At 29.7% G+C, this 52,953-nt stretch overlaps 4 protein-coding genes across 4 annotated transcripts; 3 read left to right on the top strand and 1 right to left on the bottom strand.

Annotated features, from left to right (window-relative positions):
* Nucleotides 1-14,362: 14,362 nt before the first annotated feature.
* LOC123300782 (cytochrome c oxidase assembly factor 5) lies at nucleotides 14,363-15,689 on the bottom strand. Its single transcript, XM_044883430.1, has 3 exons — nucleotides 15,423-15,689; nucleotides 15,139-15,240; nucleotides 14,363-14,430 (listed from the first exon to the last, which is right to left on the bottom strand). The coding sequence occupies exons 1-3, from the start codon at nucleotides 15,525-15,527 to the stop codon at nucleotides 14,389-14,391; spliced, it is 249 nt and encodes an 82-aa protein (XP_044739365.1). The 5' UTR covers nucleotides 15,528-15,689; the 3' UTR covers nucleotides 14,363-14,388.
* Nucleotides 15,690-16,697: 1,008 nt separating this feature from the next.
* On the top strand, nucleotides 16,698-19,595 carry LOC123300113 (zinc transporter ZIP9). The gene is made up of 5 exons (XM_044882594.1): nucleotides 16,698-16,811; nucleotides 16,868-17,192; nucleotides 18,020-18,158; nucleotides 18,234-18,352; nucleotides 19,163-19,595. Exons 1-5 carry the CDS (start codon nucleotides 16,716-16,718, stop codon nucleotides 19,381-19,383), a joined length of 900 nt encoding a protein of 299 aa, XP_044738529.1. The 5' UTR covers nucleotides 16,698-16,715; the 3' UTR covers nucleotides 19,384-19,595.
* Nucleotides 19,596-22,492: 2,897 nt separating this feature from the next.
* LOC123300411 (transmembrane protein 185B) lies at nucleotides 22,493-27,683 on the top strand. The gene is made up of 7 exons (XM_044882983.1): nucleotides 22,493-22,717; nucleotides 22,859-23,035; nucleotides 24,408-24,615; nucleotides 26,075-26,200; nucleotides 26,269-26,403; nucleotides 26,653-26,776; nucleotides 27,417-27,683. Exons 1-7 carry the CDS (start codon nucleotides 22,680-22,682, stop codon nucleotides 27,629-27,631), a joined length of 1,023 nt encoding a protein of 340 aa, XP_044738918.1. The 5' UTR covers nucleotides 22,493-22,679; the 3' UTR covers nucleotides 27,632-27,683.
* Nucleotides 27,684-29,363: 1,680 nt separating this feature from the next.
* LOC123300257 (protein son of sevenless-like) lies at nucleotides 29,364-47,992 on the top strand. Its single transcript, XM_044882798.1, has 20 exons — nucleotides 29,364-29,531; nucleotides 29,772-29,891; nucleotides 29,999-30,136; nucleotides 31,378-31,542; nucleotides 37,394-37,603; nucleotides 37,872-38,001; nucleotides 38,547-38,650; nucleotides 38,912-39,144; nucleotides 39,296-39,429; nucleotides 39,811-40,005; nucleotides 41,067-41,341; nucleotides 41,461-42,156; nucleotides 42,219-42,401; nucleotides 43,627-43,911; nucleotides 43,986-44,102; nucleotides 44,431-44,815; nucleotides 45,155-45,966; nucleotides 46,743-47,116; nucleotides 47,187-47,367; nucleotides 47,691-47,992. The coding sequence occupies exons 1-19, from the start codon at nucleotides 29,427-29,429 to the stop codon at nucleotides 47,341-47,343; spliced, it is 4,818 nt and encodes a 1,605-aa protein (XP_044738733.1). The 5' UTR covers nucleotides 29,364-29,426; the 3' UTR covers nucleotides 47,344-47,367; nucleotides 47,691-47,992.
* Nucleotides 47,993-52,953: the final 4,961 nt, after the last annotated feature.

Here is a 52,953-nt window from a genome sequence, read left to right as displayed (position 1 = left end):
ATTTAAAAAAAAAAAAATACATCTCCAAAAGTGTTCAGGGTTAAATGAGCACAATGCCCAAAGAATTTCCACAAACTCGAAAGTGAAATTTAAATATATTCTTAACATTTTTATGTATACCAATAAATAAAAAAAGAAAATAAAAATACTATAGCAGAATAGCAAGAGAAAAATTAATTATTAAAACATTTTTGGAAGTTTGCATTTTAGGCACAGCTTGACCACATTTTTATCTTACATAATACATATCGTTTGAGTATTATTATATAGTTTTTATCACATGTGATTTACACACTTTTATAGCTAATAAATTAAAAGATACAAAATTTAAGCGAATTTACAAATTAGACATTTCGAAGTCGTTACCATTTATACATTAAATATCATAAAATCACAAATTCACACTCAACGCTCTAAAAACCGCACTTCTGCAAAACAAAGTAAAGATGAAGTGCAAAGTTGAAATTATTAAATTTCATAAAAATAACTGCTTTATTTTCCAATATACAAGGTGTTCTATAATTGACTGCAGAACTCTTCACTTTCTAAATAAGCTATAAAGACGAACTAAAAAGCTATTTACCAAATTTCGATTTGAGGCCTTATTTCCGAAATAATTAACAAAATCAATTAATAAAAAATTAATTAATTTTTCCAATTACTGTGCACTTATAAATAGAAGGTGGGGTTTAATAAAAACTTAAAACGATAAAGACATCCTTTATATCTAAGTGCTCTGTCATTGGATAAATTTAATTATTTTTGTATTGATTGGTTTGGTTAATTATCTCGAAAATTAGGCCACAGGTTGAAATTTGGTAAAGAGCTTATTCGTTCATCTTTTCAGGCTTATTCAGAAAATGCGTTCTGCCGTCAATTATATAACCCTTTTCCTGACAGAGTTCGTAGGGGGGGGAGGGAGGTAATTGAGGTGACTTAAACTTACAATCGTGAAATTACTTATTCATAAATCTTCAGAGTTGGGTTGAGTTGGCACTGTTGATATTAGTATAAAATTTTACAAGTGGCAGGTCTGTTGACAAGATCAGTCGTAATAATTTATGAACGAAGTATGATTGATGACTGGGTTAAACGGTTTTTGTGCTAAAGCAATCCCCTCTAGAATACTCCCCCACCACTACTGAGTTGGGCTTTCGGTTTCGAACTATTGAATCAAGAGGTTATCAAATATGCAAAATATTGTAAACCGTTGTGTGTGTATAAAAAACTTACCCCCATCCCCTATATTATTTTTAAAAAATACTAAGATACAAATTAGGTATAAAGGTATCACAGGTACTTTTTCGAAAACGCTTAATAATTATTGACTATGACAATTATTGATAATGTTAAGCTCACCATACGCTGTATTAATGAAAGAATGATATAGATAACAGCTTCATTACCAGTTTGGTGTTAATTTTGATCTTTGAATAACCCAATAAGGTAAACAGCAAAACATTCAGAGTATTCAGAGTACTAAACATTTTATCTAAGATTGCATTCTAAATCTTGTGATTGAATTAGTACAGTAGAAGATGTTACAAAAATCAACTAATTAAGGAAAATGAAATAAACTGCACACTTTTTGCTAAAACCTGGTAGAATGTCTTAGGTGTCACAAATCATTCGTAAATCATGAGTTAGTTTCGTAAATGTTTTTATTTTTTATTAAACAATAAATTCTTAATTAAATGGATCAGTACATGTAAGAAAAGTTAAATTAAAAAATAATGAATAGGCAACTTGTATTGCGTTTATGTAATACAACGTTTATGTAGTTTTTTTTTTTTTTTTTAATTTATTAAAACTGGCTTCAGCAAAACTGCTATATAGCCATTAACCAAAAAAGTACATTTAATTAACAATAAATAATGCATAAATTAAACAATTCAGAGAAAAAAAAGAAAAAAAATGTAGATAAAAATATAAAAAAAAATTAAAAATTATTTCTGCTGGATTATCTAAAACAAACAGATATACTCTTAAAAAAGGAAAAAAAAAAAAAAGGAGCAAATTAACAAAATAGTTAAATAAATACATTTTTAGTTCAGCCAAAAAAAAAAAAAAGGATGAAAAAAAAAAAAAAAAAATTTTTTAAATTATACTTTTCAATTTTATATCTATATACACAGGGATACATGTGAAATTAGATAGGAAATTCGTCGTCGGGACCCGTCGAGACTTTATACAGAGGAAATAACACGTAAAAACACAGGTTGGGGGCCGCGGAAAGGTTGACAATAGAGAGGGTTAAACATTAAACAAAAAAAATTTTAACAGAAGCAAAAAATAAAAAAAGAGAGAGAAAAAAAAACGAGAATGGAGTTGCATTTAAATTTGGATTTTGGACTTGTTAAGGAAGGTGCAAATTGCAGAAAGGATTTCATACTTATTTAAGGATAGGAGGTGGGGAATATAGTAAGGACCAAAAACGCCCATACGGGCTAGGGAGCTTAGTAGCATGGGTCTATGCTGATTAAGGAGTGGGCAGGCGAACGTTATGTGATTTATGTCACAATAATAATATCCACATCTACATCTGCTGTCTGGGACAATATGTATTCGATGTAGATGGGCGGGTAACGAATTGTGGCCTGTTCTCATGCGACCAATCATTGTTATGCTTTTTCTGCCCACATCCCATTTGTGGAACCATGTTTCAAGTGATGGAGTTGGTTTTATATCGTATAGCTTACGCCCTTTAGGCGATGTATTCCACATTTGGGTCCAATCACTCAGCATAGAACTCTTGCAGATAGCCCACAGATCTTGTGCGGGTGGTGGTGAGTTATCTTCTGGTCCTGTTTGAACTGCGTCCCTAGCCAACATATCAACAAATTCGTTCCCACGTATACCAATATGTGATGGACACCACACAAAGGCAACGTAGAAACGTTTTTGAATTAGTTTGAGTACGGTGTTTTTGATTAGTACTATGAGAGAGGGAGTTTTGGAGGAAATGCAATTTTGTTTTAGCAGAGAGAGAGAACTAAGCGAGTCGGATATTATAGCTGTTTTCCTAATACCATTTGTCTCCACATATGCGAGTGCCCCCAAAATGGCAACACACTCCGCTGAGAAGATTGAAAAGTTTTTTGAAATACTCAGTGTGGTAGAATGCGCACCACAATGAAACGCGACTCCCACACGTGAGTCTACACTCAACTTAGAGGCGTCTGTATAGATGTAGGTATAGTTGGGGAGAGTTGAGAAGAGATAATCATTAAAAGTGGAATTGACGAAGGGCGAGCCATAATTTGCATGTTCGCTGTCAAGTCCACAATCAATGAATACCGGGATTTCCGTATATCGGGATGGAAAGTCAAAGGTGAAGAAGGGAGATAAAAGAGATTGATAAATAGGGATTATTGCAAATACACGATAAGCCACCAAGAGAAGAGGGAGACTTTTATTTCTCCAGTAGGCCGAATTTGTACAAAGCTGGTTGAGTTGGGCAAGTTTTGGAATTAACGGGTGGGATAAAGAGGAATATTGTTTGAGGAAAAATTTTTTTGCCAAATACAGACGACGGACTATCAATGGAGGATCCGCTGCTTCAATCAATAGGGCGTTAGTAGGACAGGAGCGCATTTGTCCTAGGGCAATACGCAAGGATTGAAACTGGATTTTATCTAACTTTGAGGATCTTTGGTTTGATATTGGGCATAGGAGGAATGAGCCATAATCGATGAAACTTCGAATGATTTGTCTGTATATCATAAGTAAAGTACTTTGATCAGCTCCCCACCAAACTTTGGTGAGGCCACGGAGGATGTTAATTCGAGGAGTACACTTACTTACGATATATTCGACATGGGAATTCCATTGCAACTTTCCATCAAAAAAGACTCCTAGGAATTTTGCGGATGGGTGGCAAGGGATGGATGTGTTGAGAAACGGAATTGATTCGATATTGTATCTGTGCCTAGAGAAAACAAGGGCTGAGCTTTTTGTAGCTGAAATTTCCAGATTGATAGATCTTAAATGGTTATGTAGTAAAACTAGAGCGTTTGAAACATTATCTACAGCCGTTTGTAAGGATTTGGACGACGAGTATAGGACAAGATCATCTGCGTATTGCAGGAGTTGAGAGGGAGGCTGAATTACATTCTGTAAGCCAGAGGTATAGATATTGAAGAGAAGGGGACTCAAGACTGCACCTTGGGGTAAGCCCATTGATGCAGTTCTAGGACCGGATAAATGATTTTGGTAGTTGACGGTGAGATGACGAATTTTTAAAAATTCGTAGATGAATGAAGTTAGTCCAGGGGGAGCCGACAGAGACGTGAGAATGTTAATGAGGATGTTAATGTCAACATTATCGAAGGCTCCTTTCACGTCAATCAAGCAGCAAACCAGGTATCCATTCTCGGAGAAAGAAATCTGGATATCAGTCAAGAGTACAGAAAGGTTATCTAGGGTAGAGGCATTTTTACGGAAGCCTCGTGAGTATGGTGGAACGATGTTATTGTATTCACACCACCATTCCAACCTGTTTTTTACTAGGTGTTCCATAATCTTTGATACGCACGAGGCTAGCGCAATGGGACGGTAAGATTGGTGTGTATTAGGATCTTTATTGGGTTTAAGGATTGGAATGATCATCGTATGTCTCCATTCGTCGGGGATAGATGAGTTGCTAAGTAGTTGATTTAGTATTGACAGAAAAGATGATATTGTACTGTCCGACAAGTTTTTCAACATACTATAGGATATGTTATCCGGGCCAGGAGACGAATCCACTAGACCAGACAACACACCCCTTAGCTCACATATTCCGAACGGACGATCCATAGGATGATTATTTTTTGCGGGCAGGGTTTGAATAGGTATTTGAGCAAAGTCTGGAGTCAGATTTTGTAAGAAATCTAAGATCCAATTTTGGTTTGATGGAGAAGGAGGATATGGGTTGATAGCCCCCCTATACATCTTAACCTTATTCCAGATCTCCTTAATAGGCGTACTCCTGGAAAGACCTTCGCAAAAAATCTTCCAGGAATTACGCTTTTTTTCCTTAAATAGACGCCTGGTTTGTGCCTGGGTTCTTCTAAAATTACAAAAATTATCTTGTGTAAAATTGGCCTTGAGGGACCTCAAGGCCTCCTTCCTGGTTTGAATTTGCAATTTACATTCGTCATCCCACCAAGGTGTTGGGGAAAACGGTTTTTTAGGACATTTGGAATTTGGAATGGCTATATCCCCAGCAGAGACCAAACTTTGATGAAAACTGGAATACCATTCCAAGGGATTATTATCGGATGTGGGGGGTGGAAGAGAGTCGTCTACAGTACGAGAAAACAGAGGCCAATCTGCTCTCTCGCACCGTCTACGAGGGGTATGTCTGGGGAGGAATAAATTATGTCGATGATTTAGGGTAATTAAAATGGGAAAATGATCGCTGCCATAGCTATCATTTAAAGTATGCCAGAACGAAATTAAGCTTAGGTGAGGAGAACAAAAAGAGATATCGATAGCAGATGATCTTTGTTGAGGTGAAGGAATAGTTGTCGGTGATCCGTCATTCATGCAAACCAAGTTATTGGAATCCATGAATTCCATTAGAACATCACCTCCTCTATCGGACGCAGTGCAACCCCATAGAGGATGATGATAATTTAAGTCACCGGCAATTATTATAGGTTCGGGAACATTCTGAAACATTAGGTTAAGTTCTTCGGAAGATAAAATATTTTGAGAAGAATTATTATAGATGGAAACTATAGATATGCCAGCAACTCTCACCGCGATTACCTGGAAAAAAGGGTTATTCGACTCAATCGGAATGGGTTGAGCAGAAACACCCCTCCTTACAAGAATCGCAGTGCCACCATAGCCATCATATCTATCATTCCGGAAAATTTGATATCCACGAATTTTTGATGTTGAGGTTGGTTTTAGCCAAGTTTCACTAAGCAATACAACATCAATGGGATAGGTAAATAAAATGAGAGCCAGGTTGGCTTTATTTTGATTGAGGCTTCGGATGTTCCATTGAAGCAGTTTGAGTTCTTGGGACACCTGATCCATTAGTGATTTTATTTATAATAGCTTGTACAATGTTTGCTTTAATAGTTGGGTCTAATTCAAAAGAGTTCAAAACTGAGATAAGTGTAGAAAAAAATGGGTCGTTGGGGGAGGGTAAGGTAGTAGAAGTAGATGGGAAGCTATACAATATGGGTGAATTCGACCTACCGTTGGGGTTAATCAGCAAATTATCAATTTGGGCCGCAATAGGATTTGCAAGGGGGGAGGAATCTTTTCGTTTCTTGGGAACAGGGGCGGTAGTTGGTGAAGTAGTAGCCTTAGAGTACGTTCGTCGAATTGTTTGTCTAGTCGTTGTGGCGATTGGAGAAGAGTTATACGACAGTAACGGAAATTGTTGCGGGGTAGACGACACATTAATAGGATTAGGGAGGGTTACATTGCTTAAGATTTTGGGTACTTTACCACTGGCTTCAAAATATGTTAAGCCATCTGAAGCCATAATTTTTTTAATGGCAACTTGTCTTTTATACTCTGGACAGTTCTTATAGGTAGCAGAGTGGTCACCATTGCAACTAATGCATATTTTAGGTAAGCTGTCATCTTTTGTGCAGTTCAATGATTGGTGGTCTTCGGAGCATTTGGCACAACGTGGTGAGCTTTTACAGTTTTTTGTAATGTGCCCAAATCTACAGCAATTGTAACATTGGGTCACCGGAAATGTGTACATTTCTACGGGACGGGAACAATAAAATAGGGTAATATAATCGGGAAGATTTCTTCCTTCAAAGGTTACTTGAATGGTAGAGGAAGGTTTATAGGATGGTGTGCCATCGGGGGATGTTGTTCTTCTTGACATTCGATGAACTTTTAGAATGTTTATGTTTTTGTTGTTTTTCATATTATCAAGAATAATTTGTTCATCAATATTTTCATCGATGTCTTTAACAACACCCACTCGAGTGACACAGTGGGTAGGAACATAGGCGCGAAGGTTTTCAGTTTTTAGTACGGGATTGTCCAAGAAAGAGTTAGCGGCAGTACGGGAGTTAAATTGGATACAAATCCTATTGCGTCCCAAGTTTTCTATTTTGACAATGTTGGGTACATTATTATTAAACAATATGCGCCCAATTGCCAACGGATGCAATCTTCCTAAATTTTTTTCATTTGACTCTACAAATACTTTGAAGGGTCCTAGTGAATTTATCGCATATTTGTAGACAGGTTTTTCCTTTGTAGAGATATTCGGTAGATCGGGTGGATTATTAATATTTACTGGGGTATCGGGATTTGGAGGAGGGTCATCCAGACCCCTCCGAGAAGGGTCTGGCGGAGGATCATCCTCAGCCACCTCTTAAAAGTTGATTTTATTTTTAAAAAAACTCAATAAAAATTTTAATTTAATTTAAATGTACTAAAAGACACAATAAGTTTTTAGAAAAAATAAAGTAAAAACAAATTAAGTATTACAAAAACAGATATATATATATAAAGTATCCGACTCACCTAAGTTATAAACAAAAAGGTATAACACAAAAAAACAAATTTTTAACTATTATGCAATAATATTGGATTTATCAATTTATTTTATTTTTGATAAAAATAAAAATTCTTGTTATTGTTGTAGACAATTAAATATTTGTGTCTTCACTCTATGAGAGTTGTAACAAGAATCGTTTATGTAGTTAACCATGAGAACGATAATATCGTCATACAAGTTGCCTATTTTTAATTTTTAAATCAAGTTTTACATGGATTGTTTCATTTAATTAACAATTTATTTATTAACAAAAAGAAACATTTGCGCAACTAACTCATAGTTTACAAATGATCTTTGACACCTAAGAAACACATTCTACCAGGTTTTAGCAAAAAATCGTTTCTATTAAAAGTGAATCTTTCCTTAATCATATAGCAAAAGTAAGATAAAAATATTTGGCTGCGCAGGATTTAGGGATCAATTTACCATTGACTTTACATTGAGATACGTGCTAACATCTGACGTAATTGGTCAGCTAGGGACATTTATCAAAAAAAACATACATTGAATGTCAAATTTTCATATCACAAAATGTTTTACATAAAATATCGTGATTTCACTGAACTTTTTCGCTTTTTGACCTAACAAAGGATTTACCTAAGCAACTACCTCAGATGTTGGCACGCTTAAAATCGTTTGACACTCAGTCTATGTAACTCTAACGTCAATTTACGCAAAACAGATCTATTTGAACACCAAGCATACGTGGATGTGATCAAAAATCAAAATCAATTCATAGTGTCTGGAGAGCTTCACAAACATACAAAATTGTTTTACAATAAATTTTAACAAAAAATAAATAAATATATATTTGACATAACGTCTTCTATATAAATTATACATATTAAAATAACTACATTTCCATTTTAAGGAAATATTATGTTTTTATAATACAAATTAAGAATAAAATTTAGGAAATACACCAAAAATAATGCGAATGTTTACAATGTTTAAAAAATTTAGCACAATTGAAATAGAGTAACATATTCACGCCAAAATAATTTTATAACATTAATAAATTTTGAGCAATAATTACAAATATAGATTCATTAAATCGACTTAACTCATATCGTACATTTTCCTTGCGTATAAGAATTTACAGTAAGGGATTAATTATTTATTTTAATGACATAACATAACTGAAAAAGTTTAAAACTAAAACTAAGTCATTTAAACCTAGATAAGCAAACATTCGGTTATTAAGAATTAGGACTTTTTTGCAATTTGGGAAGTTTTTGTAGTTATTCACACCACTTGCAAAATGGTATTACCAAAATAAATTCTGAAACATGATTGAAAGTTAAACTGGCTCAACGGCAATTCCCATCCTGTGCTAGAGTATTAGTGCGGACGCGGAACACATGTTAAGTTTCGAATATTCGATATATATTCATGAAACAATTTTTAATTCTTTATTTAAATGAAAAAATTGCGCTAAATGAAAGTGGGGCAACAAAGACATTTCGTCAATTTCAACGAAATTTGCATAAAAGAAAACTAAAATTTACGAAATAAGTATTTAGTTGAATTTGTAAACAATAATAAATGGCAAAAATGGATATCTTTTTAGTCTTATGAATCGAATGGTTAATTATCTAGAGTAACAAACTAATTTAACCTTTTTATCACGATTGATTGAAAGTTTAAATATGTTATTAACACTAAAAAAGTGCCAAAAATATCATGGCATTTCATAATAGTCAAAATACCTATCCCAGATTGTGTTAAAAGTTTGAATATCACTATAGTCCAAGCAAATTGGCAGTGGCGGTTTTAGGTGTGGCAAGCCTGGACCACCGCTATGTGTTGTCATAGTATGGATCCCGAAAAATTAACTACTTTAAATTTAGAAACTGCTTGTTTCAGAATTTAAGTACCTGAATGCCTAATTTGGTTGGACTACTAACATTTCACTAACATATCAATACGATTTCCAATTTAGTTTACCTTCACATGATAAAATACTTATCATGATGAAACAAATTTTCTATTAATATTTTAAGTATGTACAGCATTAAATACTATTCAAAATTAGTTCAAAACAGTTTGTTATTTGTCGGGTGCATAAATAATGTCTGAAAAGCCGAAACGATAATACAACGCTTGGCCACTGACAGTGATTCAAATTTGTTTCATATATTATCAAAAAAAGTCATTGTGGCTATGTCCCCGGCAAATCTATAGTACAAATATTAATGGTAATAGCGATCAGAATAGTATAAATGCACCTTTAAAATTTGTATTTTAGTTTTATATTTCAAAACTACTTACATAACTACAAACATTAATTTGCTGGTTAATAATTAAGTTTTCCGTCCGACAAGCTTATAATAATACAAACACAAATTGATTTGTTTTAAAGTAAAATCAATAAGTCAAACACATCCTATCATGAAGTTTTTAAAACAAATAGCGTTTTCGGTTTATGTTGGATGCTTACCGGTGGCAAAATCGAGGGTTCCGAACACTTGCGATATATTTACGAAGGTGTATGAATTTTAATAGGTACCAAGAAAGATTCTATCCAGCGATAGAAAAACAGCACATTAAAATATATAATAAAGTAAGTATCTTTTGCCTTTTGATTCAATGAAAAAATCAGCTCAGTTGTTTTAAATTATGGTTTACATTTTTTTACTCGTGGCGCTGTATATTTACATTTTTGACAATGGTATTGTCACATTATAAGATATATTCGGATTACTCGTCAAGATTTGAGAGCCCTAGGTCTTGCCACAAACAAGCATCTAGCACAGTTCGAATGTCCTAAAAATAAACTACAAAAAAAAATTAAAAACGAAGAACTAAAGACAATAAAAATAAATTACAAAAACATTTTTTTTTATTTTAAAACAGTATTTTTATATCGTCGCTTACACGACCGCGTATTTTAAGTCTCGATAATAAATCGAGCCTTATTATTCTAAATTTGAGTCTATCTCTCAAACTATAGTTATTGAATTGGTTTAATAATAATGGCCTAAGATATAACATGTAAGCGTGGTCAGGGGAAAAGTTTTGGCTAATTTACACATTACAAGTCATTTAGTGATTTTATTAGTTAAAGCATACTTGCAGGCGAGCATGCACAAATTAACTAAATCACTAAACAATTTGATTGTACTGAATAAGCACTGGCTCGAAAGCTTGATTTACTTATAATTTCGAACAACAACAAAACAGTTATCAAAAATATACATATCTTGCTCAAAATTAAAAGGAAATCTCCCTAAAAGCGCCAATTATATGTAATTTTAAATTATTTTCATTGCATAAGTATATTTAAACTTTAAACTATGTAAAACTGATTTTATTTCTACGAAAATATTTTTTTTTTATTTGTGATATTTACTTTCGAGGATAAAACAACACGGGCTTGTATATTTCGAATCGAATCGAGTACTAAGCTAAGTGCTTGTTATAATATTCGGGCGAGTTCGAAATTTCAATTGAGAATATCCATTCCGTCAAATAAATAGTTTCTATTCTCGAAAGTCGTTTTATCATACACCAAGGTATTGGAAATTATTTTTAAATGATAATGTATATGAAAGTGGTGTAAATTATGGGAAGAAATCTATAAATAAAATTATATTCTTTACAGAGAATGAAAAATGAGAGTTACGTAAATATTCAATATATGCTAAGCCAAACGAGCGCCCTCTGTGTCTACAAGGTGTCCCAGAAGTAACGCAAGCCCTTGTAGCATCAGGTAGAAAATAAAATTATAAGACGAAAAATTCTCTTCTAATTTTTTATCCGATGCAAGAATAATAAACTATTAATTAAAATAGACAGCCAATCAGAAGCGCGCTACAGCGGCAAGACAGTGAATGAAGGAGAAGTAGAAAGAAACTGAGAAAGGTGAGGCGCGAAAGGCTGGGTGCAAGGATGTGACTGTGTCAAAATAAAAATAAACAAATAGAATACAAAAATTGGAGAGGACTTTTCGTCTTAGAATTTTATTTTCTATCTGATGCAACAAGGAAGTGCGTTACTTCTGGGTCACCCTATATTTCGAAACTTCCTGTGCGATTTGGCTGTGTTTGTCTATAAATGACTAATTCCTTCTTTTAAGATACATTCGTATATCTTACAAGTTAGCTATTAGAAAGACAATGTACACTTGTTTTCCTTCAAAATGGAGTGTTATATCATTTAAAAGCGATCGGAGAATAGTCAACTAACCGGTTGAATTATAAAACAGGACAATATTATATACCAAATTTTGTGTAGCCCACCGGAAATAAATATCACAAAATCTTCAAAAATGAATAAAATACCAGTACTATTTTTATCCATCAAAATATTGGGTAAATATACAGGCTGTCCCGAAATCACCGGATATAAATTCGATGATATATTTATTACAAATTTCTAAGACGTTGTTTTCATTCCCGTTTTTTCCACAACTCAAAATTATCAGAGTTATTAACGATTACAATGTAACCAAACAAAGAACAGCTTGCGCTTATCCCTTTCGTTGACTATCCCTTCTCCCACACCGTGCTCGTGAACAGCCCAGTCGTTGAGCAGGGGAAAACCCTCTCATTTCTTCATTTCAATCGACTGTATCTTTTTACATAACTATCAAAAATTAAATGAAAAGAAAATATTCATAATAATCACAATAAAAATTGTACCTAACGAATATTATAATTTAAACTTAGGTTTTCCTCTGTCGCATGGCTGGGCTATTCACGAGTACGGAGCGGCGGGATGGGAAAGTGAACGCCAGTGGTTATTCAAACGAAGTCAAAAACGCCAAGCTCGTTGTTTGTTGCCGGATTATTGGCCCGCTTTCATTATATATCTTTAATCGTTAATAACTCCGATAAGGAAAAACCAACAAAGGAAAAAATGTCTTAGAATTTTGCAATGAATATACCCTCAAATTTATATATAGTAATTTCGAACACCCTATACAGGGTGTTCTGTTATTGACTGCAGATCGTCGGCCTACAGAATAAGCTCATAAAGACGAAGGAAAAAGTCATTTACCAATTTTGGATTTGAGCGCTAGTTTGGGCGCTACAGGTATGGCAAAAATTGATAAATTTGTTCATTCACTGACTATGATTCGATAACCAGCAGCCAATGATATCAGTATATTTCATTCAAGAATATTAAACTAAAGAAGGGGTATGAACTGATTTCAATTGGATTATATCATTTGAAAAAACATTTTAAAATAGTATTTGATTGGTTTGATCAAATCTTACTTTTTTTATTTTTATTATATTTTTCCAAGAAAACATTAGATTCTTAGTAAAAAAACAAATTAAGTCATAAAAGGCGTGGTTTTAATTTATCGTAAACAAACAAAATTATTAAAACCTAAAATGCAATTGGTAAAAAAACAAATTACGTCAGCATAGGTGTTTTTTTGTTTGTATACGTTAAATTAAAACAACGCCTTTTATGACTAAATTTGTTTTTTTACTAAGAATCTAATGTTTTCTTGGAAAAATATAATAAAAATAAAAAAAGTAAGATTTGATCAAACCAATCAAATACTATTTTAAAATGTTTTTTCAAATGATATAATCCAATTGAAATCAGTTCATATCCCTTCTTTAGTTTAATATTCTTGAATGAAATATACTGATATCATTGGCTGCTGTTTATCGAATCATAGTCAGTGAATGAACAAATTTATCAATTTTTGCCATACCTGTAGCGCCCAAACTAGGGCTCAAATCCAAAATTGGTAAATGACTTTTTCCTTCGTCTTTATGAGCTTATTCTGTAGGCTGACGATCTGCAGTCAATAACAGAACACCCTGTATATTCTTTTTACAAAAAGTGTATGTACTTTTATACTAAACGTCAAACTCTATAATGATTGAGAAAATAAATTAGATGTTTCCACACTTTGTTTGTAAATGAATTCTATTTGAAAACTGCACATTTTACATTTTGTGTACTTACTTTATTTCTCGCATTGTAAAAAGTACATGTACAAAAATATTGTAAAAAACACACCCAATAGTTTTAACGAAAAATTGAAAGTAGATAAGTATTCGAATCCGCCATTTGATAGCTTCTAGGATGAAAATATAGAATGTGTCAGTATCTAATTAACACCACTCGATTTTGGAATTTTCATAGCAGCTGATTTAATATTGCTTTAGGGTATCACTCTAAAATATTACAAAAGAAGGAGGCAAAATGGCGAATATGGATTCTCACACTTTTAGTATTTAGATGGGTTTACTTAATTGTTGATATGGAAAAATAAGAAACTGTTAATATGAAAACCTTAATTAAAAACGCGAAGATATTTTTAATGGCAAGTGAATATTTTACAATTCATTCATCTAGTAAAATTAGCTGCTTAAAAATTAGTCCAGTTTTAAAAATCATTAGGCGCAAGTAGGAGAATTTTTAAATTTTTCAAGTTTAAATCAGTTGTATGCATGATGCGTACAATCAAAAGTGTAATTTTTTAAAGAACGTAAAGGTGCTCCTATGCTAAGAGGTGGCATTGTGAATAATATTTTTTACAACAAATAATGGGGGCACCAATTTGTGTAAGTTAAGAAAATTTAAAATGTTCGCATGATATTTCAAATCAATAAACAAAAAACGCATGGATAAATAAAAACAATAGAAACGAAACGATAACATTTGTTCCTGAGCCACCTCTACTCCTTGTGATATACTTATACAATGGCCCCAAAATAAAATTTTAAAAAGTTCTTTGCCTGTGATGTAATAAATATGTTATATAAAAATTATAAAATGGAGTTATATTAAAATATTTAACAATAAAAATATCATGGCATATTTTAAATAAATTTATTCGAAATAATATTTACATTTTATTTTTATTTAAATATCCTACATGAATAATATTATTAGTATCCTTTTCTTCCCTTAAAACGAAGTCTGTTATCCAACTGAAACAAACAAGATTTAAAATTACAAATTGAAAACAGATATATTAGGTCTAAACCAGCGTACATTTTAACAACTATCGCTAACAAACTTATAATAAGAACAGAAACAGAAGCTAACTTCAAGGTCGTGCCTAATAGTTTTTTCCTCTGGGAAATTTTTTGTTAACTTGGGGCTTATTATTCAGGGGAGCAGAAAAAATTTTTTTTGAGCGGTATCAAAAGATAATTAAATAACGAATGCACAAATCATTTCTCCCGACACTCCAATTCCTTTGAGTATCGACAATATCGGTCCACGTTGGTTGTATTCAGATTACTATATCATTTTAAAATTAAGGTCACGCTTCTCAATTATTGGGTAAAATAAATGGCATTCTACTTTCTTAAAAAGAAAATCATTCTAAGAATATTGAAAGATCTCAACTTGAAAAACAAAAAATGAGCCGAAAATTTCTATTCAGCCTATTTCTATTCAAATTTCACTGGTAGTGAGTATCTTTAATTTAGTTTTTTATGTGCTTCGCTATGCGTCGATTTTCAGAGGGACGATGATAGGCACAGCGCGATAACATTCGACACCGCTTCCATCCCATAGATACATTGTCTCTATGTTAAGTATAGCAGAAACTAAATGAAAATCGCGCAATACCATTAAGTATAATTTATATTAAATGATTTCTTATTAAAATAAAATTTAAATTTACATACCAAAGAACGTTTACATTCAAAAAAAGTACGCCGTAAAACCTGACATTGGTTTGGTACACTGCCATCTGTTACTGATAAGCATTCTCGAGGTGTTTTTTTATCCTGGAAACAAACCCAACAATGCAAAAAAATTCAAATTATAAGAGGAATTTTTTTAATATAACGATTTTCACTAATTTAAAATATATAAAATGCAATAACGATTAAAATTTCCTTTTAAATTATATTTCTTGTTGAATAAAATTCCAGAAATAAGATGTCAAAAAATATAACCTAACATTTACCCTTTTGCAACAATCACTTGATAATAAACACATTTTTAAATCAGCTCTAATTGCGGCACAAGGACGAGTATCCGCTAATTTTTCACCTTCCCCATATTTCATCATCTTGAAAAACGTTTTAATTTTCAAAGAATATAAATAAAGAAAAACTATCAAAAACTATAAACGTTTATATCACGGTGTCATTTATCTCTGTCGTATGTGTCATTTTCTAATAGCCGAAATTTTCCATTATTCGATTTTCATTTTCCTTGATATAAATATTAAATTATTATATAAATTTTTAAATGTCAAATTTTGTTTATTATCCAAATTAGAAAGTTCATTTAAATATGTAAATATTCTTTTACCTTTCTAAAAAAATAAACCAGTGACTCTCAACATCTTTTAGTGGCTCAACTCAGGGAAGTATTCTAAATCGCACGGATTTACATAGAATATAATAGAATCCCTCTCTAGAATATATATACTAAAATCTTCGTTTATTGTGACACAGCTTTAGTATATATGTATCCGAAGATAATAAAACACCAAATTTTTTTCAATTTGAGTGTCAATTTTTTTGATCTGATTAAATTTTTAAAATATTTATTTTATCTTATTGAGAACGAACATCGCAGCGTGGCATAAAACAGCCGAAAAATTTCCTAGATTAATTTTTCTATTATATATATTTATATTATATATAAATATATGCATTTCGACTATCTGTTCAACGGTCTGAAATACAAAAATTGATCTAGGAAATTAGGGCCAAAATCGAAATTGGTTACAATAAACTAGTTAATTGAAGAAAAAAAACTACTTTTTTCTGTATGAAAAAAGTAAAACAGTTTTTGATGGATGTCAAATTTACTCCATAAGGCTATGTAAGAGTAACAAGCCTTGTTACTGAATGTTGTTAAACAAGGACACACCTAGAATTTCCACATCATTTGCAGCCTTTGCAAGAAACTCAAACGTGAGAAAATTTTTCCTTTGACATAAGTGTTTGTTAAATGCGTTGAAAACAGTTGAAACAAGGACATTAGTGACATAATGTTAAAATCCAAATTTTAACGACCAAGTGTTTAGGGTCACTGTTATCTAAAATCTGATATTTTGACAGATCAACAGTATTAACGTGTCATCAGGTGTCAAAGTATGCCACAACTGTTTGAATGTTGCTCAATAAAAATTTGTAAAACTAAAATGCTGACATAATGCAAATATATGATTTTATTGAAGATATGAATTATATTTGTTTTAATAAAATTAGTTCAAACTCTTAGTATTTTCGATAAAAAACTCAAAATGGAGGAAACTTTTGTTTTAATTTTATTAGTTTTGGTTATGTTAATAGGAAGTTATTTAGCTGGTTCAATACCTTTAGTTATAAATTTTTCAGAGGTAAATAAGTTTAGTACAGAAAATTTGAATTTATATTTAAATATGATGTATTTTAGGAAAAATTAAAAAAGATTACAATATTCGGCGCTGGTTTATTAGTGGGAACCGCGTTGGCTGTTATCATTCCAGAAGGTGTAAGGTCGTTGAACAATGAAGTACATACAGATAGTAAAGAAAATGGTACTCCAAAAACGATTGGAGACGTTGAGGCTGTTAAAATAGAAGAACACACAGATCCACATTCAGTTATTGGAATATCTTTAGTATTAGGTTTTATATTCATGTTGTTAGTGGATCAGATTTCTGCTAGAAGAAATCAAGCTACAAATCCTGCTGAAAGAAATGTTACCGCTACTGTCGGTTTAGTTGTTCACGCCGCAGGTATTGACAAAAAATTAGAAATAAGAATATTTATTTAAAACCATATGGTTAAATTAATAGCCTAATTAAAATTTGTTATACCATGAACCTCTTCAATAAATTGAATTTGGGTGCGTTTTTAAGGGTTTAATGACTTTAATTCGAGACTTTTATGATTTTTTCGATTTTACCGTCACAAGATTTATAAATTTTTATCTGTACAAGAGTTTTTTGCATTCCAAGAAATTTTTATTGTTTCTGTTTTTTAAAAATATAGGCTTTGACGGACCCTAAAAATTAAAAAAGGAATTCAGTTCATTTTACGACTAGTTAAGTCGTTTTCGAAATAACGATCTCGAGCTATACCATAGAAAATAGTTGACCACTTAACAAATGAACCCGATTTTTGTACTTTCCAGATCAAAGTTTCACTAGAAAAAAAATTTCCCCGAGTTTTATCAAATTCCGAAGCAAAAGATTGTTTATGGCTTATTTGATTTTTTTAAAAAGTACAAAAATTGGGTTCGTTTAATGATTGGGTGCATAGTTTTTGAAATTTGTCTGAAATTCTGTAAGACAGCGATTACTCGAATCAAGTTCATATTAATGGTAATTAATACTCAAAAAACACGACCGTTTGATCATTTATTTTTGTGAATATTTTTTAAGTCAGAGAAAATATGGTAAAATATACTGGAAAACCAGAATTAACTAGGGAATTTTGAAAGTTGATTCTTGTGAGCCCTGTGATCTAGCTATTTGAATTCAAGCTATCAAACAATACTTAGAAATCAACGACGAAACATCACCTTTGTTTTTATTATACAATGTAGTATTTACATTTTTAGCTGATGGAGTTGCATTAGGTGCAGCTGCGACAACCAGTCATGCCGATGTAGAAATGATTGTATTTCTCGCTATTATGCTTCATAAAGCACCTGCAGCATTTGGTTTAGTAACCTTTTTACTACACGAAGGAATTGATAGGTAATAATTTCGTAAACTTAAAGAAGTCTTTTAAAGCAGTTGAAAACATTGAGATTTTATCTTTATTTTTTATAGACAAAGGATACGAAGGCATTTATTATTTTTTTCACTGTCAGCGCCAGTTTTGACTTTGATTACATATTTTGGAATTGGGCAAGAAGGCAAAGAAACATTAAGTTCAGTGAACGCTACAGGTATACATACTTTTAATTTTAACCTCTTCACTTCTGATTTATTTGGAATTTGTACAACTCATGATAAAAAACTGCTTTAAATATAATTTCGAAAACATTTTTTTATTTCTTTTACTGCTTAAAGTTCTGTTTGATTCTACGTTTAATAAAAGCATCCATATTTAAAAAAATTATAACAAAATTTGATTGTTTTAAATCATTTTACAAGTTTTTTATTTTAGAGAAATTTAGTAAAGATATACATTTTTATATAGATAGATATATATTTTTTTTTTTTTTTTTGGACTATCTGGAGCTCCAGGTAAATTTACGAAAACTAAAAAACACACACACACAAAATAACAACAACTTGCTTCAGCACTGACTTAAATCAAACCAAAGCCCCTTGATAGAATTTGCAACAGACTTCACGTTAGCTCAATCCGGCATTGAGGATCACGCAAAAATTATACTGAAAAACGCTTCCAGTCGAATGTAATTTAAATAAGCTCATTACGTTGTACTTTCCGAGAGAAACAAAAGTCCTTATAGCCACAACTTCAGATATTGAACTGATTTTTCGTAATCGGAGGTTGGAAATCAAAAATATAGAAATTTGCAAAATCTCTTAATCCGTAGTAGGTTAAGAGTATGAAAAATGTGTCAAACAAAAGTTGTATGTTTTTGTAAGTCATACATTTCTCGTATTTGAATTAAAAAATTTTAGTATCGTTTTTTCCGATTCTGTTAGGCCTTTTCAAACATATTTAAATTTAGATTTTCCTAAAATTATTGCCTCAGCTAATTAATTGATATATTATATCTTTTTAGGTATTGCAATGTTATTTTCAGCCGGAACATTTTTATATGTTGCAACAGTTCATGTATTACCTGAATTGACACAAAATATTCATGGAACACATAGTCATCTACCACCAATGGATTTATCATCGAATGTAAAAGGTTTTAATGGAATTAGTCATGCTGATTTACTTATATTAATTGTTGGCACTTTAATGCCTCTATTATTAACTATGGGTCATCATCATTGAAAACATTCTAACTCAATTGTTCACAAACAACGTATAGTTAGTCATTTTAAGTTTTTATATAAACGTTTGAATTATGTTAAAAAAGTCTGATAATAATATTCAGACATCAATAATTTATTGGTGTTTAATATTGTGATTTCTTCCCCTTCCCTAGTTTTGATTAAATAATCATTGACATAATAGACCTTTTTCATGAAAAACAGAAATGCTTTTTGATAATTTTTCATGAAAATATAGGTCGAGTAGAGCCTGTAACTCAAAAATTACGCATTTTTAACAATAAAAACACTATGAAAAAAATTGTTAAAAAGCCACAATATTTGAAATATTTTAAAACGATTTTTTTTGACTCCACCGCACACGTGATCTGTGATGTCAATCCGACAAGCAATGACAATAAAACAGTGTCAACAGTTGTATTAATATATCACTATTATCAACTTTAAATGACGTCAAACCAACCTTCGTGTAACATCGTGTGTTTCTGGATCGTTTTCGCCAATTGGAATTTTAATGATTTTTATTGTCTGTTTTCTCGGTCATATAGCTTCAAAAAAATTGGGGGAAAAATTAGCCCATTTATCAAGACATTTACTTTCATTTAAAAAAAGAAAAAAAATGCGAAAAAGGTCTATTAAATTTATGAATTTTTCTAAACATAAATGAGCTACCAGAATTTTTTGTTTGTTTAATATTTATATTTTTGTTACATTAATGACACGAACACGTTTGCAGCGCCAATTTTATTTTTAGTGTGGTTGTTTTTATCTTTTATTTTTCTAAATCAGTATCGAAGCTTTCAGAAATCGGTTTTTCAAAGCCAAAAGAACAATTTAAGTTAAGGGGTGTGTCTATAAAAGTTGTTCGTAAACGATATATTAGATTTTATAGACAGGCTCTATAAAATTCGATTACACTTAAATTTGATCAAATTGTATTATTAATTATCAGGCGTTTTATTTAAGCCCAATTTTATCCTAGGTTATCTGTGATTTAAAAAAGATTTTTAATTACTTATCGATTTATATAAAAACTTAACTGTTATAAAATATTTATAATATAAATGTTTACCTAAAAGCCAATGTTGTAGTAATTTTATCTACATTTTACTAAGGTCCTTAAATGTATCTATAAATTTTTATATTTTCAACTATCAAATTTAATATTTTTTTTTAAATAGAAGAATTTTTAAAATTTATTAAAAATTCAGTGTACACTTCCACATTCAAGTATTTACAAAATTTTCATTTTGAACGAATTAGTTTGCACAAATGACTCTTGGATCTAAATATGGATCTCAAAAGTATTAAACGACCATGAACCCATGTTTAGTTGAGTATTTTCTATTTTTAATTCAATTAATCAAATATAAAATACGGTTTAAAGTCGTTAATGTATTAAACTAGTACAGAATAAAATTAAACTCAGATTTTAGAATATTTAAATGTTGTCTCGATTTAAAAGAATGTATAAATAAATGGGTAACTTACTTAAAAAGTTTACTTGGAAGTGGAAATATAAAAAGTTATTCATTATATAGTATTGTACATAAATAAAAAGAAAAAACCAATTTTTTTTTTAATTAAAGATGTATTATTTTTTGTTTAGAACTTTTTATTGCTATTTATTTATACACTTACAATAATAAAAGATACTGTGATTGCTGCATCCACGAATAATATACAGATGATCCAAGTTACAACAACAGAATTTCAGTAATTTTTCCATAAACTTATGGCAGAGAAAGTGCCCCTTTCTAGATACAGGTGTATTTAGATACGGAACGTTATTGCTACAAATGGATATTAATTAATCCAATTTGTCATATGTTATGATAGACACATGAAAAATTTTTGGATTCTATACCGCTTTTTTCTAGGAATCATAAAAGCCTAACTTAAGTTCGGCAATGTCGCTTCATATACTTAGAAGGCAAAACCAGAAATATTACTGTAATCATCACAAATGTCGGAAGAAAAGATATTTAAACGTCAGCAACAAAAATGGTTAAAAATTCACCGTTGGGTTAGAAATTCATTCCAGGGATTAGTCTAATACTCCTTCCTCAAATCCCATTTAAAGGCATTACGAATCCATATAACAAGGTCGTGAAACTCGAGTGGAGAGAGTAGTAAACTAAAAGGCACCTATGTGGGTGGGGTCTAAGCTTCAGCCGTTTTCAAATTTTAACTAAACAAATACGATTCATTATCACTTAATTTGTTAAATGCAGTTAATATTCCCTCTGGAATTGGCTATTTTTGGGCTACTTGAACGCCATTCATAGGCGGTTTTTGTATAAATTATTCTGGCAACCGTGGAAAATAATGCTTTTACCAGACACCTCTGGGAGCCATCGAGTAAAATTTAACCACACTGTTACATTTCATAAGAATGTGGTTCATGCTTCACACATCTTATTGCTTTAAGATAGTGTAGAATAATACAACATAACGGATTTAAGATAACTGAAAAAAGTAGCTTTTACAGAAAGAGGTATACAGCGCGAGGTCATATAATAAGTAATAAAACGGTTTATCATTATCATCTCTAGTGTTATCCGCGAGGTCATAAGTAACAAAATGTTTTTATCATTATCATCTCTAGTGTTATCCGCAAGGTCATGAGTAAAATAATAAAAAGTTTTTATTATCATTATCATCTCTAGTGTTATCTTTTCATAGATGTCACATGAGACTTCCACACCACAATGTAAAAAAAAACTTTCTCAATCTACTGCTCCAATTAAATTTTCATGACTTTAAAAGTAATTCAAATAATCTTCGATTTTATTATATGTTAATCATGATAAAAATAGAAAAGTCCTTCAAATATATTGATCATAATTCAAGTAAATAAAATCAGTTTCCACTTATAGAAATTTCAAGGTTTCTTTCAAAACCAATTGCTGCACATCTAAAGAACTAATTTACATATTATAACAAACAGATATTAAGAATAAAAATTTTTTATTATTTTAGTCCAACTAAAATTAGACGTGACATCTTATCTATTTTTCTATACAATTTTCCATTGAATTCATCGAATTCAGTTTTAAAAAAAACTACAAGGAAATTGAATGAAAGATATGTTAATCAATAAAAAATCAGGAAATATCAATTTTAAATATCAAAATAGGTAATAGAAGTAAACAGTTGTTTAGCTTAAAGCGCTGAGTATTTGAAGAGAAATCATCATAAGAGAAATTTACAATTTTAAAGAAAGTAAACAAAAAAAAAAATGGCGTATAGAAAAAAGTAGATTAATGTTTTTTAAGAACATAATCAGTAAGTAAGATGAACTTACAAACTCTTTGTCAAGATTTTAATCCAAGGTGAGTAATTATAAACTGTTACCATGGTTTTTAAATAAATGTTTTGCCTATCAGGGAAAATTGATCAGAAAATCATCTAACCTAAAAATATTTGAAACTAGTACAAGTAGATTTTGTACTAATTTTGATTTATTGTTGCAGTAAATTTGTTGTTCACAACTGTTTATTATTATTCACAACATTTTTTGCTTTGAGACGTGATAATTATATAAATTGGTCATATTGGAATGTATTTTTGCCATTATGGATATGGAAATTGTTAGTTATATTGGGCGCTGTTTCTGGCAGTATTGTTTGGTGGCAAAATCCACATTACAGGTAAAATTTTTATCTCAATAATATTCTTTTTTTAATGGATTATAAATCCAAAGCCGTAGACAAATCCATAAGTTCTTTTAGAAAAGAAACTGGTATTTATTTATCGACATGGAAATTCATACACAATCATGTGTCCAGCGTGTCTCAGGTAGAGCTAGTTTTTTCGTGAAACTGGTCGAAAAAAGATTTTTGATGTCAGTGTTTTTAATATTGTTTACTACACTCATTTAAGAATTTAGAGCAGATGACATAAGGGGCGCTTGCCCCCTGATTTGTGTTTAATAAGAATTTAATAATAGCTAGTTTACTACAAATTTTTGATTTATATTTAAAATTTGGTTTTGAGAACGTGATTGATTTAAAAAACCATGGAGAAAGGCAAAATTGTAGTTAAGTATACCATTCTCTCTAAATAAGCCAGTGTATAAGGCTCAATTCAAGGGGGGGGGGGCGAGCTAGGCAATCCGCGGAGCGAAAAAAATTGGGGCGGCACTTCTTTAAAATACGATACAGTAATCCCGATAATAGGAACTCAATAAGGCCAAGGCTGATCCGAAAAATAGAATTGTATGGAAAATTCTTTCTAATTTATAAATAAAATAAAACACTGAAAAAATACCAATTGAATATGTATTTAAGAGAAACTACATATAATACATATACCCTGTATACAGGGTGTGTTTTTTAATTTGACATATGCTTGAAACTCGAAAAATAAGTTTGATCCACAAAAAAGCCAAAAAATGTTGGTTCTATAGGCGCACATCTAACCAGGGGCGGATATATGCGTAGGCAAAGTAAATAAAAAGTAAAAAGTAGGTCTACGGCGGCAAAAAAAATGGGGTGGCAAAAAATTCGTTTCAATTATTAAAAATTTTTTTGTTTGATTAACGCTTTAAATTAGAAGGTTGTTATTGATTAAAAAAGTAAAATTTTTTGTTCGAAACATTTTTCTGCAAACCGTACAGTTTAGCCAAAAACTGACTGAAAAGTTTTACCCAAAATTGTTTGTTTGTATCAAAATTGTTATTTCATATAATTGTGCCTGCGAAATCTAGACACGAAAAAATTTTCCAATAAATTCAATTAAAGTGGTTCGTTTTTCTAAAAAGACCATTTTAGTCCAAATTGAAAGAACAAACGCACAAAAAGCTAGATTTTTTCTATCAATTACTGTCTAAACTATTCGTTTTACAAAAAAATTTAGCTAAATCGAACCCTGCCATTGTATTTCACTCCCCTGCCTATTTTGGCTGAATTTAAAAATTATTAATTTTAAAAAATGAAGTTGCTTGACTATGAAAAACAGGTTTTGAATATATGAATCTTTTTAAAAACTTGATTTATATATTAATTTTTTGTTTGTTTACAGATTAGAAGGCGAAGCTTATATACAATATAAATCAATGCTAATCAGTTTAGCATTGCATTTAATTTTATTAATGTTCGAATTACTTGTATGTGATAAATTAGAAACAGGACGTCATTTATGGATCCTAGTATTTATTCCTCTAATATTTATATCAATAGTATCAATCGCTGTATGCATTTGGGCTGTTAAGCATGATCGTTCGTTTGAGGTAAGTAATATTATTATGTTCAAGTTGTTATGCCAAGGTTTCGTGCTTATACAAGGTCAAAGACCTCGCTAGCCAGAGGGTTAGGGGAGGGGAGAGATAGCATGGTTTTCTGATAAAATTTACAGTTGTAAAATAGGAATATAAAATTTTTAGAGGGAGAGAAACTGTCCCTCTATCCCTCTTAACGACGTTCTTGTACAGGCGTTATAAAGTAGGAACTGGCATGGGGATGCAATTTAAATATATGATGGGTTCAAAAATATTTATAAGCAGAGTCTGATTTGGGAAGAGGCCGCGGCCTCAGCGCTTTCAGACGCCTCCATCAATTCGAAAAAATCAGAAAATGTTCTTATTTTTTTATCGATTCACTTTTTAATCCGACAGAAATAAAATTTATTAACCGAAATTTTCCTTGTCGTGGTCGTCATCATGGGAATTTAATATTAAATTCAAATTCCCCACGCGATGCTAATAAGTTGTGTTATTGGCAAATGGTAAGCAACCTGGTAGTAAATTGGATATACTGGTAAAAAGGTTCACTTCCTGTTTTTATTAGTGCGAATTTTTATCGCTATAATAATTATCAATAATTTTTTATCCCAGGCCGAATTCTAAATCCTTTTTATAACAGACGATGCAAAAATTGGGGTTTAAATCACATGAAATAGTGTTAAAGTTTGCATAAATATGCTGCTTGTGATTTTTAGTGAGTGAGAAGTCAGACAGACTTCTATGTGGGAAGGGTGGACAGAAGATGTATCCAGTCGGCACATCAACATGTGGAGCGGATCTTCACTTAAAAACCAAAATGCAATGATGATTTCAAAGAATTAATATTTTAGAAGTTGATAAAATCGAATTTATTTGTTATTTAAAATATAAACACCATATAACTTCCACTCTAACAGTAATCGTCGTATAAGACGCTTCTTTTACCCAGAAAATATTTCAAAAACTGATCAATATTTTTGAAAATTTCAAAAATGTGCTTTTATTCTTTGTTTTAAGCTGTGCTTTCAACAAATATCAAGCTTTTTGAATTTAATGGGAAATTAAGCGATATTTGAGAATATTTTTTGACATTGACAAAAAAAAAAACTCTTGTAGAATTTGTAGAATTTTAACGGTTACTAAAATTCATTACTACACAAATATTGACAAGTGAAATTTACAAAATTTAAAAAACTCCCGACAAATACAGTTAATTCCTTGTAGCTCTATCCAGACTGAACCGATTTGAAGAACACTTTCCATTAAATTGCCTTTCAAACAAACAAAAATTAAAATTGATTCATCCGTTTAGAAACAACGATGCCACAGAAAGATAGACAGACACACACAGCGACCAAACCTTTCAAATAAAAATTAAAATACCTTTCTTTTTGATTCGGGGTTAAAAAATGTTAAATTGTATGAGAAAAATAAATTATAATTCATAAAATTCTTTGATTTGTTTTAGCTTGAATTATTTTGTGCTGTTAATATACTTCAATTCATATTTCTTGCATTGAAGTTAGATGGTTTTATATCATGGACATGGGAGGTAGTGTTTGTGCCTTTATGGATAATCATGTGTCTTTCATTAGTACGTTGATAAATATAATATACATTACGTTTCAAATAATTACAATATATACTTTAATTTCCTTTTAGGTTGGGGTACTTTACACAATCATTTTCGCAGGCATTTTATTAAGAACACCTGAAGTAAATGCTCAACAAAGAAGATCTAGTTTCAATTCTGCACTCGGTTATACATTTTTAGTAATTCCTATTTTAATATTTCAAGTAAGTTTTACCGTCAATTTTTTTTGAAAAACCTATTAAATACAAGCGTTACCGTTATTGAATCCGTTTTAAATCAAATGATGTTTATATAAAATAGTAATAAACGATTTAATAATAATCTAACAATCGGGTTCCTAATCTAATTCTAAGTAATTCATCGCCTGGAGGCAAGAAGATTACGATGCTAGATTCTGCTCTCTTCCCCTAAAAGTAAAACAAAATCATTAATTATTTCTTTTACCTTTTTAGGTTTTATTAACGAACAGACTAGACGGAGAGATCTCAATCAATTACATAACGGTTGTGAGTCCATTATTTGTTTCGTTTTTTACGTTAATATTAATGTCGTTCAATGCAAAGGGTTGCAATAGATGTAAGTATAGAAAAATTTTTTGAATTTTCTAGAAATAACAAATTGCCGAAAGCGAGGATTACGATATTTAAATCATGATCGAAACAAAATCAATCAGTGCTGATTTTATAGTCACATAACATGCCTAACCACTCGGTAGTAAATCGCTCTGTAGTTGTTATTAACTCAATTTTATGATTTTCGTGTATTTTGTAGAAATTGTAGTTTTACGTATAATACAGAATATTTTATAATATTGGGTTAATCTTTTTGGAATTTACAGAATCAGCCTTCCGGGCTAAACTTGTGGTATTACGCGTCCGTTTGAAATCAAAAGAAAATTTTGAATGCAGACGCGATTTAATTGTTGCCTCCCCTCAGCCGGGTATATAATTAATAACTTAATTTCAATTTCTTATTAACTTCAAATTAACACAATTTCTAGTAAATAATGAACCATTTTTGAAAAAATTTGTCTGGTTTACAATTACAATTAAATTCTAACAGACATTTTGTTATAAATTATGTTTTCACGAAAATGCACTTCGTAACACCTCCTTGAATTTTTATTAGAATGAGTAAAACTTTAAAACTTAATCGAACTCTATAGATCCAAAATAAACATTTTCTTTGCATTAGTATATTTCATTTTATGTTACAGGGTGGTTTGGAATTCGAAAAGATTTTTGTCAGTTTCTCTTAGGAACATGCCCATTGTTACAAGAATATGGTAATATTGCATATAGTATTGAAGATCCAAATATGGATAATAATAGTGCTTCGATTGAAATGCAACCAACAAGAGAAAAGAGACTCAAAAAATGCGATTTACTAAAACCTGTTGTACCTATTACGTCAATAGACATGCCTGACTGAAAATTTATTTAGTTTGTAATACTTATTATTATTTTATAAGAATTGTACATATTTTTATAGTTGTTTTAAGCATAACAAAACTCATTTATAAATAAGTTAAAAATAAACAAATTTAATTATTATGTATATTTTTTAATACATTTTTTTACAGCAACACATCTTTGTTTTTGTTTTTTTAATTTTTCTTTTATAGCCAATAAAGCAGTAATAATAGTCCTTAACGAAACATTTTTGCTTTGTCTTGATTTTGATGGGTCTTTTTGGGCAACCTTCTAACTCAATTTAGAGTGATTATAGAGATGCATAAAGCCATAAAAATTACGAAAAACATATTTCGAGGGAGAAATGAGCTGCTGGAAAGTTCTCTTCCTTGATACTACCTCCACTTTGCATTTTACAACATTGATTCGCCACCTATTCAACACTACGGTATTTGTAGGTCTCCAGAGATGACCAAAATGAGCGTAAAATAATTATATAATTATAATATATTACCAAACCGGTTTTTCCAAAGGCCGATAAATCGAGGAAATTAGTGTAGGCAATATTAACTGCATCCATGTCAACTTTGTGCATTTGTCTTCTGGCTTCACGTACATCGTCAATATAAGGCTTTTTGTTAAGGTATATTGCGAACTATAGTCTCGCTATCTGTGAGGGAGTTATACGAAGTTATCAGAAATCTTAGTCGGTAATGTAAGTAAAAAAGAAAGGTTTGTGTAAAAATAGACACATTTATATGAATGTGTGTGTAAAAAGGGCTAGGATATTATTCTATGGCTAGGGACGGGGCTGTACATACTTGTTGTCTCATAAGGCCAACAAAACTAGGAATTGTCCAAGCGGATATACTCATACTTAGGACAAAGGATACAGAATAAAGACTTAAGGCAAGGGAGAACCCGACTGTGTTCGGCAAAAATTGTACAAGAAATGATATATATATAAACGAAATAAAAAAAAGCTAAATTATTGGATTTGTTTATATTTTATAAACGGCAAAGGCCTTTTTAAACGTTTTTTTTGTTCCAAGCTTGACTAATGAAAAGATGATGTCAAGTTTCGAACCCAAGTTAGAACGTTTTCGTTTAATTATAAATAGAGAAATACAGATGGAGATAGTAATCAAGTAAATTGACGTCATTGTTAATCAAGCTTTTCAGCGGGAATAATTAAGTATCCTATTAATAATTAAATCTTAATAATGTAATGAATATGGTTTAATAAAACATTTCCTGTACTCAAAAAATTTATCAAAAATTGAAAATATAATTCAAAAATTGAATAAATTTCATTAAAACTAATCCAAAATATCTTTGTATTATATTGATTTTTATTTGACAGCGCTTTCGTAAGTTTTAAAGACTAAACAAAAGATAAAGATAGTAAATGATATAAATTTAAGTGTGACAAAGTATGAATTATAAAATCAGTTCTGAAGAGTATCGCTCTCTCTATAAAACTAATAGAAACTGTAATGGTTATATATTAAAATAATAAAATAAAAGAAGATATAACATAATTTGTAAACCTATAAAGTAATATGGCGACAACAGTTTAATATACTTAAGAGTTACAAGAAGTCATTTTAATAAAAAAAATGTTACAACTACAAAAGAATTACAAAATAAAAATGATTATAAGTATAAAAGAATCATCGAATATCACATAATTATTTAGAAAGTTCGAATACTTATTTATTTATTTTTAATATCAATCGTTCTATCGACAATTATGTGTTCTTGTGTTCTTGTTATTATAAATTTTATTTTATGTGTTTGATTTTTGTTTCAAAATGTTCTCTAACACAATTTCTGTTAGTGGAGGGCATAATTATGATTTTGAAAAAGAAGAAAATGCGCTTAAATGGCGTGGTGTATTTGTAAACGCTTTAAAAAAGGTCTGTATAATCTTTTGATCTGCTATTACAATCATTATTCCTAAAAAAAAAACATTGTCTATTTTTTTATATTATCATAAAATGATTTCATTATTTATATTAATTTAGTTAATGTCTACGATTAATTTTCGATCTTTGGCACTTAATTCTCTTGGATAAACCCAGTTGTCAAAATCTGTGTTATGATACTTACACAAAAGTAAATAATAATACAAGTTACTGAAAGTTTACTTTGTCTAGGTCCTTGAGCAAGTTCATCCTTCTCTTGCCGTTCGAGATGACGCATTGGATTACGTCGAAGGTTTATGTTTAAGACTTTTGGCAATGCTTTGTGCTAAACCACCGCCACATACAGTACAAGTGAGTTCAATTTTAATATAACGTCATTTTTTTTTTTCGATTTCTTTTTCTTTGTTTTTGTTTCTTTTTAAATAATGAAACTTAACGAACTGTTCATGTCTATTTAGGATGTTGAAGAAAGAGTTCGTAGAACTTTTCCAACGCCTATAGACCGCTGGGCATTGACTGATGCGAGAGAAGCTTTAGACCGAGGCAAGAAAAAATCAGTCCTTCCAGTAGATAAAGTTCATCATTTATTGCAAAAGGTATGTTGGAGTTTGAACAAAAAAATTATTAAGTATTTTGAAAGGGGCTTATTTTTTCCTCCCAAACTCTTTTTGATATAAGATGCACGGCTAGGTTAGAATAGATCCTTTAAAGTAGTATACTAAAAATAATATAAAATAATTCAAATTATTAAATTAAATTAACCCAAATTTTGCTATTTTTAGCCCATATTAATACATGGGCTAACAATCCTTCCTATCCTATCTGATATCTATTATAGTTATTATTCTGTCAGATAATTCACAATAATACAAAATACTTACTGAATTAAAATAAAAATTTCAAAAAAATTATTAGTGCAATATATGAGAAGCGAAATTTGTGAAAATGGTCGCAAATACTCGCCACCTTTGTGGGGGAGGGGGTGTATTTGAAGCAACACACTTTGCATGCGTAATCTTTGTTTCTTAAATCCAAAGTTACCAAAGATTCGATATCTCGAGATAGGGTATTATCGTTAGTCAAAAATAAATGAAATTTGAAAAAAGTTAAAATTTAAGTAAAATGTACTTAAATATTCTGATTTCGAGTCATAAAAGCACTTTTTTCTTTTAAAATATTAAAATTAAAAATCGTAATTTTTAAACTGTATATCACGTGACCTAAAACGCGGGTAAGCCCTGCTGTGATGTCATAGCGGTATGAGTCATAGACCATCAGTTAGTTCAGTGTAGACAGTTGGGTATAATATATACATAGATTAGTATTTATATTATAATCAGATGTCTATGAATATATCTGTCAAAATTATTTGTGTTATTTCGTATAGTGATACCCATATTACGTCATCAAATTGGATGCCCGCGTTTTTGACAGTTTAAAATTTAAGTTTTTGGCAAGAAAGCGTGTGTATTTTTCCGAAATAAATTTTTGGTGGCTTTTTATTAGCAAAATTAACATTTTGAAATACTTTTTCAAAAATAGTGGAATACCCTATTGGTTAAATTTTCGTAAAAATTATTCTGGAAACTTTAGACTAGAGTAACAAAGATTAGGAATAAAATATAATATATATAATAAAATTTTTTTTTGTTGATCTTACAAAAGAAGTTGTCCCATTTCCTTAAAAAGTGAAATGTGCAGCACTTATTCATTCGGAAATCGTCGATTTTTTGGCTCCTTATGCGAATAAGATCTCGTTGCTCATATTTTGCGTACTCAAATATGATCTATTACACAAATTTTTTAATCTCATTAGAATGATTTTTTGTTGATCTAGGAAGTGCTACTCTACAAAGTAGATAGTAATGTGTCACATTATTTAGTCGCAGTACTGGAATATATAAGTGCTGATATTTTAAAACTTGCTGGAAATTATGTTAAAAATATACATCATGTTGAAATCAGTTGTCAAGATATCAAAGTTGCTATGTGTGCTGATAAGGTATTAACCATTTTTTTTTTAAATTTTTAATTATTTCTGCAAAATATGTTGTTTTATTCTTTGGTGATGATGAGTAATTGTTAAATTTTTTAATTTTAATTTGATTTAAATAGAAAGGATTAAAAATTTTAGAAAATTATTATTATATTTAGATTTAGACAAATTTTTACCATTAATTAATAGTTATCTAGAACTAATTTCGCTTAAAATTTATCGGAAATCGTTTATGAATATCTTATCCGTTAGAAAAAGAAAGGAAATAATATCCAGATGATTTATTCGAAAATAGATATAGAAAATATTTTAAAGTTGGTAAAAAATAAAGAAATTATAAGCTCTTAAAACTAAGCCTCCATTTTTTCTTTGAAAAAAAAAATTTATTGGAAAGCTCTTAATACCAATATTTTTCCTTACAATGCCATATTACAACAGTTCTGCTCTGGAAAATGGTATTTCTATATGTGGAAATTTTGTCAACATTGTATAGCCTTTGGAAAAAGATTTTCATGCTCTCCATTTCTGAATAGAATTACTCATTAAAGAGGTAACGCAATTACTTGGCGTTTATTATGTTCTAATATTTTGATCGGATTCCTGAAATTAAATTCTAAAATTCAAAAAAACTTCAACATACTTTAAACGGTTTTTTCAGAATAGTATGAAATCTGGTACAGATTTTGTTCAAAAAAATATCAATATAAGATGTTGAAATTTATCCGATTTATGGTTAAAAAGTCTAAAAATATTTGAAATCGTAACAAAAGTATCGATATTAGTGAAATTGATATTTTTACGTAACACTAGAACTAAATATTGTTGGGCACTGATTGAGAGGAAACTTACAGAAAGCTTGCACATACCGGTGCACCTTGGAAATTGCAATGGATCATTCTGTTTAGTAATTGGCCATAATATGAAATCTTATTGAATTAAAATGTATAAGTATTTTTGCTTTTCGTTGACTTGCAGGGAACTAATAAAATTCCCAAAAAAACCTACATTTTGTATAGCGATTATATCTACCCATTTACCTTGCAATTTTGCTTTGGAGGATTGCATGATTTATGTTTATTATTTTAATTCAAAAATTTGTAATAAGAAACAAAATTATTCCTTAAAATATTCTATAAAATTTCAATTTCTCAAAAACTTTGAGTTAATTATGACAGTATGACGCAGCGAAAATGATGCAAGATGTTGAAATTTATTCGATTTACGGTTAAACAAAATTTCAGCCCTTTAATATTTTCAAATGTTAATCTTTTATATAATTTGACGACCTTTCTTGGAGTTCCAAAACATAAATTTCGTCCAAATAAGTTTTCCTACATTTATAAAATTATTCGTTACATCATAAGTTAAAATTTTTTATTGTTTGTCTAAAATATTGAATAAATTATCATTTAAAAAATTTAAAGTGTGTGAAAATAGATATAAAAGATTGAAATTCAACTGTTAATATCGTTTATTATTGTTAAATAATTTGTTAATATTGTTGTTAACTTGATTAATATAATGTTAATAGTATTAACATTAGTTTTGCGTAAATGTTCTTTGTATTATATTATTATTTATGTCCGTATCTGCTTCTACTCTGACGTCCTTACTATTATTTCAACCCTCACTTGTCGAGATTCTGATCAGAATCTAATTGAAAGTTTCGAACCCAAGCATTTTGTTATATCTGACTCCATGTTGGCTTTTAGCGGTGCAATTAACATAAATAAAGATTTTATACACATTCAACTTTATCTGAGATTCTCAAATTTTGAAGATGGTAATTCAACCGGCAGTGACAATGCCCTATCGAAAGAACGACTATCGTTCTCAATTGTATCGCAGCCGATACAACTGAGCGTAGTCAAATAATGTACTTCTGATTTAATAATCAATGTGAACTTTTCGTAGCTACTTCCTATTCGATGCATCGCGGATTATCTTTCTATAAGAATCGCTGTCTCACGCAAGAGATGTGCTCGAGTCAATCCTTTCCGTGTCATCGAGTATCATGCTTCTGTTTCCCTTCACAATGAAGTGACTTGATTACAATGTATCATTGTAATTCAGTAGGATTCGGAAAAATATGTTTTCTCAATTCCAGTGCTCAGTTCTGATAACTGCATGGTCATTTTCTCAAAAATTGCACGATTCTCACAGTTTATATATACATATATATATATATAGAAATATAAGAAGAAAAGAGGAGTTATGTTAGCGTGGTGGTAGATACGGCATATTATTTATTAATTCATTTTTAAATAAAAAAAAATTATATTCATTTATAAAATTATCGTTCACAAGCTTTTAAATAGGTGCTTTTAATAATGTTATTTTAATTCTGCTTTATGCTTTTTCATGCAATCTTTTGAAACAAATTATTCAAAAAACTAAATCAGGTGGTACGTAAACAAATCAAAAAACCAAACAATGAGTGTATTTCTGTTCGTAATGTTTTTAAGAACAAGATTTTATTAACGTAGAAATCATATTTTCAAATTTATGTTCAATTAATATACTACAGTCATTTAAAACAAGTTTCAATAAATACCAACAAGTTTAAAGTTTCAGAAACATTAGTACTTCATGAGTAGAATTCAATAAATAAAATTTCCACCTGCAAAGTGAACTATTTGAAAATAATTTTCCATTAAGAGTGTCTGGACTTTATAATTAAACAAGTTGTTTATGAGATACTATTACATTTTTTTCAAAGAGTATTTCATATTATCTTTTGTGATAAATAATGAAAGCCAAAAAACAGCCGCTAATTTTCATAAGCGATAGAAGTGTAGTCCTTTTGTTGTCGAAAATTAGTCGTCGTTTGGTAAACAAATTGTAATCAATTGCTTCCGTAAATGTCAGGCAACACGTGAATGACGTCTAGGCGAGCCATGAGGTCTGATCTGGTCTATTTGGTTAGTGTCATATATCAGACAAAGTGGATTAAAATTCTCTTGATATCTTAAAAAAATTTATTGATATCTTATACACAACTTGTTAAATTTAACCTTAAAGCTCGGACACTGAGTGGAAAATCCCTTAAAAAATTTTCTGTTCAGGAAAACTTTAAAAATATACAAAATAAGAAAAATGTAATATATAATGAATTTGAAAAACGTAAAATTATCTAATAAAAATTGTTATGTTAAACAAATTTTCAATTCAGGAATCCAGTATAACGCGATTAAAAAGTTGCATGTTTTCGTTTTCAAGATATGAGTGTTTTTGTAAACTGCGATCCCACAAATTCATTTAAAACTTTTTAAAACGTGTTATATTCGATTCCAGTAAAAAATTTAAAACTATTTACAAAAACCTTTTTATATAGAGTTTTACATTCTTCAAATTCATAATTTTTTTTCGTATTTCTGGGCATAAAAGATCCAAAATTCAAAATTATTATGTTGCCACGTTGCAGATGGCAACTTTTTTTTATCGAATTTTACTCATCAAACACTATATGTTTCAATTAATTTCAGCTTGTTTGTATTTTTTGCGAAGTGAAAAGTCAGAATGATAGTAGAGATAAATATATTTGACTAAATTACGAAATAATTAATCTGTTTACTTCATAGACATTTTAAGCAATAATGGATCTCTATGTATACTGCACCTCATGTATCTTAAAGAAAAAATGGTTTGTCGATACATGAGAAGCTTGTTTGAACTAACTCGTGGGCGCTCAAACGGAGCCAATAATTTTTTTAAGTAAACTTTTAGCGTTGAATACTTATTTAAAAAAATTAAAACAAATATTACGTTAATAAAATCAGTTTGTTGCCCTTGTTACCTAAATTTTTCTTTATGTTGCTAGCGAGTTTGCTTTTTATTTGCTTTTAAAAACAAATAAATGTACTAGTATTTTATTTAGTCTATGTCATCTTTTTAGACTTCTTCTATACTTTTTCAATTTAAATAAAATTTACTTGTATGTTGTAATAAATTAATCAACACAATGTTGTTACACTACGTTAAGGAAATTCGTATGGTTTTTTTTAGATAACACTCGCGTTCAAAAAAAAAAAAAATATTAGTGTAATATCATCGGTTTTTTTTTGGACGAGAATGTACATTTCAAATATTCTTCAAATGTATAGAGCACTTTGTATTTTATAAAGACTGTTTGAAAAGGAACAAAATTTTATAAGCATTAACAAAGAAAAAAAGATGGTTATGAATACTCATCCAAATTGAGTATTATATAACTATAAAATTATTTATTAGTTTTCTAAGTAAAGAGTAAATCTTTTTTAAGATTTATGTTCACGATACTAGATTTAAGCCTCACTTTTCAATATTACAAAAAAATACATCAGAGCTTCTAAATTATGAACATAGACAATAGAGGTACTACCATAGAGCTCGGAATATGGTACTCTACTTACCAATTGTTAACTAGACTTAAAGACCACGTTTACACGCTATGTCTGCTAAATTTGCTCTATACTTTAAACTATAGAGTTCTCTTCTCCATTACCTGCTGTACTTGCAGTTTAGCAATTCGTTTAATAGAGAGAGTAAGAAAATGTGGCATTTGAATCTAGATCAATTCTGGTTAGAGTTTACATGTAACGGTACCTTTAAGTGCAGAAAAGTTAAAGTTTGATCTAAAAAAATGAGTCCAAGCAAGGAATTTGGTACAGATTGTGGGTATCTACTTCTTGAACGTACTAAAAGTCCCCTAAAATTGAATTTTTAATCTAAAAGCTTACATTTGCTTTATTTTGGGGAACTTTTAGTACATTCAACAGGAAGGTATAAACAACCAAATTTTTAAGGTTCCATGTTTTTTTGTTTTATTTTTATTGTACTATAACTATTTTGTCTACGTTTCGATCTCGTTTTTGTCATTAAACATGCTAGAAGCTACAATTTCCAGTACTTGCGCATAATTTTACGATCGTGAACATACATCATCACAACTAAACAAATTATTGGATTATATAACTGCCAAAGAAAGTGAGACAAAAATAAAATGAAATTTAGACTAAAAACCTAACCAGAAGCGTCTCTGGGTACAATTTTCATTATTTAGATGTGCAGCCATTTGTCAAATAGTCAAGGAAATTTCTAAGGCTAATTCAAAGATGAAATCTCATAAATACATAAAAGTGTGAGAATTATTACACTTAGATAATTCGTACTTGAAATTGTCTTAAAAAATCGATAGTCAGCTTCAAGGTACCATTCGAGAATATTTCATAGTCCACCGTATGTGTATGTATTCTCATTGATTAGCACATATTTAAAACTTTCCTACGATATTATTTATGATTACTTGAGAAAATTATATGGACTTGGGAAATTTTCAATAAAGTCTGATACTTAAATCTAACGAATATTTACAATTTATTTTTATAACAAAAAGATAATTGTTATTCTAATAAAATATAATCGAGTAATACGCAACAAATGGAAAAAATCATCTTGTACGATACTTGATAAAACGACGTATCAGCCGACAGACAAATATTGAAATACATATTTGGGGAGAAAGGAGACGAACGCCAAGATTTATCGAGTGTAGAAAAAAATGACTTCTATTTTTTATTCAATTATCTTCTTATTGGAGTAATTCCAAAAACATAATATTCCAGACTCCGTGAAAGTACTGTAAAATATTTCATTTAATTTGTTTTTTTGCAGTAATATTGTTTTTTGTCTCATTTTCTATAATTTTCAGTGTATGTTCAAATAAACAAATAATGCTTGAAACTATAAATTTTGATTCACTTTAAAATAAATACAATTATTTTTTATATGAAATTTTGTTAGATTTATGTTAAAAATAATGGTTTTGCTTTTTAAATGTATAATTTTTATTTTCATTAAATTTCTTTTGTTAATGCAGGTGCTAATGGATATGTTTTATCAAGATGAAGGTCCAAGTACAATGGCAAGTTCATTATTACAGGGCGAACCAATTACACCACGAACGTCACTCACTTATGAAGAGATGGTAAAAGATTTAATTCATGAGGAAAAGCAATATTTACGTGACTTACACATGATTATTAAAGTATTTAGAGAGGAAATTGCTAAATTAGTTACAGATCCTAAGGTAATTATTGTTTAATGATTGATAAATTTAGGTGCATTTTCATAATCGTAACAGTAAATTTATGTTAGATAGAAATATAACTTTTTGTGATTTCACTCCGCCACTGAATTTGCGTTGTCCTAACGTTTTTCAGTAGCTACAGTTTTTGAACCTGTTTTACGTAAAATTTCACTTTGATAAGTTGTTACAAGTTTCTTTCGGAAAAACTCATTACGAACTAATGCAAATACTCTCACAATTCATTAATTTTGTTTTTAATTTTTTCTAGGATCTCGATGCATTATTTTCCAATATAATGGATATTTATGAATTAACTGTAACATTATTAGGAAGTTTGGAAGATGTTATAGAAATGTCCGAAGAACAACAATTACCGTATATTGGCAGTTGTTTTGAAGGTAAGAAATCTTATAGACAATAATAAAGGATATTTTCATGTTTGGTTCAAAGGGTTATTAAATTTCTCTATCAAGAAATTCATTCAAGGAATTTGCCTCTCGTTATAAATATATTTCGTTGCATTGTAGAGAATTTTATGCCCAATAAACTTTATAGTAGCTTCAAACACGATTTGGCAAATAGGAACGTGAACTTTGAGATTGAATATCTCAAGATCATTTTTATTATACGTAATAATAATAAAGCAAAAGAGGGGTACCCCAAATGGGTCTCTAGCACGTAGGCCAAGGGATTTTAAGTGCCCTCCTTGAGGACATTCAGTCACCCGAAGGCGAAACTTGTCCGGTTGCTATTTTAAGCAGTGAAGCTATAGGATTCTGTCGAGGGCAGACGCTGTGCAGAAAGCTCACATGTTCTACACCGGGATTTATTATATGAAACTTTGAAATCAATTTTTTAGCTTGTTACTTTTCATTTCGAGGTTCTGTTTGTTTTTTCCTTATTTTATTTCATTATATTAATAGCATCTTTTTTTAATTTACAGAATTAGCTGAAGCAGCTGAATTCGATGTATATAGTAAATATGCAAATGATATTGTAGCAAATAGTTCGCGAGATGCTCTTAATAGACTTTTAATGAAACCAGAAGTAAGTAATTATAATCGAAAAATATGATTAGACTAGTAATGTCAAAAGTGTGAGTCAGATCATAGTTTATATTTTTCTATGGTGGGTATCCTAGTTAAATTTTTGTGATATCACTTTTTGCAACTGTTAAACAGAGTAAAACTACAAATTTTCTGACACGAAAGTTTATAGTGACATTGGTAGTCTGTATTATTTATTGTTTGGCGTAACAATTATTATTATTATTATTATTATTATTTAATGGTACTTGTAAAATTTTAGGTTTGCGATGCCTTACAATCAGCTGGGCATGGTTTTAAAGAAGCTGTAAAGTATTATTTACCAAAATTATTGTTAGGGCCAATTTGGCATTGTTTTTTATATTTTGAATATAATAAAATTTTACTCAAGTTGACACCATTGCCAGAAGATAAAGAAAGTTTACAACAAGTTGAAGGTTTATTAACACCTTTACAATTAGAATTATTAAAAATTTGTGAAAACCTTCAAAAGAAGTACGTTAATTTTAGTAAAGTGAATTTATTTTGAAATGAGATCGTATTCCTCTGAAACATGTGTAAAATTCAAAATTATATTATCTCATTTCAAAATGAATTCATTACTCATTAATAAAATTAATTATTAATATTTATTTAAAAATAACAGGGATACAAGTGTGCGTATGCATGGAAGAGCTAGAAGAGCAGCTGCCGCTGTTGAAAAATTGCATGAATTACAAAGGATAGTTGATAATTGGGAAACTAAAGATATTGGACAATGTTGTAATGAATTTATAAGAGGTAATATTTTCTTAAAATTTTTATTAAAAAATTATTAAACAATTTTATAAAGGCATAAAACATTTAACCGTCTAACTTCTGCCTTATAGTTTTTATTATCATTAAATACAGCTAAAATATAATCACATTTTGTAAAGAAAAACCAAATTCCAGACGCGGAGAAATTTTATTAAGTTTCTATTAATGTAGCCTGTACTCTTTTTTTTAAATGGCAGATACACCCAGTTTTCAAGTGATTATGTGCCCTTGACTGTCGCTTCCTATGCCGCATGTAACTAAATATGAGCAGGCTAGTGGAAGGGGATGTGTATCTTTTTGGATGTATTTGAGAATATAAAGTAGTTCAAATAGCAAATTAAAAACATTTTATTATTTTTGCAGAGGATATACTCACCAAAGTGAGTTCTGGAAAACGCTTAACAGAACGGAGGGTATTTTTGTTTGATGGATTATTAATATTATGTAAACCAAATTCAAGAAGGCAGTCATCGGTATACCAAAGTCATCCAGAATGTAAACTTAAAGAACGATTTTTTATTAGAAAAGTTGAAATAATTGATCATCAAGATTCTGAAGGTAAAAAAAATACAATTAAAAATTGCAATGGCCATGCTTCATTTAACCGAAAACTGAATTGATCTCAATTCAGGTTAAAAAACGTTAGGAAAATTTCAAATATTCCTATAAAGTGGTAAGAGTTCTTCTAGTAATACTACTAAATTTTTACTTGAGTACTTGGAAACTAGAAAAATTCAAAACATTGTTGGATTAATAAAAACGTAATTAACTCTTGTAATTTTATAATTTATAATAGGGAATATTCATGAAATTTAAGTTTGGTTCAAATATTTTTCTTCCGTAACTTTAATGACTGGACATTTCAACTAAACCATTATTTTAGTAATTAATATCTTTTTAATTACTTAAAATTAATTAATAAAAGTACAAATTCAGTGAGGGCATTTAAAAATTTCTAAAACGGAAATTCAAATTTTTATACGGGCGTGACACCAAAGTACAGGCTTGTCAAATTTGTTGACATACTGTGTGATATTAATTACTTACATTTTATATGGTATTTCATTAAATTATACTATTCTACGGCTTTTTATTAGAAAACTTAATAATAACGAGTGTAAATTCTGAGTTGTAAATTCATTTTTTTCAAGTGTAAATTATACATTGAACCGTTAAAAATTGACAGATCACGTATTTATACGTCATGAACAGAGAGCGCCAAAAAACTGCGTTTAAATATCTCAAAATTAGAACGTATTTTAAATATTTTTATACTTAAATACAGCATTTTTAAGCAATATTTATATTTTTTACTTTGTTATAACGGTGTAAACAATGAATTTAAAATTAACATTTGTTATTACTTTTGTCCAAGTACACAAGTAGTAAACAATCATCCTTATAATAATTTAGTAGTATTTTATCATGGATGAGAACGTTAATTATTTATTAGTTCTAACAATGTTTTGAATTTTCGTAGTTTATGTTTTCTATAAAATTCTAAAACCTATCTTCAAGGTTTTTGCTAATTAGCGACGATTGTAGCAATAGGTGAAGAAAGCTTATTAGAATGAAGATTAGTTTTCAAGAAAATTAAATTAAACTTTATAATATTTCAGATTTAAAATATGCTTTTGAAATAGCACCACGTATACAACCAAATGTGATATTAATGGCTAAATCATCTGAAGAAAAGAATAATTGGATGGCAGATTTAATAATGTTAAATACAAAATCAATGTTAGAACGAACTTTAGATAGTATATTATTAGATATTGAAAAGAAACATCCATTACGGCTACCTAGCCCAGAAATTTACAAATTTGCTGAACCAGATAGTAAAGATAATATTATACTCGAGCAAAGAGAAAATGGTGGTGTGCCATTAATTAAGGTTTGTTAATTTAATTTTTTTTTTTTTTTTTTACTAGAGTCGTGTTTTATGATTTTTTGTTTTATTATATCAATACATTTGTCTTGCAAGAAATAATTCATCTTTAAAATTATTTTTAGGGTGCGACATTATATAAATTAGTTGAACGTTTAACGTATCATATATATGCAGATCCAATGTTTGTACGTACTTTCCTAACAACATATCGAAGTTTTTGTCAACCAAGTGAACTTTTACAATTGCTAATTGAACGCTTTAATATTCCTGATCCCAGTATTGTATATGAGTCCGATAAAAATAGTGATAGTTTAGAAACAGATAAATTTCAAAAAAATTCACAACGTGAAGATTGGAAACGATATCGAAAAGAGTATTGTCAACCTGTACAATTTCGTGTTTTAAATGTCTTACGACATTGGGTCGATCATCATTTTTATGATTTTGAACGTGATGCAACTCTTTTAGAAAATTTACATGCATTTTTGGATCGAGTCACAGGTAAAAGTATGCGAAAATGGGTTGATTCTGTACTGAAAATAGTCCAACGTAAATGTGAACCTAAAGATGTTCAACGACAAATTACATTTGCGTTTGATGGACAACCGCCTCCAATTGAATGGTACATTAAAGGTCCTGAAGAGACATGGAATATACTTACATTACATCCTTTAGAAATAGCAAGACAGCTCACTTTACTTGAATTTGAGTTATATCGATCCGTAAAACCATCAGAACTCGTTGGCTCTGTATGGACTAAGAAAAATAAAGAAACTACCAGTCCGAATTTATTAAAAATTATGAAACATACAACAAATGTACGTTTTTCTTTTTAAATTTATTCGAAAACTATTACTCAAAATTGTTTTTAATATTTTAGTTTACAAGATGGCTCGAAAAAAATATTGTAGAGACAGAAAATTTTGAAGAACGAGTTGCAATTGTTTCACGAATCATTGAAATTATGATTGTTTTACAAGATTTAAATAATTTTAATGGAGTCTTAGCTGTAGTTTCGGCTATGCTTTCTGCATCTGTTTATCGTCTCAAATGTACATTTCAAGTAAGTATCCATTAATGTAAAACAGGGGTAGGAAAATATAGTAGTTTCCATGATCATGAGAACATACATTGTTCTGGCAAGGTAGCAAGGATTGAATCGTAGTATAATTCTAACGTATTTGAATCGGTTACATAAACTCAAGATCAGAACCTATCCTTGCCTTGAACGATAGAATCCTCAAACTATTTAATTGACAGATATCACTATCGTGTCGCTACTTGAGTTAAATTTCTGAACGAGTAGTCAGTGTTGTTTAAATCGAGAGTGTAAAAAAATATTCTACTCGTTTTTAACTTATATATATTTTCTTTAAATTCAGTTTACATTAATAGCACATATTTTGTTTGTTGACAAGTAGAAGTTATGAATAGGGAATATTCATGCATTTTTTTTATATTTTTAATTCATTGTTTACACCGTTATAACAAAGTAAAAAATATAAATATTGCTTAAAAATGCTGTATTTAAGTATAAAAAAATATTTAAAATACATTATAATTTTGAGATATTTAAACGCAGTTTTTTGGCGCTCTCTGTCCATGACGTATAAATACGTGATCTGTCAATTTTTAACAGTTCAATGTATAAAATATAAAAAATATACCATATAAAATGTAAGTAATTAATATCACACAGTATGTCAACAAATTTGACAAGCCTGTACTTTGGTGCACGCCCGTATAAAAATTTGAATTTCCGTTTTAGAAATTTTTAAATGCCCTCACTGAATTTGTACTTTTATTAATTAATTTTAAGTAATTAAAAAGATATTAATTACTAAAATAATGGTTTAGTTGAAATGTCCAGTCATTAAAGTTACGGAAGAAAAATATTTGAATCAAATTTAAATTTCATGAATATTCCCTATTCCGGTCTAAATACTTGGTAGTTATGGATATTAAAAACTGTTTGTATCTACTTGTAGCCTAACTAGTGAATAGTATTTGCAAATTTCAGGAAAATAGTTAAATTTTGCCCCCAACAAAATAAACCACAAAACGAATCGGGTTACTATGATGACCGAAAACTGGTATCAGCTTTTATAGATACAACACCGCTTTTCTTTATTTTATTAGAAAAACAGACAAATACAATATTGAAAGTTTTCCTGAGCCTTTATAATCACGATAGTTTTTGTTTTAGCCTATCACTGCTTTTTTCAAGACTACCATCTTTTTGAATTTATAATAATAAAATTTAAAATATTATTTTGTTATAATTTTAGGCTCTACCAGCACGATTAGAGAAAGCATTAGAAGAATGTCGAGATTTAAATAATGATCATTATCGAAAATATCAAGAAAAATTGCGATCAATAAATCCACCTTGTGTACCGTTTTTTGGAATGTATTTAACAAATATTCTTCACATTGAAGAAGGTAATTCAGATTTTTTGCCAAATACTCAATTAATAAATTTTTCAAAGCGAAGAAAAGTTGCTGAAATTACTGGTGAAATTCAACAATATCAAAATCAGCCATATTGCTTATCGGTTGAACCACGAATTAGGGTAAATATTATAAACAATTTAGATTGATTATATAATTTCTTAACGTTTTTATAAATTTTTCAATTTTTTTAAAGCATTTTTTGGAAACTCTAAATCCGTTTGATGATATGAAAGACACTGATATTAGTAATTATTTGTATAATAAAAGTTTACAAATTGAACCCCGAGGATGTAAACAACCGCCAAGATTTGTAAGTATATTAAAAGTTTACTTGTTAACAGTCATTTTTTAGAAATAATAGCAAAACGGTAAAATTGTACTTTTTCCGAAAATAAACCACTAGATCAAATCCCATCATGGTAAGCATTTTTTCCTCTCATTCTATTATTTATGGTTCATTATATTTTTGTGAACCCCTCCAGTAATAATTACATCATGCTACCAAAAATTATCACTCCTTTAGAGTTTCGTTTCTAAACGGTAAAAATAGACCCATTGAACTTAACTGAAATTCGGTAGAGCAAATAGGTTATAATTTTATACATTATTCTAATTATGAATTTTTCATAAATTATTAGCAAAGAAAATGGCCAGATTTAAATTTGAAATCACCGGGTATAAAACCACGTGCTGCTCGAACCCAACAATCAACAAGTTCGTCTCTTTCATTCCCAAATACGTTGACAGAAGGATTATCTGGAGTTGTTCCTAGTCTTCAATCAAATATTAATCTAATTAGTGGTGCATCATCGTTAAATTTAATATCAAATTCAATTATGAAAAGTGGTGATATTTCCTCAAAAGAATCTTCAGATTCACTGAAAACATCTGATTTATTGAATAGTTCATCAATAACAAATAGCACCATCGGTAGCGGAACGCTAAGTGGTGAAGAAGAAACTCCACCATCCTCAGCCAACCATCAAGGGCAAGATTATAGTGTGTTTGCTTCAATTATGATAGGTAATTATATCCTTAACCATTCCCCCTTTCCTTGCAATTTTAAGGCTCATTTTGTAGATTTTTATGAAAGGAACAAAAATCCATATAGCCACAACTTCCGATAATGGGCAGATTTTTTGTAATCGGCTTCTGAAAATTAAAATTCTCTCATATTTCTATCCTTGGAAATTGGTGCGAAATTTTAAAATTCTATTTGGACATAACATAACGTTTTTGAAATTGATACCAAAAATAGAAATATTATTTCAGTAAAACAATAAGAGCAGTGCTTATTGAGTGCTTATGTTTCCTTAAATAATTTCCCAATGGTCGTTTGTTAACGACAATTATATTTTACAGGTTCAAATGCCATAAGTTCAAATACAGTTTTACATCAACTCAGTCCAACATTACCTCTAAATCAATTTTCTACAACAATATCGAGCAATAGTAGTCAAACGACATCACAAATATCAACAACGACCGTCACACAATCAAACTCAACAAACAGTTTAACGAATACTATTTCAAATTGGTTACAATCAAATATAAATCCATCATCGAACAACAAAGAGAATAATGTTGTAGTGAGTCATAGTCGTAATCCCAGTGTTAGTTCAAATATCATGATACCACCACCAAATGAGATAACAAGGCCATCTACATCGAATCAAACCACAACCGTGTCGCCGATACAAATGTTTCCAACACACGCGTTAATTAATCCTCGACCTATTCCACAACAACAACCCACGCAGCAGCTGCAGCAACAACCACAACCGCCTGTGATTAGTCCACGTTTACAACAAACAAATTTAAGTAGTCCCAGATTCCATGTGAAAATACTTAATGATCCTAATAATGTGTCTACAAATCCTGTTATGAATGCGTTAAGTAATATCACTCAACATATTACAAGTGTTAGTCATATACCGTCAAATCCTACGTACAATAGTGGGACGTGTCCAAATAGTCCAAGTTTTATTCAACATAGTCCAAATGATGCCAAATTACCGCTGAAATCACCAGGATTGGTAAATGTTGAACCAAGTAGTCCAAAATTGTTGATTAATTCGACAAATTATAATCTTCCCCCGGGTACTCCTCCACCATTACCGCCAAGATTACGAAGGAGAGAAAGTTCTGCATCGGAAATAAGTTCTCCACAGCAAGTAAGTAGTTATTTTTATGTAAAATGTAGATACTTTTTTTAAGTTAATATAAAAAGTACCAGAATTTATTGAATAAAACTCTCAATTTTCTTTCAAATATTGATATTTATTTGTCGTTTTCAAGAATTTAACGCAACTCGATACGATAAACCCCGGCCGAAATTATCCACCAAAATCGAATAAACTAATTTGTATGATAATTGTTGAGGTCACATGCTATCTCTATTAATTTAGAATTACCATTTTCGAACAAAATAATTTTATTATAATGATCTTTAATCATCTTTATTGCATGCGATTTTAATGCTAAGAAATACTTTATCTAGCGATAGAAAAAAGTACTAGAGATATTAGCTCGCATAGATATATAATATCAAACGGAAATGTTGTTATAATATTTTGTATGTATGAAAAAGTATCAATTATATGTAAAAAATTTATATAAAAACACAAACTACAAAGTTTATGTAAAAATATATATGGTGTGCAGTGAATATTGCACACCACATTAAACAATGAAGTAGGTATCTTTTGTCTTTCATTCAATGAAAAAATGAGTTGAGATTAACAAATATGGTTTACATTTTTTTACTCGTGGCGCTGACATCTTAGCTATTCAAACATGTATATCCAAGTACATTCGGGATATATAAACAATTAAATCTATTAGTTATTATCTTCACTTATTAAATTGCATCATAATCAATTCCTGGTACTATTTTTAAAGTAATTTTATTAAAAGAAAAATATATTCATAGGACTAATGTTATTTACAGCTTAAACAAGCACCTGATGCTCCATTATTACCTCCACGTGATTGTAGTCCACCTCCGCTTCCACCACGTTTAGGCACACCAGCATCATTTCATGGTTCAAGTGCATCTCTTCATAACACATCATCTAGTCTAACACAACATAATTTAAGTTTACATAATTCCACATTTGAAAAGCAAAATTTTGGATTTAACATGAATAGTTCAATGACATTAACACCGTTAAATCCAACACACACAAGTACTATTTTAATGAGACGAAATTCAGCGCTTGATGCTAAAGTCAATGCTGCTGCATCGTCATCAGCAACCGATAAACCTACTGAAGTTCCAGTTCCTACAAGGCGTCAATTTGTGCCAAATACTAATGGAGTTAGGTAAATATATTTATTTTTTATTTATGGTTTCCTTCCTGTTCTACTTACAATTGTTTTTATTACTTTTTAGTCCAACAAATATACAGCCTCCAAATGTATCCCCAAGATTTTCAACAAATTGTGATGTGAATCAAACAACACCGAAATTACCACCTAAACCAAATTTACGACCGTCGAACAGTCAAACTGTGTCAATGTTTAAATATCCTAGTACAACGCATAGTTAGAAAAATAAGTGGATTTTTTATTGGGTAAGTTTTTTTTATTCGAAATTTAATTATAGTCAGTGAAAATGCATTTCATAATTGGCTCCATTTATAAAACTATATTGTTAATTCAAACTTATGTCGATAGATTCAATGGAGGGTTTATACCAAAACCTTCCCTCCGTGCACACGCATCTAGGTTTAAAATTTTCTTATTATTAAATAGTTAAAAGCCCATATGACGATAACCCGTCACAAATATGAATGTTTGTTTTATACCGCTAGATCCTAGTTTCTTTTTTTCTACATTTCACTTCATTAGATTGAATACGGCGTAAAATTTTAAATACATTGACTCTTTCTTACAGGTGATAATAATCCGTTCAATATAATTAAAAATCAAAATTAATTGATATTATTCTAATGTGTTGATGGTAATGATTCAGATTTAACATCATCATATTTCTTCTGGATACAACCATAAAATGCATGTCAAATGCATGCGACAAGAAGAAGTTGTATAAAATATTGGTAAAAGTGAAAGCGTAGCAAGTAAAAAGAATATTTTCTTCAAACAGCGTATAATTTAATAAAAAATCGTTTATCCGAGTACTAAAATATTTATTACGATAATTCCTAGAGTCCTACTATACTGTCAAAAAATAATTTGTAGGACGTAAAAAAGGCAAATGAAATTGAAAAAATTATCTAATAAGACAATCTACATAAGCCATAAAAATTTTTAAAAGCATTAAACTATGCATTTTATATATTTTATAAAATGTTATTTGAATATTTTCATTATCCAATTTTAAAACGATTTTTAGTGCAATTTTTAAATAATGCTCTTTATAATTTTCTAAAATTTTTATTATATCTTCTTTTAAGCAAATGAAACAGTTTAAATCTAAATAATGAACGTAAATTTTAACTGTAAATAGAAAAAAAACAGTGACGTAAGAATCATCCAGATAAAGATTCGATATCGAGTTAAACGATGCAGATTGGTCGCCAAAATTATAAGTTAATTAAAATACAATACATAATTTTTAGGTGTAGTACAGGGCATTAAGAAATATAATGTGTAGTCGGCTATTTCCGACTTTCAAATTCCATGCTTATGCAGTAAGTGTTCTGTCTAATCTCTTCCATAAACTCCTTGGCTAAATAATCGTTGGCCACCATATTATAGACAATCGTAAAAATCTATTGATAAACTTCTAAATATCAACATGTTTGGTTTTTTCCATATCTCAAAAGACGTTTACACTCAGTTAAATTTTTTTTTATGCGTTTATCTTCGTGAATATTTTTCGGATCAACTTGAAAATTTCTCGGATTATATTTGATAATCTAAAGCAAATCGCGCTTTTTTTTTTTTTACAAAATAGTGATCGATCTAGAAAACTTGGGTATGTCAGGAAATTTTAAACTTCGGAAAAAATTTTAAAAAAATATTATTGAGTATCTGAGATTGGTCTTTGAAGACCTGATTATCGATTTATGGATTTGATTTACCTTAGAAATGATTTTTATCAGAATTGGAGGTAAATTCAATAGTTCTATATTTTTCGTATGTTATGAAACTTAAAAAATGGTTAGAAAATTGTTCCCAAATTCGATTACCATCAAAAACACAAATCTATTTTAAAACTAAAAATGATCCTGTTGCATTTTTTGCAAAATTTGATGAGTAGCTAGTTAATCTTGATATATAATAAGCTAATTTATATAGAAAATAGACCAATTTGTATCGTAAAACCTGATGCCTTATCTCCACTGGAAGATGCCTAATCGTAATTATTTTTTTAAATTAAAATTATTCAATAAATTATTTTTTTAAATCTATTCTTGTTAAGTGGCATAGTTGACAGTACTAAGGGTGTGTAACTGATGAGTAATCTTACACAGAATAAAATCAAGAAGAGATTATCGACCTATTTCTTATATCTATGATTTTTTACAGATTATTTTTTTTAAATGATCTTGCACAAATGATTTTCTGATTGCTTTTTTTTATATATAAATTATATATATATGAAATCAATTTTTATTTCTTTAATTGAAACAAAAAAAAATATTGTATATATTGTAAATTGTAAAGATGTGTAAAAACTATTATTTTTATATATATATATAAAATAAGTTATTATTTTTAGTAATTTGTAAGATGAACAAAAATTTTATTTTTTAAATGTGTGACCCCATATGTTTGTTTTTGTTTCAAAATATAATAGCATATATAAAGGGTTTTCCAATAAGAATGTCAGAACTTTAAACTTAAATAATTATAGTTTGAGATATCATAAAATTTTTATTTGAAAGAATATTTTATGGCAATTTTAGTAATATATGCTATCAGCCAAATGACAATCGCAGCTTCACTGGACAGCACCACGATATAATTAATTTTAGAAAATCATCATAAAATGTTAGATAACATGCAGTTGAAGAACTTTTTTTTATCAAAATGAGTGTTCAATTCTAGGTTCTTTTTGTGTAATGCATGATTTTCGTTGGCTAAAATTGTCAGTATGAGTTGTCTGGCAAGGAAATTTACATCCACGCAAACGCCATCGAAGCTTGAAGTTTTATAGGATGCTCTATTAGGGTATCATATAAAACCTCAGGATGTGGGTTATATTTATTTCGTACCATGTATAACACAAATTCCCATAAAATACTCTTTCAAACAAACAAAAATTTTATGTTTTAGTTTAAAGTTCGGACACTTTTAATGGAAAACTAAGATTATTTTTATAAGTTTCGTCCGTAACAATGCAAATGTAAAACAAAAAGCTTTATAATATACATTGAGTTGAAAATTAAAAAAACAGACAATTTAGGCTTTGACTTTTTACATGTAATTTGCTCTTTTTATGTTTTTCGAACATTTCATGTTGAATATGTATAATGAAAAAATCAAATTTTTTCAATATGAAATTTAACGCAAATTTCTCAACTCGGTCGATATTTAAGTTTCTGGCTATTTATATAAAATAGTTCTGTGAATGGCTGACTGAGTGATAGACAACGTAGATACACCCTAAATCGCTGAAGATTTATCTAAAATTTTTGAAACTATGTATTCTGATTCTGAAACAAGAAGTACTAAAATAGGGTTTTTGAAATATAGATTTATCACAAGCAAGGATTTCACAGAAATAAAAAATTTAACTTACCAATTTTATTGAATGAGATGAGAAATGAATTTTTCATTGCCTTATTATTTGAGATATTTTTGATAAGCCTTAAAAATACTATAGACCCAGATATACTCTCTCAAAGGTGTATATTTGAAGCATGAAATTTGTAATGTAATATGTTCTTGGGTGGAAATTAAAAATATTTTGATAAAAATGTAAATCATGCGCCAAAATTAATTCTACTTATTTTTTTTTATTATAGCTAAAAGTTGTTGAAAATGATCCTATTTTAAAAATATGTTATTCTGTTTTTGAATAATTTTCATTTTCGGAAAAAAAGAAAAAGCGTCGTGGGTGATAACAATAATAATGAAGCAAATTTGTTAAATTATATCATGTTTCTTTACATACTTAAATAATCTCCCACATGGATCAGTGAATGAACGCAATCACAGGGCTAACCAAAAATTCAAAAAACCCGCGGTGCTAACTCAACTCCATTAAAGGCATGGCCAACCCGTGGATCAGTGAGTAAATGCAACTGCAGGGTTAATGCGAGTTGTATTTACCGAGTTGTTTTGACCAGAGTTATTAAATACCGATTTTGACATTGTTTTAAAGAGAAAACGAAAGTAATAAAAATTTTTTTTTTTTAATTGTAGTGAAATCTAACAAGAACAATAAGACAATTCTTAATCATACATGCTACTAAAATGTTAATTATTTCATCTAATGAAAGTCTAAAGATTTAATTTGTATTGTTTTATGTTCACCGTTTATATGAGTGTTATGTTCACCGTTTATGTGAGTAGAGAACCCGGCCAAATATTCTACTTAAAATAATCGATTCCAGTCAAGCGAGGAGTGAAGACACGAGTCAAGTGAATAGTTTGGTACATTTTTTAAAACCGAGTAAAAAAAAGATAATTCCTATTTGTTTGTTGTCAAATAACTAGCTCGCAGTATGAAAAAATTGTTACGTGTATAGATTTTGCTACTCTTTGGTGTGTACAATTGATAACTCGATTTGTGTAAACGGTGCACTAGTTCTCTCTTCCGTATATTTTACATTGTTAAATTGCTAATCGTTTTTTAATTGATTGAATGAAAATGTAATGTAAACTTAGTGCCAGTTGAGCCTAGGGGCTTAGTAGTTTAGTAACCGCATTTGTTTACATGATTTTTTTGAAACAAAACATTATAAATTTCAATATATTACAGGGCAGGTTTGCTTTTTTTCGCGTATTAGACTTGAAATTCTTAATTACAGTTTTTAATATGGTGGAAATAAAAACTATTGGTTCTTTAAAATTGTTATAACCGAGTAATCATTTAGTTTTTCCCATGCTTTTTAGTTTCTTACAAATGTAAAATTATGAATTCATATTAAATCAAATTGTACCATAAATCACTTTTAAAGCTCTTTTAAGAAAATTCTATTTAGGGCGCTCAGAAGCTAATACGTCTAAGTATTTTGTAAATTTTAAAGGAATAAGTTGTATTATATGAACGAAGAGGTTCCTGACTTAGAACGTTCAAAAAAAGAAAGAAAATAGACTTCACTGCAACAGAGCTATGATGTGAAATCCAAACGGTGTTTAACTGACATGTTTTCGTAAACTAATGGAAATTACTTCAATCCTATTTGGATCACTTTAAACACAAAAATTTAAATAGCTCAGATGATCATACACTGACTCACTTAGAATAAGTGATTGTTGATCAAAATCATGATGTTCCATCTTGCTAAAAAGATTGTCCGTGTATGACAGACATTAGACTTCTGTGTGACTCATTGATTCCACTAAAAAAGTTTGATAAAACTGAAATGTCTTAAAAAATGCATTTATATTATTTAGTAACGAAAAATACATAACAAAATGTTAAAAAATTTATACATAAAATTTGTATTTCTTGAAATTTTATTTTGTCACAATTGAGAACACACATCAATGAGACACCATATAAATGTGTTGTTATAAATTTATAATATTTTATTCGATGTTAATTATTTGTATGATATATATGAAACAATATTCGAGTATTCTAATAATTTTCGAAATGGTATATAGGAAAATGCAATAAATTTTTATTACTATATCACTATAAACTGAACTTCGATAACGACAGCAAACTATAAAATTACCCAATTATACCTGGGATATTTTAGAGAGGCTAATCTTGGAAAATTCAAAGTGTGTTTTCGAGCCTAGTTTTAGTTAGTCATTTCAGATAGGCTGAAAACTTCACAGGTGTTAGCCACCACCACGTCCTCAATCGTAACCCTATCCCGCATTTTTAAGGAAAGGGAGGGGGAGGCTTTGGCTACAATAAAATGCCAAAGCTGTGGCGTCTGTCTCAAGTTTGAACTAATTCTAGTATCTTTCTTATACACATTACTTAATGTATATATACTCTCTCACACACTGTATATGTGTCTCCAATCATTGGTAGACTGTAATAAATTGTTTATTTTTTTCTGTCA

The sequence above is a fragment of the Chrysoperla carnea genome, chromosome 5 (assembly GCF_905475395.1).
Source record: "Chrysoperla carnea chromosome 5, inChrCarn1.1, whole genome shotgun sequence".
NCBI classification, from domain to species: Eukaryota; Metazoa; Arthropoda; class Insecta; order Neuroptera; family Chrysopidae; genus Chrysoperla; species Chrysoperla carnea.
Note: the sequence above shows the minus strand (reverse complement) of the source record. Positions and strands in the feature narration are given on the sequence as shown.

Excerpts from the sequence above, each read along its gene's own strand:
- LOC123300411 (XM_044882983.1), top strand. The coding sequence starts at position 22,680 with ATGAACTTACAAACTCTTTGTCAAGATTTTAATCCAAG. Across the intron at positions 22,718-22,858 it reads TGTCAAGATTTTAATCCAAG|TAAATTTGTTGTTCACAACT; the intron begins GTGAGTAATTAT and ends TTATTGTTGCAG. Across the intron at positions 26,201-26,268 it reads TAATCATGTGTCTTTCATTA|GTTGGGGTACTTTACACAAT; the intron begins GTACGTTGATAA and ends ATTTCCTTTTAG.
- LOC123300782 (XM_044883430.1), bottom strand. The coding sequence starts at position 15,527 with ATGATGAAATATGGGGAAGGTGAAAAATTAGCGGATACTCGTCCTTGT. Across the intron at positions 15,241-15,422 it reads CAAGTGATTGTTGCAAAAGG|GATAAAAAAACACCTCGAGA; the intron begins GTAAATGTTAGG and ends GTTTGTTTCCAG. Across the intron at positions 14,431-15,138 it reads TTGAATGTAAACGTTCTTTG|TTGGATAACAGACTTCGTTT; the intron begins GTATGTAAATTT and ends TGTTTGTTTCAG.
- LOC123300257 (XM_044882798.1), top strand. The coding sequence starts at position 29,427 with ATGTTCTCTAACACAATTTCTGTTAGTGGAGGGCATAATTATGATTTT. Across the intron at positions 29,532-29,771 it reads TTGTAAACGCTTTAAAAAAG|GTCCTTGAGCAAGTTCATCC; the intron begins GTCTGTATAATC and ends TACTTTGTCTAG. Across the intron at positions 39,430-39,810 it reads TTGTAATGAATTTATAAGAG|AGGATATACTCACCAAAGTG; the intron begins GTAATATTTTCT and ends TTATTTTTGCAG.
- LOC123300113 (XM_044882594.1), top strand. The coding sequence starts at position 16,716 with ATGGAGGAAACTTTTGTTTTAATTTTATTAGTTTTGGTTATGTTAATA. Across the intron at positions 16,812-16,867 it reads TAGTTATAAATTTTTCAGAG|GAAAAATTAAAAAAGATTAC; the intron begins GTAAATAAGTTT and ends GATGTATTTTAG. Across the intron at positions 17,193-18,019 it reads TTTAGTTGTTCACGCCGCAG|CTGATGGAGTTGCATTAGGT; the intron begins GTATTGACAAAA and ends TTACATTTTTAG.